Raw genomic sequence first — 72,089 nt, forward strand, 5'->3', positions numbered from 1 at the left:
GTGACACTTTTTTGCAGCCAAGACGCGCAGAGGGGCCCAAATTCCAATGAGTATCTTTTAGGAGGGCATTTTTAGGCATTTTGATTCTCACGCTTTAGGGCCCCTAAAATGTCAGGGCAGTATAAATACCCCACATGTGTCATGGAAGAGATGTGTGCCTCTGATCACAACAAGATTCCGGCGTTTCTTCGGAGTTGGGAGCCTTGGTCCAGGTTTAGATCATCTGTTTCGTTCTCGGTTTGGGTGGCATCTGGGGTACTCCCTGATTCTCCTCCTTAATAGTACCTAGCTATTCTCTAGTTATGCCCTATGATTTCTCCCCCCCCCTCCCCTCCTTTTGTGTGTCGTCCTGTCTCCCCCCCCTTTTATGTCAAGTTTGTCTGTAATTATTGGCCTATACAGGGAGTGCAGAATTATTAGGCAAGTTGTATTTTTGAGGATTAATTTTATTATTGAACAACCATGTTCTCAATGAACCCAAAAAACTCATTAATATCAAAGCTGAATATTTTTGGAAGTAGTTTTTAGTTTGTTTTTAGTTTTAGCTATTTTAGGGGGATATCTGTGTGTGTGCAGGTGACTATTACTGTGCATAATTATTAGGCAACTTAACAAAAAACAAATATATACCCATTTCAATTATTAATTTTTACCAGTGAAACCAATATAACATCTCAACATTCACAAATATACATTTCTGACATTCAAAAACAAAACAAAAACAAATCAGTGACCAATATAGCCACCTTTCTTTGCAAGGACACTCAAAAGCCTGCCATCCATGGATTCTGTCAGTGTTTTGATCTGTTCACCATCAACATTGCGTGCAGCAGCAACCACAGTCTCCCAGACACTGTCCAGAGAGGAGTATTGTTTTCCCTCCTTGTAAATCCTACATTTGATGATGGACCACAGGTTCTCAATGGGGTTCAGATCAGGTGAACAAGGAGGCCATGTCATTAGATTTTCTTCTTTTATACCCTTTCTTGCCAGCCACGCTGCGGAGTACTTGGACGCGTGTGATGGAGCATTGTTCTGCATGAAAATCATGTTTCTCTTGAAGGATGCAGACTTCTTCCTGTACCACTGCTTGATGAAGGTGTCTTCCAGAAACTGGCAGTAGGACTGGGAGTTGAGCTTGACTCCATCCTCAACCCGAAAAGGCCCCACAAGCTCATCTTTGATGATATCAGCCCAAACCAGTACTCCACCTCCACCTTGCTGGCGTCTGAGTCGGACTGGAGCTCTCTGCCCTTTACCAATCCAGCCACGGGCCCATCCATCTGGCCCATTAAGACTCACTCTCATTTCATCAGTCCATAAAACCTTTGAAAAATCAGTCTTGAGATATTTCTTGGCCCAGTCTTGACGTTTCAGCTTGTGTGTCTTGTTCAGTGGTGGTCGTCTTTCAGCCTTTCTTACCTTGGCCATGTCTCTGAGTATTGCACACCTTGTGCTTTTGGGCACTCCAGTGATGTTGCAGCTCTGAAATATGGCCAAACTGGTGGCAAGTGGCATCTTGGCAGCTGCACGCTTGACTTTTCTCAGTTCATGGGCAGTTATTTTGCACCTTGGTTTTTCCACACGCTTCTTGCGACCCTGTTGACTATTTTGAATGAAACGCTTGATTGTTCGATGATCACGCTTCAGAAGCTTTGCAATTTTAAGAGTGCTGCATCCCTCTGCAAGATATCTCACTATTTTTGACTTTTCTGAGCCTGTCAAGTCCTTCTTTTGACCCATTTTGCCAAAGGAAAGGAAGTTGCCTAATAATTATGCACACCTTATATAGGGTGTTGATGTCATTAGACCACACCCCTTCTCATTACAGAGATGCACATCACCTAATATGCTTAATTGGTAGTAGGCTTTCGAGCCTATACAGCTTGGAGTAAGACAACATGCATAAAGAGGATGATGTGGTCAAAATACTAATTTGCCTAATAATTCTGCACTCCCTGTACATCATTTGTTTGAGGCCTTGTTAAGCCCTTCAGGGCCTCTGTTTCCGCTGACTTTTTGTCAGCTGATTGTTTGTTATACAGATACATGCGTATTCCTTGTCCTGGATGCTGTACTGCTGTTTACGATTGCATGTCGCAATGTAACCTTGTGCGCGGTATGTATACTGCATTGTGTGATGTTCTTTTATGATTGTAAGAGATAATAATAATAAAATCTTATTGAACCATAAATACATTAAATTTCCGCTAACTTGTGACAAAAAATTCAATCTTTCATGGACTCAATATGCCCCTCAGCGAATACCTTGGGGTGTCTACTTTCCGAAATGGGGTCATTTGTGGGGTGCATTTACTGTTCTGGCATTTTGGGCGGGGCTAAATTGTGAGCAACCCTGTAAAGCCTAAAGGTACTCGTTGGACTTTCGACCCCTTTACACACCTAGGCTGCAAAAAAGTGTCACACATGTGGTATCGCCGTACTCGGGAGAAGTAGGGCAATGTGTTTTGGTGTGTATTTTTACATATACCCATGCTGGGTGAGAAAAATATCTCTGTCAAATGACAACTTTGTATAAAATAAAATTGTAAAAGTTGTCTTTTACAGAAATATTTCTCTCACCCAGCATGGGTATATGTAAAAAGACACCCCAAAACACATTGCGCTACTTCTCCTGAGTACGGCAATGCCACATATGTGACACTTTTTTGCAGCCTAGGTGCGCAAAGGGGCCCAAATTCCAATGAGTACCTTTTAGGAGGCCATTTTTAGGCATTTCGATTCCAGACTTCTTCTCACGCTTTAGGGCCCCTAAAATGCCAGGGCAGTATAAATACCCCACAAGTGACCCCATTTTGGAAAGAAGACACCCCAAGGTATTCTGTGAGGGGCATTGCGAGTTCCTAGAATATTTTTTTTGGGCACAAGTTAGCGGAAAATGATTTTGTAAGAGAAAAAATAAATAAACATTTTCTGCTAACTTGTGCCCCCCCAAAAAAATTGGAGCCCTAAAGCGTGAGAAGAAGTTTGGAATATAAATGTCTAAAAATTTTTACGCATTTGGATTCTGTGAGGGGTATGGTGAGTTCATGTGAGATTTTATTTTTTGTCACAAGTTAGTGGAATATGAGACTTTGTAAGAAAAAAAATAAAAAATAAAAAATTCCGCTAACTTGTGCCAAAAAAAAATATCTTGAACTCGCCATGCCCCTCAAAAGTGATCTTTATACCGCCGCAGAGATTTTACAGTGTTTTTGCAGTGATCAGAAAAAAAAAAAATTCTGTCACTGCGGTGGGGCGGACTGAATGCAAGTGTGCGCACGAGATCAGGCCTGATCGGGCGAACACTGCGTTTTTTGTAGAGCCTATAGAACATGTCCTATTCTTGTCCGCAATTACGGTCAAGAAAAGGCATTTTCTATATAGTTCTGGCAATGTGCGGAAAGCACATTGCCGATGTCCGTGTTTTTCAGATCCGTGGTGAACGTCAATTATTTGTTCAAGAGGTGGATGAGGATGAGACACAGTTGTCAATCACTAAGGTTGTGGTTAGGTCAAGTTAGGAGGATGGGGATGAGGAAGTGGAAGAGGAGGTGGTGGACGATGAGGTCACTGACCCAACTTGGGAAGGTGAAAAGCCGAGCGAGGAAAGCAGTACAGACGAGGAGGGATCTGCAGAACCGCAACAAGCTGTAAGAGGCAGTAGTGTGGCAAAAGGGAGAAGTCGGCTCACACCAAACAGGCCTGCAACTGTTACACGGAGCACGGGTAGGCGTTCTGCAGTATGGCGCTTTTTTGCGGAAAGTGCAGGCGATAAAAGAGTGGTAGTTTGCAACCTGTGATTTACCAAAATGAGCCGGGGAGCGAACACCAGCAAACTCACGACCACCAGCATGATCCACCATATGGCATCCAAGCACCCTAATCAGTGGGCCGAATGCCTGGGTCCACAATCTGGGCCCCTCCACTGCCTCCTCTTCCCCTGTGTTACGCACTGGTGGCCAATCCCCTGTCGAAGGCGCAGGGCCAGATGCCCCTTGCCCTGCACCTGGGCCTTCACATGCACCATCAGCAACTACATCCACTTCCCTGTCCCAGCGCATCATCTAATTATCCTTACCCCAGGCATTTGAACTCAAGCAGAAATACCCAGCCACCCACCCACTGTCCATAGCACTAAATGCGCAACTTTCAAAATGACTGGCCCTTGAAATGTTGCCATATAGGCTTGTGGAGACTGAGGCCTTCCGCAGCCTGATGTCGGCGGCCGTCCCTCGGTATGCAGTCCCCAGCTGACACTATTTTTCACAGTGTGCCATGCCCGCCTTACACCAACATGTGTCCCAGAACATCCCCCGTGCCCTGACCAAAGCAGGGTTTGGGAAGGTCCACTTGACCACAGACACATGGACAAGTGCTGGTGGCCAGGGACGCTACTTCATTTCCCTGACTGCACACTGGGTGAATGTTGTGGAGGCCGGGAGTAAGTCGTACCCTGGGATGGCACAGGTGCTACCCATGCCCAGGATTGCGGGCCCTACGTCCATCAGGGTCTCCGCCAGCAGCTATGTTACTGGCTCCAACCCCCACTTCTCCTCCTCCTCTGTCGCTACTTCCACCACTTCTACCTCCAGCAGTCAGCCATCAGTTGGTAGCTGGAAGCAGTGTAGCACTGCAGTGGGGAAAATGCATTTTCTATATAGTTCTGGCAATGTGCGGATCCGCAAAATGCGGAAAGCACATTGCCGTGTCCGTGTTTTGCAGATCCGTGGTGTCCGTGTTTTGCGAATCCACGGAGCCGCAAAACACATACGGACGTCTGAATGGATCCTTACAGGGGGGTGATGAATGACGGGGGGTGATCAGGGGTTAATAAGTGACAGGGGGGGGGGTGTAGTGTAGGGTAGTGTGGTGCTACTTATTACAGAGCTGCCTGTGTCCTCTGGTGGTCGATCCAAGCAAAAGGGACCACCAGAGTACCAGGTAGCAGGTATATCAGACGCAGGTGTAAACAGCATCTGATATACCTTTCAAGGGTTACAAAAATCGCATCTACAGCCTGCCAGCGAATGATCGCCGCTGGCAGGCTGTAGAAGCACTCGTTTACCTCCGGTTCCTGTGAACGCGCGCTCCTGTGTGCGCGCGTTCGCAGGAAATCTCGCCTTTCGCGAGATGATGCGCCGGTCCTGAGTCGGTTAAGGAGCATTGCTTCAGATTTATCCAGATTTAGGATATATCCTGAGAGTTGTCCAACATCAGTAAGATTCTGTAACGTTTGAAGGAGTGTGATTTCAGGGTTTTTGATAATTAACTGAATATCATCTGCAAATGCGGCCAGGGCAACTAAATTGCTAAATTAGGACTATGTTGTGTGGAGTGGCTGTAAGTGATGTAAGAGGGGGTCCAGAGAGATATTAAAAAGTTAATGAGAAAGAGCGCAGCCCTGCCTAGTGTCCCTAAAATTTTCCAAATAGGGGGTGTTATAGCCATTTACTGTGAGCGCAGTGCGAACATCCGATTGGAGATGGCAGACCAAATCAGAGAATACCGGGCCAAATCCTCTGTGAGATAGAGCAGCATTCAAAAATGGCCATGACACGCTTTTCGGCATTTAGACTTAATATTAGTGTGTGTGCGTGTCGTGTCTCAAAGGCGGCGGCTATAGCTGCCCTGATGTTTTTGACAGATTGTCTAGATTTAATAAAACCTCTTTGTGAGGGGTGTATGATTTTGGGGAGGATATTTTGTAGTCTAATTGATAGAGTTTTTTCCAAGAATTTGTAATCACTATTCAGAAGGGATGTGGGTCTATAAGACTGTGGCAGTGTCATGTCTTTATTGGGTTTGGGAAGTAATATTGTCCTAGAGTCTAGGAACAAGTCCACTGCCGCAAGGTCTTTGTATATGGCATTATAGAACTTGGTTAGTATAGGAATGATCTCAGGGTTAAGCATTTTGTAATATTCATTACAGAGTCCATCAGGATCAGGGGCTTTGTTATTGGGCAACGAGGAAATCACATTTCGTACCTCAACCTCTGTAATAGTCGCATCTAGGGCTGATTGTTGTTCCTCCGTAAGGGTCCAGAAATCCAGAGAATCGAGGAAGGTGGCTATTTTGTCCGGGTCTGTTGGAGTGGCCTTGTATAAAACCTCTAATGCGAGTAAAATATATCAAAATCACAGAACAAGTGAATAACTTTCTATTACACCTGATCTCTGAGTGGGCTTCACTACTAGTCTTGGCTCACAATAACTGATGGAAATAACTGGCCAAATAACTGAAGTGTGACCTAAGCCTTATTGCACTTATCTGATATGGAAATGTCTACTGAAATAAATGTTTACCCAGTAATCTGGTCCATGACTCAGGTGTGGTGGAAGGTTAGGCAAATGCCTAACACTCCATTTTAACCCTTTTTAGGAAATCGAAGATTTCTGGAGGAGTATCCACTGATGATTTATAAAACAATGGCGAGTGAATGTTGCAGCTTACTTTAGGACCTTCTTCATCATTCCCATGCGATCCTTTCTTTTGAAGCTGCTTCTCAGAAATTCTCAGCATTTCTCAATGATCGTTTTACTTTTATCCAGACACCCAGCTTTGTCAAAGGAAATATCTTATGAGACAGTGACCTATTGTTTAAATCACGTTTTTATGTTAAACATATTTTTATTGCATTTTTGGTGAAGTTATTTTTAAATCTAGAATAAGATTGCTCAGTGGCTCACCAGTTGACCAATATGAATAGAGGTGCTCAATCACCGGTACACCTAAAAACCATATGAATATATGGGGTTAAAAAGAAGAATTGTGATGGCACACTCGCATTTGGTTTAAACAAGAAGGTATTTATTATTGATTGATTAAAATATTTGGATTTATTCTTTATTGTAAAATGGATATAAAAATAAATGTAAGGATAAAGTGAAAAATGTGATTGTTATTTAAAATGTGATTTTGGTTGGTGTTAAATGTAAAATAAATAGTCAATGATCATCAATGTGATCAGTAAGATGTCTTAAAGGATCCAACAGCTGTTCAAATAATTGTTCAAATAATTCTCATGAGACAGTGACCTATTGTTTAAATCACGTTTTTATGTTTAACATATTTTTATAGAATTTTTGGTGAAGTTATTTTTAAATCTAAAACATTCTCAACTTAAAAATTAGACTGCTATATTTGGCCAAAATAGCGCCGGTACTATATATAATATATATTGCAGGTGCCATTTTGTGCTGCAAGAATACAGCGCTCTGGACTTTTCTTAATTAAAAAACGCAATTTCTGCAAATTACTCCTAAGTCAGTTATATGTTTGACCAAATATAGCAGTCAGATTTTAAAGTTGAGAATTTTGTTGTAATGACCGGCGTCACGCACAGGGAGGGAAAAGGGAAAGCCCTGCCCAAGGGAGAGGGAAAGGTGGTGACCCCTGACTCACCTTGCGGCTGGCACCTGACTGCCCTTACGTCCCTAGACGGGTTCCTCACCCGTGCAGCGATCACGTGCCTAAACCCTGGCTTTCCCTAAAATGAGCCCTAGATAGTGAACGGGCTGGTGGGATCGCTAGTCCGCACCACTGACACTAAGAGGAAAACACCAAGGAGTGGACAGACAATACAGACAAACATATAATCCCAGGTGGGCGACAACAGCAGACCACAAAGGTCCAACAGGGATCCTGGGGGAAACGTTCTGGACCAACAACCAGAGAACGCAGCAACACAGCTCCAGTGGGTCAGTATAGAAGTCCAGGCAGGAAGCTCTATATCTGGCAACCAGAGAAGTGTGAGAGGGGAATATAAGGAGGTTGGGAGTGCTGGACAAGGAACAGCTGAGGAGAAGGAGCTACGGATCCCTGAGTGAGCCAAAAAGGGTTGCAAAGCAAACCCAGAAAGCTACCATAAGGAAACAGCCCTATCTTACATAGAGCGCGCAGCCAACCGATGCGATTTCCTGACCCCGAGTATGACGGAGTCAGGCGTGGTTCTTGACACCCTCGTGACATCTGTATGGCCCGTTAATGATGTTACAAATGGCTCTTGATAGCAAAAAGGTTCCCCACCCTGTCCTAAAGGATTCAAACTTTTATCATTACATACCCTAGAATGTAATAAGACTATTACTACAATCTGTGGCAAAATTGCTATGTTCCTGTTAGCCCCTAGTGTTTGGTCACCACAATTAGTAGGGTCCCAGTAAATTAACTCTCAGATGCCAAGATTGCTATTTACCATGGTATCTGAGGTGTCAAATGTCTGTAGTCAGAGTTGACTCTGATCATGGAGTTGCCTTATTTTGCTGACTCACACTTGATGGGTCTACTTTATATCATCTCAAATGCCTACCTTCCCTCCCATGTTTCAAGACTGGAGTGAGTGGTGTAAAAATACACAGTGTCACTAATAAGCCCAAAAAGTTGCCACCCTTTATTTTGCAACTTTTTTAAAGTCACAATGCTGGTGTAGAGAGCTTGGTGAATTCCTCCGTTTGTGCCTGATTTTTGTCTCACATTACAAATGTTACATTCATAAATGGTTTGCACCAGTTTTTCTGGGTGTTTTTTCAACGCTGTCCTTGGCACCTTTGAAATCTCACAAGCATAGTGGTCGTGGCTCCAATGGAGTAAGTTCTTTTGGCACATTAATTAATGGCGACTTTTTAGACAGTGTAAAATGACTGAAAAGACTCCGGATAAAGAGGACTATACAAATGCAGATAACCCAACAGGAAAGGTTTTTAATGTTCACAAATCAGGACAGTATCGAAATGACATAAGGGGTAACTGAGCACAGGAAGGGAAGTAGTATTATTATATGGGGTCCAAAGAAGAAGCAATAAAGGGGTTGGCCAGGATTAGGCAAATATAGCTGCTTTCTTTCAAAAACGGCACCACACCTGTTCCTAGGTTGTGTGCAATACTGAAGCTCGGATCCATTGACTGCAATAGAAATGAGCTGCAATACCAAACACAACACATGGACAGGAATGGTACTCTTTTTTTTAGAAGAAAGCACCCATGTTTTTCTATGCCTGGACAACCCCTTTAACAGTTGCAGGAAAGTAGCAGTCAGCAAGGATGTGCCCAACATGGACAATATGTGCTATTGCATGTATCGGCAACCTTTGGCACTCCAGCTGCTGTGAAGCTACAACTCCCAGCATGCACACTTACTCAGCTGTTCTTGTAACTCCCATACAAGTGAAAGGAGAATTCTGGGAGTTGTTTCTGATTGCTGATCCCTGTGCTAGTGCTACATATAAGCCACTGAACAAAAAAGCAAAGGGGAAATGTATGAAGACTGTTTAGCTGGTGCTTGATTGGGTGCCTTGCCAATGTCAATTCATTTGGAAATACTAGCTGTGCCATGGTGCATGGTGTAGTTTATGTTCCTCATGAACCACATTAGGTGATCAGCTATAAAGCTCTCCTCAGATTATATTGGCTCTGGTGATGACAGGTGTGGACATTAGGGTAGAGGTGAGGGGCATGGTATAAAGAGGACAGACTAACATGAGAGGATTCCTTCCAGATCCCAGAGAGACTGCTTGGTGCATGTGGCCATGACCTTCCTTTTCTAGAATAAGACGTAGGACACCAAGGTTGGGCTTAAATGTGTCAGGTGGTGTGGCTGGTTCAGGGTTATAGCGAATGGCTGGCCCCGTCTGGTGGCGGTTTACAGGGACCAGCCGGCCGGCAGATTTGCAGGGAGACGTTCAAGGGAACGTGGGAGCAGGCAGATGAGGGGCGGAGCAGGCTTTCCTGCCACCATGCCTGCTCCTGTGTACGTGCCCTGAAAGCGGAGGGGCTGGGGGCTGATAAGAGGTATGAGGGCTGATAGGAGGCATAGGGGCTGATCTGAAGTATGAATGGAGGTCTTATTTAGATTGGGGCTTTTATCTGAGGTCTGATTGGCGGTCATTCACATTGGGGTCTGAGCTGAGGTCTTATTGGTATCAGTATCCTGTCATCTGCAAGCTAAACCCACAATCTCACTTCTTGTGCTCAGTAACTAACTAGGAAGCTTAAAGGGACACTGACAGGCCCAATAAGCATATTTAGGTATATACATGACAGTACAGGTCTTATAAAGTGTATTAAAATAATCTAAGTATCCCCCCTGTCCACCTTATAAATACAGTAAACTGAAGTTTTCTAACCTGCTTGAATCGTCTTCAATCTGCCCAAGGGGCGGCGTTTCATCTCCACTTGCGCCCAGCTAGCCTTGCCCCAACTGCCGTTTTGAAGCGCCGTCCAGCTCATCAATATTCACTTCGCTGGGCGGCTACTACTGTCCCCGACTTCACAAGATCCAGCGCATGCCCAATACAATCCTATGGGCATCGGCCTCCGTCTCATCTTCAGCGCCCGGCACCCTCACTGGCCGGGATCACATGGCGCCTGCGTACAGTCTGCATCTTAGAGGCCGCTTCAGCCTCTGCATTATGCGCATGCGCCAGGCACTGGTTAGCGCAGCGCTTCAGAGCGGGGAGAGCAGAAGCCGTCCAGCAAAGTGAATATTGATGAGCTGGGCAGCGCTTCAAAACGGCAGTTGGGGCGAGGCTGGCTGGGCAAATTAAAGACGATTCAAGCAGGTTATAAAACTTCAGTTTACTGTATTTATAAAGTGGACAGGGGGGATACTTAGATGATTTTAATACACTTTATAAGACCGGTACTGTCATATATATACCTAAATATGCTTATTGGGCCTGTCAGTGTCCCTTTAAGCTTCCTAGTTAGTTACTGAGCACAAGAAGTAAGATTGTGGGTTTAGCTTGCAGATGACAGGATACTATTATTGATGAGCGAGCATGCTCGGCCGAGTATCGGTTCGGCTTGAGCATCGCTATGCTCGGACGTCGCGGTACTCGGCCGAATACCACGTGTGCTCGTCGCATTGCTCGAGTCTCCTCCCCGCACGTTTGGCGCCTCCTAAGCAGCCAACCAACTTCAGGTAAGTAATTCCCTTCAGTGTAATGCCATAGCCATGTTAGCTATAAGCCTTACACTGATTGGATGGCCGGAACACGCAATACTAGTTTATATAGGAGCCGATGTCCCGCGCTCAGATCAGCAGACAGTAGGCAGGGACAGATAGCGTTTTGCTGGAAATTCACAGATTTAACTCCAAAAAAACTATTGAAAGACCAAACAGTCCTCTTAAGGACTACAGTGTGTGTTTGACAGCAGTGCAGCACCATGTTATTATATTTTTTTACAAGGGGTTAAATTCAGCAGTATCAGGGAGAGGCGTCTTCAGGAAGGGACAGATAGTGCAGGGCTGGAAAATCGCTTTTTTAAGTACCCAAAAGCTTTTAAAAGACAGAAATATTTGATATTAGTGAGATCTACAGTACACCATTAGAAAGCAGTTTGTTTAGCAGACATTATAAAAAGGGGCTTAGACTACTTTCACACTAGCGGCAGGACGGATCCGACAGGCTTTTTACCCTGTCGGATCCGTCCTGCCGCTATTTCGCCGGACCGCCGCTCTGTCCCCATTGACTATAATGGGGACGGGGGCGGAGCTCCGGCGCAGCACGGCAACAGGACGCTGGACTAAAAAGTCGGACAGTACTTTAAGTCCGGCGGCCTTTCGCCGTGCACTGCCGTTCTGCGCCGGAGCTCCACCCCCGTCCCCATTATAGTCAATGGGGATGGAGCGGCAGTCCGGCGGCAGGACAGATCCGACAGGGTGAACAGCCTGTCGAATCCGTCCTGCCGCTAGTGGGAAAGTACCCTTATTCACTAGAGTTTGTCTGCAAGTGAGATCTACAGTACGCCATCAGAAAGCAGTGCGTTGCTGACGGTTCAGGCAGAGGCCACGGACCTGGGCGCAATGAAACTGTGCCAGTGTCACACACAGGGGGTGGGGTAGTGACCACTGAACTCCACCCTCATCCCTGTCCCTGCCTAGCAAGTCCGAGCAACAAGGGACAACTGGTCGACAAACCCTTAGCTAGGATAGTGCAGGCAAGACAAACAACACATAAACAGAAAGGTCAAACAAGCTGTGTCAAAACCAAGAGAGCAGAAAAGGTACCAGAGGAGCAAGCAGAGAATCGTCAGGACAAGCCAAAGTCAAACCAGGAGAGCACGCCAAGACCAGCGGATGAGATGGACAGGAAATCGGAAGCCGAGCAGGAACAAACAAACCAGGTAAGTATCATGCAGGAAGGACCTCAATAACAGGCAATCTGTGGACAGCAGATTGCCTGTTTAAATAGTGCACTAGTGGAGTCATGTGACGTGGCCAGCATCACATGACTCCTGAGTTTCAATGCAGCCCATACAGCTGAGCACCGAGTGATCAGCTTGGAACTCAGCCCCAGTGTGGTTCCCCCGGGAACGGGCGACGCCAGGTGCACTGATGACGCGGGTGCGCCTCGGCCGTCCCCGCCTCCTGGAACCACACACAGAGTGCATCGTGACAGCCAGCTGCCGGTGAAACTGGAAAAAAGAAAAAATCCACCATACCCAGTTTCATTTCACAATTAACTGGGCTAACTAACCAACTCGGACCAGTGCAACCGGGTGGTCGGTTGGATGGCAGAAGATAATTCTTCCACCCTCTCTTCCACCAAGACCAGTCTCATTAGCAAAGAGTCTGGTCCACAGAAACCAAATTTTTCAAGGGTCGTACGACCTAAGCGTGGCTTGAACCACCCACTGACTGATTTTTTATTTTAGGTGCATAAAACTTATATCTTTATTATTTCAATTTAAAAGTTGAACTCTAAATGTGATTAAAAGTCCTCAGGATGAGCAGTGAGACTATTGTATATGTTTATATACCCCTCTTGGTATATGTCACTGGATGGGATAGCTCCTGATACAATTCTCAGGGCTTGCCCAAATCCCTAAATCTTTATAGCAACTTTATATTTAGTTGCAATTATGTCTCTGCTATGAGGGCTCACTCCGCTCAATCTGATTCTAAAATGTGTGCTCCCGCTTCCCTACATGTTTTGCCGAGCCTTCGGCGTCCTCAGGGGATATGCTGACTGAGGGAAGAGCGAGCATCGGACGTCACTGGGCTCGGCACATGCCCAGTGACGAGGATGAAGCTCCTGCCCTTAGTCTCCTGCTGATCGCACAGGCGCAGCCCTCAGTGGGTACTGCGCCTGTGCGAGAGTTCGTTCGGCGTGAGGGAGGGGGAGGAGAGGCTGTGGCAGGCTGGGGGCGGTTAGACAGTGCAAGGAAGGCGGGCTGGGCACTGTAAGAGGGGCGGTACTGGGCTCACTAAGGGGAACAAAACGCCCCTCTGGGCACATTCAGGACTCATTTGCATATCAATAAAAGTCGCTTTTTGCAGAAACTGCTGGACGGATTACAAGATAAAAGAGCACAGCCTAATCAAGGTAAGCTGTGCTTCATGGCTGCTTTAAAATCGTTTTTTGGGTTAGGGGAGGTGACAGAGGTCCCTTTAAGAGATGATACACTTTATGATAATGGAGCCCCCTATAGTCCCCGATCCTCTAGAAATTGCTGCCACATGTTTATGAGATGATGTACTTCATTAAGTGCTGGATCAGCAGCTATGTCTATAGCTTTAGAATATTGAGCCGTAATAATCACTCTCATTATGGTCACTAAAACAAACACAATATATATATATTTTTTTTATTGGAATGGCAATAAGCAACATTGTAATAAAATATTACTGGCCCTTTAATTAAATAAACAGGGAACACAGTGACTCTGAGGTCCAACACTGTCCTTAGATGAGAGCCACCGGATCCAGATTTAGGCTACTTTCACACTGGCGTTTTGGCTTTCCGTTTGTGAGATCCGTTCAGGGCTCTCACAAGCGGTCCAAAACGGATCAGTTTTGCCCTAATGCAATCTGTATGGAAAATGATCCTCTCAGAATGCATCAATTTGCCTCTGTTCACCATTCCGCTCTAGAGGTGGACACCAAAACGCTGCTGGCACACAATGTAAGTCAATGGTGACGGAGCAGTTTTCTATGGCACAATCTGGCACAATAGAAAACAGATCCGTCCTCAATTGACTTTCAATGGAGTTAATGACGGATCCGTCTTGGCTATGTTAAAGATAATACAATCGGATCCGTTCTGAACAGATGCAGACGGTTACATTATCTGAACGGATCCATGACGGATCCGCACCAAACGCGAGTGTGAAAGTATCCGAAGGCGAACAAACCCCCTCAGAATTTTACCTCAAGAGGGCGAAAAAATTGCTTCCTGACCCCAGATGTGGCAATCAGATATCTTCCTGGATCACATCTGCCCTGCTGCATATTGCTTACAATCTAATACAAAATGCATGCATTCATTACTTCCATCAGAAATGTACGCTCAGAACATAGAAGGCCGACAGCGGCCTTGGTTAGATGTTACACAGTGGTATCCTTCACTCGGTGGGTATGATTGTAAAGAAAAATAAATGGCTATCTGGCTGTTGAATAGGACTTTTCTGCAAATCATAAAACAGTCACTACTAAGTCTAGGGCGTTCTGGTTTACAGACCAATGCAAAAATTTAAGAGGCTGTAGCATTTGCACAAGAGTAAATGCACCGTCAGTCAGCTAATTGGCAGGGTTGCAGAGTCAGACCCCCCCCCCCCATCTGATATTGATCGTCTATCCTAAGGACCCTGTGTGCACTCAGCCTTAGGCCCCATGCACACTGCCGTGTGCGGGCCGTGGAACCGCGGCCTGGATCCCTCCTGAGAGCATGAGCGCACGGCGTCACTGGTTGCTATGACGCCGTGCGCTCCCTGCTGCCGCCGCAATACAGTAATACACTGGTATGATCTATATCAGTGTATTACTGTACTGTGCCGGCAGCAGGGAGCGCACGGCGTCATAGCAACCAGTGACGCCGTGCGCTCCAGCTCTCAGGAGGGATCCAGGCCGCGGTTCCACGGCCCGCACACGGCTGTGAAACACGGCAGTGTGCATGGGGCCTTAGTTTTATAATCACCTCATAATTGGATCTGCAACAGTTTCCTTTATATCACTGGAGCAAGCCAACTTTTCCACCAAAAATGTGTGCCTTTTAGTTGATTTACAGTGTGCTTGCAACTTTTCTGGTTTATATGTAAGGATCAGACTCTTAGGCTAGGGCTAAACGGAGACCTGTGTCTCACAACAGTTTTTTTAATGACAGTCAATGGTGTTGCACTGAGACGAAAGTCGCATAAAAATCCAACTTGGATGGATCATTGCAACAGTCGCTATTCTGACTCCGATTGTTGTAATAGTGATTTATCCCTAGTGAGACCTCTATGCCTGGCCTGTATAAGCAGATATAATCACTGCGGACAATCCTTATCAGATAGCTTGAACTCACCAACACCGAGTTTATCCGTGTAAGTTGCTTTATTCTGTAAGCCAGATAACAGAGTACAGCAGAGCAGATGGATTCCGGTATTGTGCGGTCAAAAGATGATGCTTTTGCAAGCTTACATGAGAATACATGTGTACCTGTGCAATGCCTGGAGCAGTTTAGAGAAACAGGAAGTGAAGTACACAGAAGAAGGGGTGGATCAAAGAAAGGAATGACATATACCACGAACATAAAAAACAAGTGCATTACCAAAAACGGCCACTTGATGGGAGCATATAACCAAATATAGAATATCATGTGAATTAAACTATATAGATTTTAACTGCGTAGCAGCACAGTTGCATTGCAATACCATTGACTATCATTAGAAGAAATGTCACACAACTTTTCAGCAATACATGTCTCCGTGTAGCCCTAGCCGTACACTGACAGCTCTGCTGTGTACTAAATGTCATGTGCAGTAAAGACCTTCATTCAAAGCCTCAACCCCACAGTCAGCATGCACCTCACTAAAGCATCATTAGTAGTGTTGACCGAACTTGTGTTTCAAATTTGCATCCAAAGTTTGGGTTATCTAAGAATTCTGTTATGGATTCCGCTACCACAGACCATAAGTTATGATCCATGGTACCGGAATCCATAACGGAATTCTTAGATAACAGGAACCTTGTAAGCTGAACTTGAAACACAAGTTCACTCATCCCTAATCATTAGGGTAAGCTATTGATTTAGCCATTGCCCTGCTCCAGTGTCCACAGTCAGCTTCAGAGACACCTGGCGTCAGATGGTCCTCAGGATTTAGACACTACCATAGGAGTACGTCCACATTACACACAGCTATTACACAGTCACACATGTAGACATGCGCAGTAATACCCACAGGCAGCATGACTTCACGCACAGCACAGTAGCACACAATTCAAGCCCCGCCCCTGACACTGCCCCACAGGTCACATGATCATGACATCATCACAGGTCCTTCAGCCTTTAGAGTGTGATATCTGCATCTGCAGCTATGTTCCTGTCCTACTGGAAATATAACCAGTTCCTGATGTCCCAGCTGTGGTGCAGGGTTTGGTGCTTTGCTGCTTGGTATGTATTCATTTTTCTCATGTATTTTCCATATGTTCCTCTGCATATCCACAGCAAGTATTACCGCAGCTGAAGGAAACTGGTGCTCTTCCTGTGAATGCCCTACGTGCAGCCTAGAGGTAAATAGCTGAATAGATACACATGGGTACCACTAGAGAGATTAGGAGTTTGTTTAAAGGGAGTCTGTCAGCAGATTTACCCCTTTTTAACAGTTGCCATTATGCTGTAGCCGCAAAACAGACGATTAACACGGTACCTTTATACGCTTTGGTGGACTTTTAAATCTGCCAAAAACGAACTTTGATGAGGGCTCGCAAGTGCCCAGGGCGGAGTCCACCGTGTTGGAGCCCAGGCAGCTCTGCCTCTTCGGCTCTTATCCCCGCCCAGCCTCTTCTTCTGCCCGCCTATCTGTTGTCTCTCCCCCTCAGCGAGATCCCGCGCCGACGCGATGACTTCCTTGGTCGGGGCATGCGCATAAGCTACTGCGATGCCGTGTCAGCAATGGGCATTGCAGTGCGCATGCCCCGGCCAAGGAAGTTATCGCATCGGCGCGGGATCTCGCTGAGGGGGAGAGACAACAGATAGGCGAGCAGAGGAGGAGGCTGGGCGGGGATAAGAGCCGAAGAGGCAGAGCTGCCTGGGCTCCAACACGGTGGACTCCGCCCTGGGCACTTGCGAGCCCTCATCAAAGTTCGTTTTTGGCAGATTTAAAAGTCCACCAAAGCGTATAAAGGTACCGTGTTAATCGTCTGTTTTGCGGCTACAGCATAATGGCAACTGTTAAAAAGGGGTAAATCTGCTGACAGACTCCCTTTAATATCTCTATCAGGGGGAAGTGAAGCCCTATTTACTTCTGCTTTAACCCCTTAACCCCTTAAGGACACAGCCCTATTTCACCTTAAGGACCAGGCCATTTTTTGCAAATCTGACCACTGTCACTTTAAGTGCTGATAACTTTAAAACGCTTTGACTTACCCAGGCCGTTCTGAGATTGTTTTTTCGGCGCATATTGTACTTCATGACACTGCTAAAATTGGGTCAAAAAAGTTAATTTTTTTGCATAAAAAAATACCATATTTACCAAAATTTTTGAAAAATTTGCAAATTTCAAAGTTTCAGTTTCTCTACTTCTGTAATACATAGTAATACCCCCAAAAATTGTGATGACTTTACATTCCCCATATGTCTACTTCATGTTTGTAGCATTTTGGGAATGATATTTTATTTTTTGGGGATGTTACAAGGCTTAGAAGTTTAGAAGCAAATTTTGAAATTTTCAGAAATCTTCAAAATCCCACTTTTTATGGACCAGTTCAGGTTTGAAGTCACTTTGTGAGGCTTACATAATAGAAACCACCCATAATTACCCCATTTTAGAAACTACACCATTCAAGTTATTCAAAACTGTTTTTACAAACTTTGTTAACCCTTTAGGTCTTCCACAACACTTCATGGCAAATGGACATACATTTTTAGAATTTAGATTTTTTGGAAAATTTTCCAATATAATAAATTTTTTCCAGGAAAAAAACAAGGGTTAACTGCCAAACAAAACTCAAAATGGGTTGCCCTGATTCTGTAGTTTGCAAAAACACCCCATATGTGGTCGTAAACTACTGTTTGGCTAAACGGGAGCACGTAGAAAGAGGGGAACGCCATATGGGTTTTGGAAGGCAGATTTTGCAGGACTGGTTTTGTTTATACCATGTCCCATTTGAAGCCCCCTGTTGCACCCCTAGAATAGAAATTTCAAAAAAGTGACTCCATCTAAGAAAGTACACCCCTCAAGGTATTCAAAACTGGGTTTACAAACTTTGTTAACCCTTTAGGTGTTCCACAAGAGTTATTGGCAGATGGAGAAACAATTTAGAAATTTCTATTTTTTGGAAAATTTTCCAATATAATAAATTTTTTCCAGGAGTAAAACAAGGGTTAACTGCCAAACAAAACTCAAAATGGGTTGCCCTGATTCTGTAGTTTGCAAAAACACCCCATATGTGGTCGTAAACTACTGTTTGGCCGAACGGGAGGACATAGAAGGAGGGGAACACCATATGGGTTTTGGAAGGCAGATTTGGCAGGACTGGTTTTGTTTATACCATGTCCCATTTGAAGCCCCCTGTTGTACCCCTAGAATAAAAATTTCAAAAAAGTGACTCCATCTAAGAAAGTACACCCCTCAAGGTATTCAAAACTGGGTTTACAAACTTTGTTAACCCTTTAGGTGTTCCACAAGAGTTAATGGCAGATGGAGAAACAATTTAGAAATTTCTATTTTTTGGAAAATTTTCCATTTTAACCCTTACTTTATTACTGAAAAAAATGGGTTAACAGCCAAACAAAACTCAAAATGGGTTGCCCTGATTCTGTAGTTTGCAGAAACACCCCAAATGTGGTCGTAAACTACTATTTGGCTAAACGGCAGGACATAGAAGAAGGGGAACGCCATACGGTTTTTGGAAGGCAGATTTTGCTGGACTGGTTTATTTACACCATGTACCCTTTTCAAGCCCCCTGATGCACCCCTAGAGTAGAAACTCCATAAAAGTGACCCCATCTAGGAAACTATGGGATAAGGTGGTTGTTGTTTTGGTACTATTTTAGGGGTAAATATGATTTTTGGTTGCTCTATATTACACTTTTTTGAGGCAAGGTAACAAAAAAATAAAATTCTAAAATTTTTCTACATTTGCTATTTAGTTTTGTGGAACACCTAAAGGGTTAACAAAGTTTATAAAGTAACTTTTGAATACCTTGAGGGGTGTAGTTTCTTAGATGGGGTCACTTTTTTGGAGTTTCTAGTCTAGGCTACATCAGGGGGGGCTTCTAATGGGACATGGTGTCAAAAAAAAAAACTGTCCATCAAAATCTGCCTTCCAGAAACCATATGGAGTTCCCTTCGTTCTATGCCCTGCCGTGCGGCTATATAGCCATTTACGACCACATATGGGGTGTTTCTGCAAACTACAGAATCAGGGCCATAAATATTGAGTTTTTTTTGGCTGTTAACCCTTGCTTTATTACTGGAAAAAAAGGATTCAAATGGAAATTTTGGCACCGTTTTTATTTTATATTTTTAACACCGTTCATCCGAGGGGTTTGGTCAAATGTTATTTTTATAGCGACGACTTTTACGCACGCGACGATGCCCAATATGTATGGCTCTCAGACTTTGGAGACTCTAAGCAGGCATCCTAAAACTGCGGCCCTCCAGATGTTGTAAAACTACAATTCCCACCATGCCCTGCTGATGGCTGTAGGTTGTCTGGGCATGCTGGGAGTTATAGTTTTACAACATCTGGAGGGCCGCAGTTTGAGGAAGCCTGCACTAAAACTAATATTTTTTTGGGGAAAAAAAATTGTTTCTGTGTCTCCAAAGTCTGAGAGACATAGTGTTTTATGTTCTCTAGGGGACTGTTGGAGATTATAAAAATTTAGTACTCCATGGAAGTGTGATACTCCCTGAAGCAATCGATAACGCAGAGGCCCGGATGATCGGGGCAAGTGTCACACTGAGTAGTGGTGTCCTTCCGTATCCCCCTCTTGTGACACACTCTGCATCTTTTTTGGGTTCGTCCCTTCTTTCCAGTATGGGGGACCACACCTGGAAAGTGTTGGCCAGGGACGATCCGGGCGCCTCCAGTTCCCGAGGTACTCCGGCCTGCTCTTTCCCGGTCCGAAAAGATCAGGTCTTTGAGGACTGCCTCATAGAATTGGAGGAATGTCCCTGTGCTGCCAGCGCTTCGGGATAGTACAAAAGAGTTGTACATGGCAACCTGCACCATGTAGACCGCAACTTTTTTGTACCATGCCCGGGTTTTGCGCATGGCATTATATGGCTTGAGGACTTGATCAGAGAGATCAACTCCTCCCATATACCGATTGTAGTCGACGATACAATCGGGCTTGAGGACCGTTGCCGTGGTACCTCGCACAGAGACTGGGGTGGTGCTGTTACCGTGGATTGTGGACAGCATAAGGACATCCCTCTTGTCCTTATACCTGACCAGCAACAGGCTTCCACTGGTAAGGGCACGGGTCTCACCCCTGGGGATAGGTACCTGGAGGGGGTGGGCAGGGAGGCCGCGTTGATTTTTCCGCACGGTCCCACAAGCGAACGTGGATCTGGCGGCAAGGGACCTGAACAAGGGAATGCTGGTATAAAAGTTGTCCACGTACAAGTGGTAACCCTTATCCAGCAGTGGGTACATAAGGTCCCACACGAGTTTCCCGGTAACACCCAGAGTGGGGGGACATTCTGGTGGTTGAATCCGGGAATCTCGCCCCTCGTACACACGAAATTTGTAAGTGTACCCTGAGGTACTCTCACAAATTTTGTATAGCTTCACGCCATACCTCGCCCGCTTTGTGGGAATGTATTGGCGGAAACTGAGTCTCCCCTTGAACGCAACGAGAGACTCATCAACCGCGACCTCCCTTCCAGGTACGTAGGCCTGCTGAAATGTGGCCCCAAAGTGATCGATGACCGGCCGTATCTTGTACAGCCGGTCATAGGCAGGATCACTTCGGGGGGGACATGCTGCATTATCGGAATAATGCAGACATTTCCGGATGGCCTCAAACCGGGAGCGTGTCATGGCCGTACTGTACAGTGGGGTCTGGTATAGGACGTCCCCACTCCAGTACAGCCTGACACTGGGTTTTTGCACTAGACCCATATGCAGCACGAGGCCCCAAAATGTCCTCATCTCGGCTGCACTGACCGGCGTCCAGCCACCGGGTCTAGCCAAAAATGAGCCCGGGTTTTGCGCGACGAACTGTTGGGCGTACAGATTCGTCTGCTCCACCATCAGATTCACCAGTGGGTTACTGAAAAAAAAACTAAAAAAGTCTATTTCAGTAAACCCCACTGTGGGAATCTGGATTCCAGGATTGCCAGCGAAATCCGGAATCTCAGGCTCAAAGTCCACTGGGGGACACCAGCTAAGTTCATCGGCAGGGGGCTCCGGTGAACTTATTTGGTGGGCCGGGAAACCAGTACGAACCCCAGGGCGGCTCGTACTAGGGTGGGCCACAGGATCCCTAGCATGTGTGGCCCCTGGCTCCGCCTGGCGGCGTCTCCGCTGCCTTGGTGGCTCATCGTCATCCGATGATGATGAGGAGGATGCGGATGACAAAAGGAACGTGGGGTCATCCTCATCCTCACTGGGGCTCTCAGAGTCGGAGGCAATCTGGGCATATGCCTCCTCGGCCGAGAACACCCGGCGGGCCATGGGTGTGTGTGTGTGCGTGTGTATGTGCGTGCGTGTAAACCTTTATTCTATGTGCGTGTGTGTGGGGGCACGGGTGTTCACGTACTAAAAAGTCCAGGCAAAAAAAATGGGCAAGTGTTAGAAAAAAAAAAAAAGTTCAAACTTGCTGATCAGCGGTTCAACGCTGATCAGCGGTCGGTGGGGTGGTGGGGCGGGCGATGCGCTAACAGTGGACGGACGCTAAAAAGTGCCGGCCAGTCAGCGCACGCAGAAAAAAAAAAGTGGTGGTGGGGGGGGGCTGGTGGTGGGGGGGATGCGGGGGGGGGGGGGGCAAGTGGCAGGGGGGGTCTGGGGTCTGGTAGCTGAAACAAAAAAGTTTGGAATAAATGTGCTTTTTTTTTTTTTTTTTTTTTTCTCTAACTTTTCCCTTCTATCCCTGCCTAAAGGTGCCTCTCCCTCACTGACCCTAACCTACCTGGGTGGCGATGGGTGCAGGAGGGTGATGGATGCCGATTAGGGGGACACAGGAGCTGGTGCTGGACGATGCTGCACGGTCAGGGTGCTGGACAGGAAGAGGAGGGGAGAGAGGAGCGCAGGAAGTTTGAATCTCGCGCCTCTCTCCCCTGCACCAATCAGCACCCTGGACAGCGGCGTTCAGCACCAGGGCCAGCTCCGCCTCTGCAAATCCTCGGACTGCGATTGGTGGTGTAAAATTACGCCACCGATCGCAGTCTTTTTCCGGTTCATCGGGTCACAGGACACCCGAATGGACCGGAAACGCAGAAAACCGCAGGTCTGAATTGACCTGCGGTTTTCTGCGATCGTCGATGCGGGGGGGTCAAATGACCCCCCCCCTGCATTGTTACAGGATGCCGGCTGAATGATTTCAGCCGGCATCCCGTTCCGATTAACCCCCGCGGCGCCGGCATCGCTATTTAAAGCCATGACGTACCGGTACGTCATGTGTCCTTAAGGACTCGGGAAACATGCCGTACCGGTACGTCATGTGTCCTTAAGGGGTTAAGGACCCCGGGATTTTCCATTTTTGCGTTTTCATTTTTCACTCCCCGCCTTCCCATAGTCCTCCTAACTTTTATTTTTCCATTCACATAGCCTTATAAGGGCTTATTTTTTGCAGGACAAGTTGTACTTTCTGATGGCACCATTTACGGTTGCATACCATGTAGTATGAAGCATGAAAAAAATTCAAAATGGGGTAGAATTGGGAAAAAATGCTATTCTTATAAAGGTTTTAATATATACAGGTCCTTCTAAAAAAATTAGCATATTGTGATAAAGTTCATTATTTTCTGTAATGTACTGATAAACATTAGACTTTCATATATTTTAGATTCATTACACACCAACTGAAGTAGTTCAAGCCTTTTATTGTTTTAATATTGATGATTTTGGCATACAGCTCATGAAAACCCAAAATTCCTATCTCAAAAAATTAGCATATCATGAAAAGGTTCTCTAAACGAGCTATTAACCTAATCATCTGAATCAACTAATTAACTCTAAACACCTGCAAAAGATTCCGGAGGCTTTTAAAAACTCCCAGCCTGGTTCATTACTCAAAACCGCAATCATGGGTAAGACTGCCGACCTGACTGCTGTCCAGAAGGCCATCATTGACACCCTCAAGCAAGAGGGTAAGACACAGAAAGAAATTTCTGAACGAATAGGCTGTTCCCAGAGTGCTGTATCAAGGCACCTCAGTGGGAAGTCTGTGGGAAGGAAAAAGTGTGGCAGAAAACGCTGCACAACGAGAAGAGGTGACCGGACCCTGAGGAAGATTGTGGAGAAGGACCGATTCCAGACCTTGGGGGACCTGCGGAAGCAGTGGACTGAGTCTGGAGTAGAAACATCCAGAGCCACCGTGTACAGGCGTGTGCAGGAAATGGGCTACAGGTGCCGCATTCCCCAGGTCAAGCCACTTTTGAACCAGAAACAGCGGCAGAAGCGCCTGACCTGGGCTACAGAGAAGCAGCACTGGACTGTTGCATGTCATTCGGAAATCAAGGTGCCAGAGTCTGGAGGAAGACTGGGGAGAGGGAAATGCCAAAATGCCTGAAGTCCAGTGTCAAGTACCCACAGTCACTGATGGTCTGGGGTGCCATATCAGCTGCTGGTGTTGGTCCACTGTGTTTTATCAAGGGCAGGGTCAATGCAGCTAGCTATCAGGAGATTTTGGAGCACTTCATGCTTTCATCTGCTGAAAAGCTTTATGGAGATAAAGATTTCATTTTTCAGCACGACCTGGCACCTGCTCACAGTGCCAAAACCACTGGTAAATGGTTTACTGACCATGGTATTACTGTGCTCAATTGGCCTGCCAACTCTCCTGACCTGAACCCCATAGAGAATCTGTGGGATATTGGGAAGAGAAAGTTGAGAGACGCAAGACCCAACACTCTGGATGAGCTTAAGGCCGCTATCGAAGCATCCTGGGCCTCCATAACACCTCAGCAGTGCCACAGGCTGATTGCCTCCATGCCACGCCGCATTGAAGCAGTCATTTCTGCAAAAGGATTCCCGACCAAGTATTGAGTGCAGAACTGAACATAATTATTTGAAGGTTGACTTTTTTTGTATTAAAAACACTTTTCTTTTATTGGTCGGATGAAATATGCAAATTTTCTGAGATAGGAAATTTGGGTTTTCTTGAGCTGTATGCCAAAATCATCAATATTAAAACAATAAAAGGCTTGAACTACTTCAGTTGGTGTGTAATGAATCTAAAATATATGAAAGTCTAATGTTTATCAGTACATTACACAGAAAATAATGAACTTTATCACAATATGCTAATTTTTTGAGAAGGACCTGTATATATATATATTTTTTACAATGTACACTATGTGGTAAAATTGACCTGTTATCTTCATTCTCCAGGTCAGTACGGTTACAACGATACCACACTTATATAATTTATCTTGCCGTTTTAATACGGAAAAAAATTCAAGCCTTTTGAGGAAATCTTATATAACCATAATCTGACATCTATAACTTTTTTGTGTGTCATTTTTTGCGGGACAATCTGTTCTTTTTAGTGATTCCAATTTGAAGTGTGTGCAACTTTTTGATCACTTTTTATAAAAAAAAATTATTGGGTAGTGGACGTGACAAAAAATGGCAAATTGCCATTTGCCGTATGCCATTAATATTGTTAGATTTTAATAGCATGGGCATTTTCGCATGCAGCGATGCCCATGATGTTTATTTTTTTATTATTGTTTATGTATTTTTATTTTAAGGAAAGGGAGGTGATTTTAACTTTTTTTTATATTTACTTTTTTTTAGGTCAACTTGGGTGATAATAACTGGCAATCATTAGATTGCCTATTTTGTCCATTGATGTCTATATAGATAGCTATAGGACCAGACTAGGGCAAGGTTATTTAAACACTTTATTTACAGATGCCTAAGTAGGCAAAGAAACCTATCTTGGCCCAAATCAAATTAATATATCACTTTTATTCGATATGCATTAAAACCTGAATAAGTGCATAGAACGTTATGGTACCGACCATTGAAACAGAAAAGTAAATGGGATATTAAAACCACAGCCACCAAACCTGGGTCATTGCTGCCCATTACCCCTGAGGAAGCCAGTGTAACTGGCAAAACATGTCGGGGGGCAGAGTTAGGTTTTAATGTGCGGTCACCTCTTTACTGTGTAGCTTTCATGAGTAGTCCGGATGGATTACAGATTCACCACAGATAGTAGTTGGTAGTTATAGGAGAATCAATAGTGTCATCCACGTCTGGATTAATAGGCAGGAGATAGGCAGTATCTAGATTTGCCTGGGTGTACTGATGGTACAAGTCGCACACCAGTACACACATGTAGCAGATGTGAAAGCAAGGCAACTAGATCTTACTGCAGCCATAAAGTGTAAACGTTGATGTCTATATAGACACCATTGAACACTTCATTTGCACTATAACAAAACAATGCTGCCACCTAGTGGCCTGCATTGGTATAGTCATCTAATAGGCACTGAAGCCAGCCTATTAGATAAATGTAACAGGTTCCCTGATCTCAGCCGGGAACGCTGTTACCAGAGCGGAAGTGCGCAACTTCCACTTCCGGACTGCGCAGATGCAGTGGTCACATTTGACCATGGCATCTGAAAGGGAAAATGTATGCGATCAGCCTTATGGCTGATCGCATACATGTGCCGCGGGTCTCTGCTATTTAAAATTACAGAAACCTGGCAGCTATGGCGCCCGCCGCACATGCGAGCGGGCACCATGTTTGGGGACTGGACTTCTCCCATACATGAACAGCATGTCCTTTAAAGGGTTAAGGACACCCAGCATCTGGATTTACACCTAGACGAGCTACCTTTACACTGTAAGTAGCAGTGTGTGAGGAGATAGGTGGAAAAAATCCCCTCTGAGACAAAAGATCTGGAGACACGGGCGGTTTCTAGAACTCTCTTTTGGAGAGATTCATGAGGAGAGAGAACCACATGCTGCAAGGGCCATAAGGCTGTTACCAGAATAGCCTCTATGCAGCTGTTTTCCTCTGGCTGGTTCTCCGCCAGTCCCCATTAGGCCACCTGCACACGAGAGCAAGTGAACGCACATAAGATCTGAACGAATTTCTATGTGGATTTATGTGCGTTTCTGCAGCATATCTCCACCAAAGTCCGCAGATCTCACCTTTCCATTAAAAAGGGTGAGATCTGCAGCTACATCCACAAAACACAATTGACATACTGTAGATTTGGAAATCCGCAATGCAGGTAAATTTCTGCATGGGAAAAGTCTGCATGACTTTTCCGCAACGTGTGCAGGTGCCCTTGTAGTTAAAGGGGTTGTCCAAGTTATATTTATTGATGGCCTATCCTCAGGATAGGTCATCAATATCAGATCGGCTGGGGTTGCATCTGCAGTGGTGAGCAGGTGTAATTACACCCAAGCCATCCTATTCATTTCAATAGGAAGGCTTGGGTGTACACCTGCTCACCACTGAAGATGCAACGGTGAGAAGGTAAACAGTGAAGAGGAGGTGGCACTGACACCGTGCGAGTCTCCTCTTCAAACAGCTGATCGGAGGGGGTGCTGGGTGTCGGACCCCGCCGATCTGATATTGATGACCTATCCTGAGGATAAGTCATCAATAAATATAACTTGGACAACCCCTTTAAAGGGCATCTGTCAGTAGATTTGTAACTGGCTGACCTATTGCATGTGCGCTTGGCAGCTGAAGGCATCTACGTTGGTCCCATGTTTAAATGTGCCAGCTGAGAAAAGTGTTGTTTTGCTAGATGCAAATGAGCCTCTAGGAGCAACGGGGGCATTGCCGTTACACCTAAAGGCTCTGCTCTCTCTGCAACTGCCACGCCCTCTGCACTTTGACAGCACCCTGTCAATGTGCAGAGAGTGCAGCACAGAAAGTAGAGCCACTAGGTGTAATGACAATGCCCTCATTGTTCCTGGAGGCTCATTTGCATATATTAAAACGTAACTTTTTTCAGCAATGTGGATACATATGAACATGGGACCAACACAGATGCCTTCAGCTGCCAAGCGCACATGTAACAGCCAGTTTCATAGGTACAAATCTACTGACCGATGCCTTTTAATGGGATTGAACAGAGGCTTTCATGCTTCCGACAATGTGGGAATGCAGAGAGCTCCTTGCCAGATCGCTAGTGCTAGTCTGTAACTAGCCTAAGTATGGGACAATCTGAATCCTCTGAAGTCTCAATGCTGTGGCTAAAACAATGGTGAGCTTGGTAACCAGTCGTGGAGTGGAAGTTATTCAGAAAGATAGATAGGCAAACTGATCGGGACTGGTGAAAAACTGCTATTCTGAGAAATTTTCTGTGCTGTTCATACTAGTACCTGCAGGTAAGCATTTGTACGAACTATTTTGCAAAAGATACTAGGGGTCATTTATTAAGAAGTCTACACCATTTGGGGCATAAAAAAGTCACAGGACCCTGTTTTGCTATTTTTGTAATGCCCCAGCGACCAAATTCCGTAGCACAAGTGTTCCTACGCCATTTTTGCCACTTGGGAGTGGCGGGGGCCGTGCCAGGACCAAGACATCGGCCCCAGCAAATTTACTAACATTTACACCTCGAAACAGATGAAAAAGTGTAGTGAAAACTATACAGTCGGGGCTGGAGAAGTTTCCACTCCAGGCTCACAGACTGACTACAGGGAGTGCAGAATTATTAGGCAAATAAGTATTTTGACCACATCATCCTCTTTATGCATGTTGTCTTACTCCAAGCTGTATAGGCTCGAAAGCCTACTACCAATTAAGCATATTAGGTGATGTGCATCTCTGTAATGAGAAGGGGTGTGGTCTAATGACATCAACACCCTATATCAGGTGTGCATAATTATTAGGCAACTTCCTTTTCTTTGGCAAAATGGGTCAAAAGAAGGACTTGACAGGCTCAGAAAAGTCAAAAATAGTGAGATATCTTGCAGAGGGATGCAGCACTCTTAAAATTGCAAAGCTTCTGAAGCGTGATCATCGAACAATCAAGCGTTTCATTCAAAATAGTCAACAGGGTCGCAAGAAGCGTGTGGAAAAACCAAGGCACAAAATAACTGCCCATGAACTGAGAAAAGTCAAGCGTGCAGCTGCCAAGATGCCACTTGCCACCAGTTTGGCCATATTTCAGAGCTGCAACATCACTGGAGTGCCCAAAAGCACAAGGTGTGCAATACTCAGAGACATGGCCAAGGTAAGAAAGGCTGAAAGACGACCACCACTGAACAAGACACACAAGCTGAAACGTCAAGACTGGGCCAAGAAATATCTCAAGACTGATTTTTCAAAGGTTTTATGGACTGATGAAATGAGAGTGAGTCTTAATGGGCCAGATGGATGGGCCCGTGGCTGGATTGGTAAAGGGCAGAGAGCTCCAGTCCGACTCAGACGCTAGCAAGGTGGAGGTGGAGTACTGGTTTGGGCTGGTATCATCAAAGATGAGCTTGTGGGGCCTTTTCGGGTTGAGGATGGAGTCAAGCTCAACTCCCAGTCCTACTGCCAGTTTCTGGAAGACACCTTCTTCAAGCAGTGGTACAGGAAGAAGTCTGCATCCTTCAAGAAAAACATGATTTTCATGCAGGACAATGCTCCATCACACGCGTCCAAGTACTCCGCAGCGTGGCTGGCAAGAAAGGGTATAAAAGAAGAAAATCTAATGACATGGCCTCCTTGTTCACCTGATCTGAACCCCATTGAGAACCCGTGGTCCATCATCAAATGTGAGATTTACATGGAGGGAAAACAGTACACCTCTCTGAACAGTGTCTGGGAGGCTGTGGTTGCTGCTGCACGCAATGTTGATGGTGAACAGATCAAAACACTGACAGAATCCATGGATGGCAGGCTTTTGAGTGTCCTTGCAAAGAAAGGTGGCTATATTGGTCACTGATTTGTTTTTGTTTTGTTTTTGAATGTCAGAAATGTATATTTGTGAATGTTGAGATGTTATATTGGTTTCACTGGTAAAAATAAATAATTGAAATGGGTATATATTTGTTTTTTGTTAAGTTGCCTAATAATTATGCACAGTAATAGTCACCTGCACACACAGATATCCCCCTAAAATAGCTAAAACTAAAAACAAACTAAAAACTACTTCCAAAAATATTCAGCTTTGATATTAATGATTTTTTTGGGTTCATTGAGAACATGGTTGTTGTTCAATAATAAAATTAATCCTCAAAAATACAACTTGCCTAATAATTCTGCACTCCCTGAAATTTATGACAAGGTTTCCTCCAGCCGCGCAGGTGCTATCAAAGACTGGCGTTAAAAGCTGGTCTTTGATAAATTACGCCAACTGTCTTTTTTAACAAATGGCTGTGGCAGATCCTATGGAGTCCATTTTGAAGCAGACTCTTTTCATGAATCTGTTTGCACAACAAAGATCTTGACGTAGTCGCCACTTTCTAACCAGCTAGGGAACTGTAAAACCTGCCAAGTATACTCCCTGTCATCTTTTTTTCAAAGGAACTTCTTCTAATGCATGCTTTTGAAGAAATTCTGTCAGAAGGGCTGCAATGTGAGGCTTTTTGGAGGACACAGAAAGGAATCTGGAGGCCAGTGAATAAACTTTAAGGAGTAATTGTCCTTTTATAGTGGAATGAACCCAGGTATTAGAAGTAAAAGTGCTCTAAAGGTTGTAAAACTCTGCCAACCTGGTGCCCACAGGAAGCAGGGTTGAGCTGGTGTCAGAATTCTTATTTTTTATACAATCATCTACCGTACGTGTCACCCCCGATTGCTCATAGATTTTAAGCTCTTACGAGCAGGGCCCTGACTCCTAGTGTTTCAGTTGCATATTAGCCAGTTACTTTGGTTTTGTACATGAACCCTATGAATTTGTAAAGCGCTGCGGAATATGGTGGCGCTATATAAATACATTTCATATTATTATTATTTACTTTTGTTCTTGGCTGAGAAAGAGCAGGAGTCTTCTCTGTCTGGTCTAGAAAATCTGTTTCCTCTATTGGAACCACGAGAAACTAGCTTCCCTCTGTGCTTCTGAGTGCAGAATCCCTGATTCTTGGTTTATTAGAAGTTGAGGAAAATAATTTCCTTTATCTTCAATGAGTTCATTTAGTACCATTTTTAGTTCCTTTACTTAGAGACTAGAAAGATCAAAGGAAGGGCACGGAAATTATGTTTTGAGGCTACATCACTGGACCAGGGTTTGAGAAGACCCCATATGCAGAATTGGATATCATGTTTTTCACAGGTAAAATTGCCAGCTAGTTTCTAGGAAGATAGACCCTAGTTCAGCCAGACTGGACATGATCTATCTAAGTGCCAAGCAACACGAACAGTAGCCAGAGAGGCTTTAAAAAGGGAAGCAGATAACTGATAGATTCTAAACAAAAGAGAATTCACACTTTTATCCAGTGGATCCTTGAGAAGGGAGGACTCATTAACTTGAAATACTTTTTTGCTAACTTGGCTACAGGAATGTTGACGTTTGGAGGAGACTCCCATGCTTCAGACTTTTCAGGATCTATTTTGTACATGGCATTAAATTGTAATCCAAAGTCAGGTTTCTTGGACTTTTGTCTTTTTAAACCGTAAAGAAAAAAGTGTGTCCTTAGTAACAACATCCTGTAAGGTTTCATCTGTTTCCATACTTTTAATGGCTTTGATTAGTTTGCGAGCTTTGTCTTTGTGAAAAAGAAAAAAAATCTGTCAACGAACCCTGTTTCGAGCCATCAGAAAGCACTGGACATCTGAAGATGAAGAGGAACTTGAGGGAGATTTATGTCTGTTACTTATAATGCTTCTTCAACTTTTGCTTTTGTGCATGAATGTCATCAAAGGCTTAGGGGTGGGCGATATGGCCTAAAATCTATATTGCAATATAATTTTAAGCATGTGCGATATATATCGCAATATATTCTATATTTTGGGGGGGTTAAACTTTTTTTTTTTTTACTTTTTTTATTTAATAACTTTTAGCCTCCTTAGGGACTAGAACCCTTGTCCTATTCACCCTGATAGAGCTCTATCAGGGTAAATAGGACTTCACACTCTCCCTGCTGCTCTGTGCATAGTACACACAGCTGCAGGGAGCTCACCATGGCAGCCAGGGCTTCAGTAGCGTCCTGGCTGCCATGGTAACCGATCGGAGCCCCAGGATTACACTGCTGGGGCTCCGATCAGAAGCTGCCACCAATGAGTTAATCGTGGGGGGGGGGGGGGCGCAATTAATATAATACTTGGAAGAGGGGGAGTAGAAGGGAGGGGCTGTGGCCACTGCGCCACCAATGAATATAGTTAATATGCCTGAATACAAACATAGCCTGCACGTGCCCGGACCTGAGGGATTAATTGCGGTGGATCACAGCGTGTAGTCATAGAGGCCGGGTATGGGATATGGCCGGCACATGCAGGCTACGTTTGTATTCAGGCATATTAACTATATTAATTGGTGGGGGAGTGGCCACAGTCCCTCCCCTCCTCCTCCTCTCTGTTCTCATTGGTGGCGCAGTGGCCACAGTCTCTCCTCCTCCTCTGTTCTCATTGGTGGCGCAGTGGCCACAGTCCCTCCTCCTCCTCCTCCTCTGTTCTCATTGGTGGCGCAGTGGCCACAGTCCCTCCTCCTCCTCCTCCTCTGTTCTCATTGGTGGCGCAGTGGCCACAGTCCCTCCTCCTCCTCCTCCTCCTCTGTTCTCATTGGTGGCGCAGTGGCCACAGTCCCTCCTCCTCCTCCTCCTCTGTTCTCATTGGTGGCGCAGTGGCCACAGTCCCTCCTCCTCCTCCTCCTCTGTTCTCATTGGTGGCGCAGTGGCCACAGTCCCTCCTCCTCCTCCTCTGTTCTCATTGGTGCGCAGTGCCAGCCCTCCTCCTCCTCTGTTCTCATTGGTGGCGCAGTGGCCAGTCCCTCCTCCTCCTCCTCTGTTCTCATTGGTGGCGCAGTGGCCACAGTCCCTCCTCCTCCTCCTCTGTTCTCATTGGTGGGCGCAGTGGCCACAGTCCCTCCTCCTCCTCCTCCTCTGTTCTCATTGGTGGCGCAGTGGCCACAGTCCCTCCTCCTCCTCCTCCTCTGTTCTCATTGGTGGCGCAGTGGCCACAGTCCCTCCTCCTCCTCCTCCTCTGTTCTCATTGGTGGCGCAGTGGCCACAGGTCCCTCCTCCTCCTCCTCCTCCTCTGTTCTCATTGGTGGCGCAGTGGCCACAGTCCCTCCTCCTCCTCCTCCTCTGTTCTCATTGGTGGCGCAGTGGCCACAGTCCCTCCTCCTCCTCCTCTGTTCTCATTGGTGGCGCAGTGGCCACAGTTCCTCCTCCTCCTCTGTTCTCATTGGTGGCGCAGTGCCACAGGTCCTCCTCCTCCTCCTCTGTTCTCATTGGTGGCGCAGTGGCCACAGTCCCTCCCCTCCTCCTCCTCTGTTCTCATTGGTGGCGCAGTGGCCACAGTCCCTCCTCCTCCTCCTCCTCTGTTCTCATTGGTGGCGCAGTGGCCACAGTCCCTCCTCCTCCTCCTCTGTTCTCATTGGTGGCGCAGTGGCCACAGTCCCTCCCCTCCTCTCTGTTCTCATTGGTGGCGCAGTGGCCACAGTCCCTCCCCTCCTCCTCTGTTCTCATTGGTGGTCAGCGGCAACCGCACACAGTGGGGAGGGAGGGACTCCCTCCTTCACCATTATGCTGGCTCAGGAGAACACGGTGCGCTGAGAGCGTGTTCTACCGCGATATGGCGATATAAACGAAATCTCTATCGTTGGTCAAATTTATATCGCATATCGTCTATATCGCCCACCCCTAGCTTCAGACAACTTTCCTTTAAGCCATAGTTAAATTGATGGCTTCCGTGAGATCCTCATTTTCTGAAATCTGCTCAGAACAATGAGTACAAGTATCAGTAGATGCATCTTTAGTAAGGGGTTGTTGACATTTAAGACACAACCTGTGCCTGGATTTTCTTTTTCTTTTCCCTTGGGGAGAAATGCTGGCAATCTGTAATAGAGAAGAAATATTGTTTTTGTCCTGGAAAAAATTAAATTTCCCTCTATATATTGCTTTTACTAGAGATAGTCAGTCAGAGCCAGGCTACCTTTTCTGCTGAGAAACTCAGCTGCCCGGTGAGTGCCAGAGAAAATCTCAAAGATTGATTCTCTAGGTACTGGTACAGTGCCAAGTGATTGGCGCAAGGCAAATGTGGTGCCCATATTCAAAAAAGGATCTAGGTCCTTCACAGGTAATTATAGACCAGTTAGTTTAATTTCTGTTGTGGGAAAAGTGTTGAAGGACTCTTAAGAGACTATATACAGGAGTATGTGACTGTAAATAATATTATAAGTGATAATCAACATGGGTTTACCAAGGACAGAAGTTGTCAGACTAACCTGATATTTTTTATTTTTATTTTTTAATATACTTTTATTCAAGGAAAAATACACGTAAGTCCTCTTTCACACTTGCGTTGTCCGGATCCGGCGTGTACTCCACTTGCCGGAATTACACGCCGGATCCGGAAAAACGCAAGTGAACTGAAAGCATTTGAAGACGGATCCGTCTTCAAAATGCTTTCAGTGTTACTATGGCATCCAGGACGCTATTAAAGTCCTGGTTGCCATAGTAGTAGTGGGGAGCGGGGGAGCAGCATACTTACAGTCCGTGTGGCTCCCGGGGCGCTCCAGAATGACGTCAGAGCGCCCCATGTGCATGGATGACGTGCGATCACGTCATCCATGCGCGTGGGGCGCCCTGACGTCACTCTGGAGCGCCCCGGGAGCCGCACAGACTGTAAGTATACTGCTCCCCCGCTCCCCACTACACTTTACCATGGCTGCCAGGACTTTAGTGTCCCGGCAGCATTGGTAACCATTCAGAAAAAGCTAAACGTCGGATCCGGCAATGCGCCAAAACGATGTTTAGCTTAAGGCCGGATCCGGATTAATGCCTTTCAATGGGCAATTATTCCGGATCCGGCCTTGCGGCAAGTGTTCAGGATTTTTGGCCGGAGCAAAAAGCGCAGCATGCTGCGGTATTTTCTCCGGCCAAAAAACGTTCCGGTCCTGAACTGAAGACATCCTGATGCATCCTGAACGGATTTCTCTCCATTCAGAATGCATTAGGATAAAACTGATCAGGATTCTTCCGGCATAGAGCTCCGACGACGGAACTCTATGCCGGAAGAAAAGAACGCAAGTGTGAAAGAGCCCTAAGCTGTATACAAAGCCATTGGTGACAAAATAGCATATAGAAATGTCAGTTCAAGTACATCATAATTGAAATGTCGTTCCGGACATAAAATACATGTACTTTTCCCACTTTTTCCTTTTTTTTTCTTCCCTCTCCCTCCCCCACCCCTCCCACTTATAACTTAAATACCCAACTTTGAGAAAAGCTAACTCTTAGCACATCAATATTGAGGACAATGACCCCCACAGAGTAAATATCTGTTAAACAGCTGACTGCAAATAATTCATTACATTCAAATATATTATTTTTTTATTACTCTCCTTCTCCGCCCCTGACTCACCTCCCCCCCTCCCGATCCCACTTTTGTCCTTCCTGAACGTCTCAGCTACGTAGAACATCTACAACTATCTCTACCACTGATAGTGCTTCCAACTACTTCGTCAGTCCTGTAGGACCCTTTATTCAAACTTTCAAATCCCCCAATTGTTCCTTCAAATCCTCCTGTAAGTACCATGCTGTGAGCTTAAAGGGTCCCATCAATGAGGGATATTCAGAATTGGGAATATAGTGCAACATAAAACTCCTCCATATTTTGTACAGTTTTTCTTTTCTGGTAATCGCATCCCTCCATTCTAAAATAAATAAATGTTTAATTCGATTCAACAACATTTCTACACTAGGAATGTCTGCCGACAGCCACTGTGTCAATAAGCATCTCTTTGCCTCTAGTAATATCTTATGTTCGAGAATCGTCAGTCCCTTCTTCTCTCTACCCCTTTCATTATCAGATGATTCTTTTTCTTCCTCCTGAAATATGACCAATAGAGGCGATAATTCGTAACGGCTATTGCCGAGCCGTTTCATAATTGCAAACACTTGAGACCAGAATCTGACCAAACTGGGGCATGCCCATAAACCATGGAACAAGTCTGTCCCTGGCGTGCTACACTTTGGACCTATCCAGTCTGGCCAGAGAAGACGGTAGATCAAATCCATAAATTGCCCTGTGAAGGATCTTGAACTGCGTTTCTCTCATCTGCTAATTGGGTACTGCTTTATATAGTGCCTGAATACCCGCCCGAGCAATGGGCTCTAATTCCATCACCCCCAGTTGATCTTCCCATTTCCTGAACAGGTTAATCACCAACTGATCTTCCCAGGTTGCCCTAAGTACATTATAGATTTCTGAAATAGACATCCTACACTTATGTCCCAGAAAGGAGTCAAACTTGTTCCTATGCCCTTTCTTGGATAAATCGCTTATAATGCTCTTTACATAACTGTGAACCTGCATATATGGAAATTGTGCTGGTTTATGTAGACTCCATCTCTCTATTAATTCTCCCAGTGATGCCCATTTGGCCTCTCTCGTGTATCAAATCCCCCATCTTAGACACTCCCTTATTCGCCCACTCTTGGAATGATTTCTCACTACAACCAGGAGGGAAGTTAGGATTACCCTGTAAAGGGAGATGTTTTAAAAACAAATAAGGTAGACCAAAAAGCTTCCTCACATTTTTCCACGTCTCTGAGATCAAGGGATCTTCTTGCTACATATGGGAGCTTTGACACTTTGGTGTGGAGGAGGGCTATCAGGTTCCATGGGAATGCTAGCTGACGCTCAACACATAGATTTGAATAGAACGAAGTCTTATTGGCCCAGTCCAGTATGTGTCTGCTAAGACACGCCAAATTATAACCCCGTAGATCTGGGAAATTAAGACCTCCCTGTTCCTTTTTAAGTTTCATCTTTTTTAACGCAATTCTTGCCTTCTTCCCTCTCCACAGAAATTGAGTAAACTTTTTCTCAAGGTCCCCTATATCAGCGTGTCGTAAGAGGACAGGTATTGTCTGTAAAGGATACATTAGCTTTGCCGCCCCCATCATCTTAATCAGCTGGCAGCGGCCCATTAGAGAGAGGGGTACATTTTTCCATCTGTCCAGATCTTTTTTTATTTTGGCGAACAAAGGCGGGTAATTCAGCCTATATATGGAATGTGTCGATTTTCCTATTTTGACCCCTAGGTAAGTAATTTGAGTCGACGGTTTAGCAATGCCAAACTTCCCTGAGCCAATATCCCTCCCATCATCTCCTTGTGCCAATGGAAGCAGTTCACACTTAGTTCTATTTACTGCATAACCAGAGTATTTCCCGAATTCACTTAGCAGTTCCATCACCCTCCCCAGATGTTGTTTCGGGTGGGCCAGAAATAGTATTATGTCATCGGCGAACAAAGCCGCTTTTGCCTGACAACCCCCAACCTTGATGCCCTCAAAGATACTTGAGTCACACAATTCCCTGGCAAGTGGTTCTAGGGCTAAATTAAACAGGAGAGGAAAAAGTGGACAACCCTGTCGGGTGCCTTTTTGAAGTTGAAAGGGTTTAGATAGAAAGCCTTGAGTATACACCCTTGCTCTCGGATTATGATACATTTGGGACAAATATGTCCTGAAAGCCCCCTTGAATACCATCTTATCTAATACTGCTCCCAACCATGCCCACCTTACATTGTCAAATGCCTTTTCCGCATCCAAGGTGAGCATGGCTAGAAACTCCCCCCTAACTGGGAGATTCTGCACCCGATCAAGAACCGTCAAGACAATCCTTATATTTGTTACAGCGGACCTGCCTTTTACAAATCCTACCTGTTCCCGTCCTATGGGGCAGAAATACAACCAAGCGGTCTGCTATAATCTTGGCCAGCAGTTTTGCGTCGACATTTATTAGAGAGATGGGTCTGTAGGAACCCGGTATCAAGGGGTCCTTCCCTGGCTTGGGGAGTAATTTGATATATGACATACGGCCCTGGAAGACTATAGTTCCAGTAAAACTGGGGAAAGTTGGGGTATGAGAGCCTTGAAGAATTCCCCTGTGAATCCATCTGGTCCTGGGGCTCTGGAATTACCTAAGTGCTTAATGGCTTCCTGCAGTTCCTGTAAAGATATGTCAGCATTCAAAGTAAGTAGCTGCTCCTCAGTCAAGTTTGGCAATTTAACCCTATTTAATATAGTGTCTGTCAAGTCACCTGTTGCTTCATCTTTATATAGGGCTTCATAGTAGGAACTTACTATATTACTAATTACCGCAGGGTCATGGCTCAAATTACCCTCCTTTTCTGTCAAGCACGCTATGTGTTGGGGATTTCTCATCCCTTTAGCTAGATTTGCTAGTAGCCTCCCTGATTTATTACCGTATTTATATAGCTTTGTTTCCATTTCTGACTGTCTCAGGGACTCCCTTTCTCTCACACAGTTCTCAAAAGCTTGGCGTTCAGTCACCCATTTCTGTTGGGCCTTTTTCTTGACACTACTCACATACCCCATGATCTTTCCCCGCATCACCGCTTTTGAAGCGTTCCAAAACAACTGTGGGTCCCCTAAGTGCACCTCATTGTCGAACTTAAATTCCTCCCACCATATGGATAACTTTTCTACAAACTCCTCTCTTGCGCATAGATGAGACGAAATATAATCCATCCCGTTTGGGAATAAGTCCAACAAATCTAGCGATATCGGGGCATGGTCTGATATAACCATTTCACCAATCTCCGCCTCCTCCACCCTATACGAAAGTGAGTGGGAAAGAAGTATGTAGTCAATCCGCGACCACGAGGATTGTGAGTTAGAGTAAAATGTAAAGCTCCGGTCATCAGGATGTAATTGGCGCCATGGATCCATCAGACCAGCTCCTCCCATAAGGGGGTGCATCATATTGTCCTGGGGCACATCAATCCCAACCCTGTCTCCTTCTCGTCTTCTGTCCTCCGCATCTCTAACCACTGAATTAAAGTCTCCCCGAATGATCTTGTGCTGGTTCATGTCTCATAGCACAATGGATTCCAACTCGCTAAAGAATGTACCATTGTTTGTATTAGTGCCGTAAACATTATAAATGCTGTACTGGACCTGGATAAGAACCTGCGTCCATCTGCCCTTAGTATCAGCAGTATGTCCTATTACGATACAGTTAAGCTGTTTATTTATCATCGTTATAACTCCTGCCTTCCTATTACACGCCGGGGAACCTAACACTGTACCCACCCATAATCTTTTCATCCTGTCAAAATCCCTTTCCTGAAGGTGAGTTTCTTGGATAAGAACAATGTCAGGTTTGAGTTTCTTTAAATGCCTGAGAATCATCCATCTTTTGTGGGGTGACCTCAGACCTTTTATGTTCCAAGAGATAATGTTCATCTTACGTTTTTCCTAAAACACTACCCTTGTAGCCGGACATAAAAACACGTTCAGAATGGACAAAAGTTACAGATAGAGTAAATTACAATGACCTTTAGAAGAGACTCCCCTCCCTACCCCCTGACTCCCCTTTCCTAACCGTTAGAGCAGCCCTTAACTGTATTTATTCTATTTAAACTTCCTTTTTTTCTGGGTTGCGGCACCCGCCCATCTTCCTGACTCATATCACTATTAGCCTAAGGCCACTTCTACCAAGGAGCAAACATTGTTGATATTATCATCTAAACATATTCATGAACTGGAAATGTCCATAACATTGACCACCTCCTCCCCTCTATATCAGTGGTATAAAAAGGGGAGGAGGTGGTCACGATGTTCCCGTCCGGGATCTTGAGAATTTGTCTTCCACCCTTCTGACTCAATTATATCCTGACGCTGTGATTAAGATCTCCGTCTGCGCTCCTTCTCTCTCCTGCCTTGTGTTCTGTAGAGTGTCCATCATTTCTTCCCCCGCCGACAGCTCATGAAATGCGTGTGTAACACGCAATTTTGCTGGGTACATTAGTTGAAATTTGATTTGCCTTTGATATAGCAGAGAGCAAACATGGCTGAACTCCCTCCTTTTCTTCGCTATAGCCGCCGAATAGTCTGCAAACAATAAAACACTATGTCCTTGTATTTTGAGGGGACTTTTCCTGCTCCTGAATGCTCTTAGTATGGCTTTCTTATCACAGTAGTCGAGATATTTCATGATTACTTGGCGTGGCTTTATGGGTGTATTGTATGACCCTCCCGCTCTCTTCACTTGTGGGTTCTCCACCGGGCCAATTCTGTGGGCTCTCTCCACCCTATGGTTTCCCTCTAGGCCCAGGGCTCGCGGCAGATCTAATTCGCAAAGTTCCTTTAACTCTAGTGATTTTACAGACTCTGGCAAGCCAATTAAGCGGAGATTGCTCCATCTCGACCTGTTTTCCAGGTCTTCCACCCTGTCTATTAAAATCCATGTTTTGTTTGGACAGTTCACTCAGGGTGCGTGCGTAGCTAGCATTTTCACTCTTAATAGAATGAGTCCTCTGCTCCAGTTCTTCTATTTTGGCATCATGTTGATGAATTGTTTCATGGAGCTGTTGCAGGGACGCTGACAGCATCTTCGTCAGTGTATCCCTGATATCAGGAGCCAGATAAGCGGCCACTTCGATAGCCAGCGATTTATAATCGATGCCCTGTGTCGTCATTGTCGCCGGATGTATAACAAGCGACTCACCCCTGTCATGCGTTTCAGCCACAGGTTCAGGTAAGGGAGTGCACGTCTCCGCCATCTTGCCCTGCGAATCTCCCGCGCTGGTTGACATGGTGGACTTAATGCTGCCGCTCCGCAAGAGGTACCGCTCCATGCACTGCGATCAGTAGCAGACCTCAGGTACTTCTCTATTATTCTTCCCACGCTTACAGTAACGGTGGGGATCTGATCTGTAGACGAGCGGGTGCCAGAGCTCCTTCACTCCGCTGTTAGCATCCCAGTGCCGGAACCGGAAGTATTCTGATTTGTTTTTATGAGGAAGTGATTAGTAGCCTGGACAGAGGGGCGGCTGTGGATGTAGTGTTTCTGGATTTTGCAAAGGCTTTTGAAACATAGAAGAGGATTCTTTATGGTAAGAACAGTGAGACTATGGAACTCTCTGCCTGAGGAGGTGGTTATGGTGAGTACAATAAAGGAATTCAAGAGGGGCCTGGATGTATTTCTGGAGTGTAATAATATTACAGGCTATAGCTACTAGAGAGGGGTTGTTGATCCAAGGAGTTAGTCTGATTGCCTGATTGGAGTCGGGAAGGAATTTTTTTATTCCCCTAAAGTGGGGAAAATTGGCTTCTACCTCACATATTTTTGGCCTTCCTCTGGAACAACTTGCAGGATAACAGGCCGAACTGGGTGGACAAATGTCTTTTTTTCGGCCTTATGTACTATGTTACTATGTTATACCATCCCTCATAGACGTGTAATAGGTAAAGTAAGGTCTATAGCAGGGGTGGCCCAAAAAACAAAACAAAAAAAAAACTATGACTGCCAGGAGCCACAAGCTATACATTTACACACGGGTCACAGTATTTTTCGCCCTACAAGATACACCTAGGTTTTAACAAAGAAAAATAAGTGAAAAAAAATATTTTTCATCTGATCTGAGCAGACGGAAAAAAAAGAAAACATATATAGATTTTTATCAGACCTTAGATCAGACTCCTAAATCAGATCCCTAATCCTCATTTGACCTGAAATAAGATCTCCAAACCTCATCAGAACTCCAAATCAGACCCCCAATGCTTGGATCAGACAACACACATCAGACTCCCAGTGTCAGACCCTCAGTGCTCAGATCTCCCCCCATGCTCAAATCTTCCTCCCTCATGCTCAAATCAGACCCCTATTGCCCAGATCAGGACCCTCCCCTCCCATGCTCAGTTTTATAATAAAGAAAAAAATCTCTTCCCTCTCCTAATCAGGCACCTGCTACTCTGCAGGTCTGACACGTGACCTGATGAGCACAACGTCAGGTCATAGTGCAGGGCTGGCAACCTGCGGCTCTCCAGCTGTTGCAAAACTACAACTCCCAGCATGCTCAGACAGCCTACAGGTATCAGTCTACAGCATGGCATGGTGGGAATTGTAGTTTTACAACAGCTGGAGAGCTGCAGGTTGGCCAGCCCTGTCATAGTGCATGTCTCCATGTAGTACATTCTCACACTGTGCATCAGGACGTAGTGGAGAGTGAGCTGGAGCTGCAAAGTAGCAACAGTGCCCGATCAGGAAAAGAGATCTGAGCCGCACTTGAAGAAGCAAAGAGCCACATGCGGCTCAAAAGCCACGGGTTGGCCACCCCTGGTCTATAGGCTTGGAAAGTATAGTTTGTAATTGGATTGAAAACTGGTTGAAGGACCGTGTCCAGAGAGTTGTGGTCAATGATTCCTTTTCAGCATGGTCCCGGGTTATAAGTGGTGTACCCTAAGGTTCAGTTATTAATGATATCGTGATAGCACCATTTCTATTTTTGCAGATGACACTAAGCTATGTAGTACTGTATAGTCTATGAAAGATGCCCATATACTACAAGCTGACTTGAACACAGAGTGATTGAACCTAATTTGCCAAGTTGATGCCCAATGTCGACAAATGTAAAGTTATGCATCTTGGTAGTAATAATCTCCATGTAACACTGGGAGAGTCACTTATTGAGAAGGATTTGGGTGTCCTTGTAGATGGTAGATTAAATAATAGCACACAATGTCAATCAACTGCTTCTAAGGCCACCAGGATATTGTTATGCATTAAACGAGGCATGAACTTGCGGGGCAGGGAAGTAATATTACCACTTTACAAAGTGTTGGTGGGCCTCATCTGGAATATGCAGTTCAGTTCTGGGCACCAGTACATTGAAAGGAAAAACAGCTGGAAAAAGTACAGAGGAGGAGAGCGACTAAACTGATAAGGGGAGTGGAGGGTCTTAGTTATGAAGAAAGATTCAAATAATTAAATGTATTTATTCTTGAGTCAGAGACGTCTAAGGAGGGACATGATTAACCTATGAAAATATATAAATGGGCCATACAAAAAATATGGTGAAAAACGGTTGCATGTAAAATGCGCTCAAAGGACAAGGGAATACTGCCTGCGATTGAAGAGGAAAAAGTTTAGTCTCCAGAAGCATCAAAGCTTCTTTACTGTAAGAACTGTGAATCTGTGGAATAGACTTCCTCAGGACGTGGTCACAGCAGGAACAGTGGACAGTTTTAAAAACAGTTTAGATGAATTCTTAAAAGTAAACAACATTAATGCTTATGAAAACGTGTAGAAATCTGAGCCTCACTTCCTTCTGGGATTCACGTCCCCACCTATCCCTTGGTTGAACTTGATGGACGTATGTCTTTTTTTAACCGTATTAACTATATGTAACTATGTAAGATGGCAGGTTAAATATAAGAAAAGGCGCATGCCTGCACATGCACAAACCAGCTTCTCAGCCGCTGCACCGCTTAGTTATTTGTTTGTGATCGCAGTACGCACTTATGTTCGGTCACATAAAGATGAGGGAATCTCTTGCGGTTTCCTGTTCTCTCCTTGCGTGAGCATATGCGTCTTACAGGCACAATAAGCACAGCAGATCCATTTTAATTTGGCAAAGGGAGCATAGATACAGCCAGCATACATCCAGCAGGTTTGGGGCCCCCAGGAAACCCAGCAGAAACCATGTAGAGCCGGTATTGAAGGTGCTACAAACCCCTTAGGATGGCAGTACCTCTATCCAGACCTGATCGAGAAAGCAGATGCATTCATCTTAACTGTTAGCAGCAGGGTGACCTAATTAGAACAGAAGAAAAAAGACTCCTCATTCTTGTGTCGGGAAAGATATTATAGATGCATTATCCTCATTAGAAGCAAAGCCTCATGATCCATTTGCTGCTTGAGGATTAGAGGAACTGAAGGTTTGCTATGAAATTAGGGAAATTATATTTTTATTGGGACTAATAGTAGTAACTATATAGTACTATAGGATATAATAGTGCTACTACATATGTGCATTTGCTGACATAGCTTTGATTATCTATTTGATTATTCAGACTATTTTCTTAATATTTCTCTGATTTACTAGCAACTTGCCATCAATGTTTTTTCATGTTTTCAGATGCTGCTTTGCTGATACTGATCTAGATCAATATCTTCTACACATGCACAGTGGGTTCCTCGGAAGTTTCTGGGACAATGGACATAAAAAACGACAAGATTGTTGGTAGAATATTAAATCTAACCCTTGAGGTCATCTATCTGCTGACTGGAGAGGTGAGGGATTCAGTGACATTACACATATCTGTATTAGTAAAGAACTATTTATATGAATTGGACCATTGGAAAATAAAGTTGTTGTACAACATCTTGTAAGAGGTCACTCCATTGTAACGTTTCATGTGCAGGGGTATATTTTCACAAAAAAGACATTTGATGATCATGAGACCTGTGGTAAAAGTTCTGGAGGATGGAACAGGACTCCGAACCCCATCACTGTGCCTTCTTCTCACTTGTTGACACTCGAGAAAAACAATGAGCAGAAAATTTTAAAACTCACTAACAAGATTGTACATCTTCTAACAGGAGAGGTGAGCACTGCTGGGAATGCTGGAACATTACACAGGGAAGGAGCCTGAGAGATGACTGTACCATTGTGTCAGGTTCCTAACGTTACAATTTCTTCACATAGGTGTGGGAATATTTAGAAGGACAGAAGGATCTATCTAAGGACATTATAGAAAATGACCAGTCCTTCACTTCACAGGGTAAGAGAAAATTTTCATTGTACAGAGAGCTTATTATCTTCCCATGACATGTGGAGAATATAGTGTGGGTTTTCTTTTTAACTACAGATGGAACCAGTAGGAACAATACATCAGTTAAATGTCCTAGTCTTTTTTCTGAGGACTGTCCAAAGGAAGATCATGATAACCCACAAGACTGTCAGGTAGAATGGAATGGAGATATCAAAGTAGAGTATACAACTATAATACTACTTTTATATCAGTATGAGTTTAAGCTACTTTAGAATGTTATTTGTGAATTACTTAGGATGAAGACTTGATTAATATTAAAGTTGAAGTACTAGAAGAAGAGGTGTATGAAAGGAGTGATGAGCAGCACAAAGTGGAAACACCTTTACCTATTAGCCCTGGTGAGTATTAATGATTAACCACATCCAATTGTTTGTACAAAATGTTCTATACCCCTCTTTACCTGTACCAGGATGTGAGGTGACCTTTCAGTATAACGTTCTAGTAATGGCATGGATAGCGGCCACCAGATCAGCATGGGACTGCAGAGCGTCATTAGTTAACATCTCTCATCAACTGTCTAGCCCGACCAGTCATTTAACAGTCTGCTATAAATGCTTTATAGGGCACCTGTCAGCAGATTTGTACCTATGAAACTGGCTGACCCATTGTAAGTGCGCTTGGCAGCTGAAGGCATCTGTGTTGGACCCATGTTCATATGTGAATGCATTGCAGAGAAAAACATAGTTTTTTATATATATATATATATATATATATATATAATGTTGCGTTTAAACGTAGAGGCTCTGCCTTCTCTGCAACTGCAGCACCCTCTGAACTTTGATTGACAGGACCAGGTGTGATGACGTTTACTCTGCCTGGTCCTGTCAATGAAAGTATAGAGGGCACGGCAGTAGAAGAGAGAGCTGAGCCTCTAGGTGTAATGGCAACACCCCTGTTGCTTCAAGAGCCTCATTTGCCTGTATTTAATCATTTTTTTCAGCAATGCAGGCACAAACGGTTTCACAGGTATATACATTGCCTTGCAAAAATAATCCTCCCCTTGACTTTTTTCGTATTTTGTTACATTGCAGCCTTCGGTTTAATGTTTTGTTAATCTGAATTTTATGTGATGGATCAGAACACAATAATCTAAATTGGTGAAGTGAAATGAGAAAAAAATTTAAATAAACCTATTGTTTAGAAATAGAAAATTGGTATGTGCGTATCTATTCACCCGCTTTATTAGGAAGCCATAAAAGGCTCTGGTGCAACTAATTACCTTCAGAAGTCACATAATTAGTGAAATGATGTCCATCTGTGTGCAATCTAAATGTCACATGATCTGTCATTACATATACACACCTTTTTTTTTGAAAGTCCCCAGAGGCTGCAACACTTAAGAGGCATCACTAACCAAACACCAAACACTGCCATGAAAACCAAGGAACTCTCCAAACAAGTAACGGACAATGTTGTTGAGAAGTACAAGTCAGGGTTAGGTTATAAAAAAATATCCAAATCTTTGATGATCCCCAGGGGCAACATCAAATCTATCATAACCAAATGGAAAGAACATGGCACAGCAGCAAACCTGCCAATAGACGGCCGCCCAGAGAGGGCGCACAGAGACCTAAGGTAACCCTGGAGGAGCTGCAGAGTTCCACAGCAGAGACTGGAGTATCTGTATATAGGACAACAATAAGCCGAATGCTCCATAGAATTGGGCTTTATGGCAGAGTGGCCAGAAGAAAGCCATTACTTTCAGCTAAAAACAAAAAGGCACGTTGTGAGTTTGCGAAAAGGCATGTGGGAGAGTCCCAAAATGTATGGATGAAGGTGCTCTGGTCTGATGAAACTAAAATTAAACTTTTCGGCCATCAAAGAAAACGCTATGTCTGGCGCAAACCCAACACATCACCCAAAGAACACCATCTCCACAGTGAAACATGGTGGTGGCAGCATCATGCTGTGAGGACTGGGAAATTGGTCAGAGTTGAGGGAAAGATGGATGGTACTAAATCCAGGGATATTCTTGAGCAAAACCTGTACCACACTGTGCGTGATTTGAGGCTAGGATGGAGGTTCACCTTCTAGCAAGACAATGACCCAAAACGCACTGCTAAAGCAACACTTGAGTGGTTTAAGGGAAACATGTAAATGTGTTGGCATGGCCTAGTCAAAGCCCAGATCTCAATCCAATAGAAAGTCTGTGGTCAGACTTAAAGATTGCTGTTCACAAGGGCAAACCATCCAACTTGAAGGAGCTGGAGCAGTTTTGTAAGGAGGAATGGGCAAAAATCCCAGTGGTAAGGTGTGTCAAGCTCATAGAAACTTATCCAAAGCGATTTGGAGCTGTGATTGCCGCAAAAGATGGCTCTACAAAGTATTGACTTTAGGGGGTTGAATAGTTATGCACATTTACTGTTATTTTCTGTTATTTTGTCCTATTTGTTGTTTGCTGCACAATAAAAAAAAAAAAAAACCATCTTCAAAGTTGTTTGCATGTTCTGTAAATTAAATGATGCAAATCCTAAAACAATCCATGTTATTTTCAGGTTGTGAGGCACCAAAACACAAAACAAAGTCAAGGAGGGGGGGGGGGGGGGTGAATACTTTTGCAAGGCACTTTTTCTGGCAACCAACATAAATCATTGTACTCCTAAATTTTATACTTGGCCTAGAGCACTCCTCCATGGTGTTTTTTTTTTTTCCAGTACTGAGGTGAGGACAGTTTCATGGGTGTTTTTTTTTATCTTACTGATGTGTTGATACTAATTTCTGAAAAAATATCTTCTACATGGAACCACTATTATCATGCTGCAGCTTTTTAGGTTCAGCAATCCACAAACTCTACAATCCTGTATTGTGTGGACGTTTGTATTGTGTGTATATATTGCTTTACCACACTGAAAGTTTGAAACCTGCTTTTATATTACTATATTGTAGGAGATGGAAAGAATAGCAGGGCTGTTGCCGAAGAAGGTCGTATTTTATCTACTGTTTATGACCTGAAAGAAAAAGACCTTGCAGTGACTGAGGAAAATCAGGTTCCTTGTGGAGCAGATGTACTATGTAATAGCTCTGTCCACAGAAAAAATCTTTCTGATACTACAAATATTGATGCACAGTGTACATATCATTCATGCAGTGACTTGTTTCCATGTTTTGATTGTTTTACAAAAAATACAAATTTTATTCCACAAGAGACAATTGACATAAGCAAAAATGTATTCTCATGCTCTGCCTGTGGAAAATCCTTTACCAAGAAATCAAATCTGGTCCGTCATCAGGTTATTCATACAGGTGAAAAGCCATTCCCCTGTAATGAATGTGGGAAGTGCTTCAAAACAAAAAGTGATCTAGCCAAGCATAAGAAAACGCACACGGGGGAGAAACCTTTTTCATGCATTGAATGTGGAAAACGTTTCTCGGGTAAATCTAACCTTTTCTATCATCAGCTCATCCACACGGGAGAGAAACCATTTCCATGTTCTGAGTGTGGCAAATGCTTTACACGTAAACAACAACTCCTTGTTCATCAGAGGACACACACAGGGGAGAAACCATTCCGATGTTTGGAATGTGGGAGATCTTTCAGTAATAAATGTGATCTTGTTTTCCATGAGAAGACCCACACTGGTGAGCGACCGTTTTCATGTTCCAGATGTGGGAAAAGTTTTATTCGTAAGTTTCGTCTTGTTCATCACTTAAAAACTTGTAGACATGAGGAGTCCTAATTATGGAAACACACACCTCATTAAATATCACAGTAAGCTCTAAAGTCAAAGCCATTCCCACTTTTTTAATTCTTCCTATACGCTACTGGGTCATTCGTCAAATAAACTTGTAGACTCAATCAGAATAAAGAATCATGTAAGTAGAAATGAAACGTGTACGACGCTCATTCAGCTTAACCACCTCCCGACCGCCTAACGCATGGATGTGTCTGGAAGGTGGTTGATTCATTCCTCCTGGACGCATCCGTGCGTCATCTCGCGATAGCCGAGATTTCCTGTGAACGCACGCACACAGGAACGGAAGCTAAGCGAGTGGATCTCCAGCCTGCCAGCGGCGATCGCTCGCTGGCAGGCTGGAGATGTGATTTTTTTTAAAACCCTAACAGGTATATTAGACGCTGTTTTGATAACAGCGTCTAATATACCTGCTACCTGGTCCTCTGGTGGTCCCTTTTGTTTGGATCGACCACCAGAGGACACAGGTAGCTGTGTAAAGTACCACCAAACACCACTACACTACACCCCCCCCCCCCGTCACTTATTAACCCTTTATGAACCATTGATCACCCCCCTGTAAGGCTCCATTCAGAGGTCCGTATGATTTTTACGGATCCACGGATACATGGATCGGATCCGCAAAACGCATACGGACGTCTGAATGGAGCCTTACAGGGGGGTGATCACGCATATAGACTTCCTGATCACTTCCCTGTCATTGATCACCCCCCTGTAAGGCCCCATTCAGACGTCCGTATGATTTTTATGGATCCACTGATACATGGATCGGATCCGCATAACACATACGGACGTCTGAATGGAGCCTTACAGGGGGGTGATCAATCACAAGGGGGTGATCACGCATATAGACTTCCTGATCACTTCCCTGTCATTGATCACCCCCCTGTCATTGATCACCCCCCTGTAAGGCTCCATTCAGAGGTCCGTATGATTTTTACGGATCCACGGATACATGGATCGGATCCGCAAAACGCATACGGACGTCTGAATGGAGCCTTACAGGGGGGTGATCACCCATATAGATTCCCTGATCACCCCCCTGTAAGGCTCCATTCAGACGTCCATATGATTTTTACGGATCCACGGATCGGATCCGCAAAACACATACGGACGTCTGAATGGAGCCTTACAAGGGGGTGATCAATGACAGGGGGGTGATCACCTCATATACACTCCCTGATCACCCCCTGTCATTGATCACCCCCCTGTAAGGCTCCATTCAGATGTCCGTATGTGTTTTGCGGATCCGATCCATGTATCCATAAAAATCATACGGACGTCTGAATGGAGCCTGACAGGGGGGTGATCAGGGAGTCTATGTGGGTGATCACCCCCCCTGTCATTGATCACCCCCCCTGTAAGGCTCCATTCAGACATTTTTTTGGCCCAAGTTAGCGGAATTGTTTTTTTTTTTTTTTCTTACAAAGTCTCATATTCCACTAACTTGTGTCAAAAAATAAAATCACATGAACTCGCCATACCCCTCACGGAATCCAAATGCGTAACATTTTTTTAGACATTTATATTCCAGACTTCTTCTCACGCTTTAGGGCCCCTAAAATGCCAGGGCAGTATAAATACCCCACATGTGACCCCATTTCGGAAAGAAGACACCCCAAGGTATTCCGTGAGGGGCATATTGAGTCCATGAAAGATTTAAATTTTTGTCCCACGTTAGCGGAAAGGGAGACTTTGTGAGAAAATAAAATAATAATCAATTTCCGCTAACTCGTGCCCAAAAAAAAAAATTCTATGAACTCGCCATGCCCCTCATTGAATACCTTGGGGTGTCTTCTTTCCAAAATGGGGTCACATGTGGGGTATTTATACTGCCCTGGCTTTTTAGGGGCCCTAAAGCGTGAGAAGAAGTCTGGGATCCAAATGTCTAAAAATGCCCACCTAAAAGGAATTTGGGCCTCTTTGCCCACCTTGGCTGCAAAAAAGTGTAACACATGTGGTATCGCCGTACTCAGGAGAAGTTGGGAAATGTGTTTTGGGGTGTCATTTTACATATACCCATGCTGGGTGAGATAAATATCTTGGTTAAATGCCAACTTTGTATAAAAAAATTGGAAAAGTTGTCTTTTGCCAAGATATTTCTCCCACCCAGCATGGGTATATGTAAAATGACACCCCAAAACACATTCCCCAACTTCTCCTGAGTACGGCGATACCAGATGTGTGACACTTTTTTGCAGCCTAGGTGGGCAAAGGGGCACACATTCCAAAGTGCACCTTTCAGATTTCGCAGGCCATTTTTTACACATTTTGATTGCAAAGTACTTCTCACACATTTGGGCCCCTAGAATGCCAGGGCAGTATAACTACGCCACAAGTGACCCCATTTTGGAAAGAAGACACCCCAAGGTATTCCGTGAGGGGCATGGCGAGTTCCTAGAATTTTTTTATTTTTTGTCGCAAGTTAGTGGAATATGAGACTTTGTAAGAAAAAAAAAGAAATCATCATTTTCCGCTAACTTGTGACAAAAAATAAAAAAGTTCTATGAACTCACTATGCCCATCAGCGAATACCTTAGGGTGTCTACTTTCCGAAATGGGGTCATTTGTGGGGGTTTTCTACTGCCTGGGCATTGTAGAACCTCAGGAAACATGACAGGTGCTCAGAAAGTCAGAGCTGCTTCAAAAAGCGGAAATTCACATTTTTGTACCATAGTTTGTAAATGCTATAACTTTTACCCAAACCATTTTCTTTTGGCCCAAACATTTTTTTTTTATCAAAGACATGTAGAACAATAAATTTAGCGAAAAATTTATATATGGATGTCGTTTTTATTTAGCAAAATTTTACAGCTGAAAGTGAAAAATGTCATTTTTTTGCTAAAAAATCGTTACATTTCGATTAATAACAAAAAAAGTAAAAATGTCAGCAGCAATGAAATACCACCAAATGAAAGCTCTATTAGTGAGAAGAAAAGGAGGTAAAATTCATTTGGGTGGTAAGTTGCATGACCGAGCAATAAACGGTGAAAGTAGTGTAGTGCAGAAGTGTAAAAAGTGGCCTGGTCATTAAGGGGGTTTCAGCTAGCGGGGTTAAAGTGGTTAATCAAGCTCATTGATTGGTTTTTCCATTTTGGAAATAGTCCTCGATATGCACTCAAACTTGGTTTTAGGAGGTAAGACTTGTCATCTTGAGACAATTGCACATGCTTCGTGTGGAGGATACTAACTGTCATTGTTTTTTTATCTGATCTACTTGGAGCAGATTGTCATTAAAAGAACTTGTCACCATTGGAATGCAGTGCATGCAATCTTCAAGCAGCATGTTATATAAAGCAGGAGGAGCTGAGCAGATTAATATATAGTTGTGTGGAGAAAGAATCAGTAAAACGTGTAATTTATTCATTTCAACCTCTTCTTATGTTTAGGAGTCATATGGGCAGTCATACTCAGTGACTGACAGTCTTCCCTGCATAATTAGTTATAGAGAGTAAGCTGTCAATCACTGGCTGGCACCACCCACAAGACTTCTAAGCATAAACAGAGCACATCAGTCTACAACATGCTGCCTACAGACTGCATTGCATTTTCATGGTGACTGGTTCGCCTTAAAGGGGTTTTCCTCTATATAGGTCATCAGTATCTTATCGGTGGGAGTCTGACACCTGGGATCCCAGCCGATCAGCTTTTTGAGAAGGCACTGGTGCTCTTGTTAGAGCCACAGCCCTCTCCATGCTCACCATGCACATCGCCATACATTATATAATGGCTGTGCTTGGTATCTCGGCTCAGCCCCACTTCACTTCATTGGGACTGAGCTGTACCCAGGCCATGTTACATGGTGGTGTTATCATTGGCCTAGGAAAAGCTGAGAGAAGGCCGCAGTGCTACTGTCAGTGCTGCTGCCTTCTCAGACAGCTGCTCGGTAGGGTCCCGAGTGTCAGACACCTATCCAGATCAGAGTTTCAGATACACAGTTTTAGACTTAAAGGCTATGTATAACCTTTGGAGGCAATTTCTGTTTGATTGCATTTTACTCATTTTTGGCTAAAAATCATATTTTTTATTGGCCTTTATTAAAAATATTGAGCCATTCTGTCACAAAGGGTTAACTGTTTTTCTAACTGCGTGACTGGTACTTACTCTTCGTGCGTCATCAAATAAACCTTATTTCCAGTACGCCCCATGACAGCACCTGTGAGAGATCCTCCCCCTTCCGGACAGGAAACGGGAACTTCCCAGATCTTAAAATTGGTCCATTGCCTTCCACCACTCAGTTCTTTCCTGTTTCCTGTCCAGGGACAGGAGGATTTCTTTCCAGGTCTATCTTTTGGCTGCAGGACCTCTAGGGTTAAATGGAAACTTAGTGGAGGTACCTGTCGGCTTAAGTCTCCACCAGGAGCTGCTGAGAAGCGTGGTGTCTTTTCTTCCCTTCTTCGGAGCCATGGGGGGATGCCTGTAGCTGCCTCGTGGCCCTGCCTAATCGGCGAAGTTGCGGCGTGAGGTGGATCTTCTGCTCTCATGGAGGCAGGCCGAGTCTGGGCGTGCGCGTCGCACCGGAAGTGACTTATTAGGCTGTTTTATTAAATGCAGGTTAAAGAAGCCCCAAGAAAAGCTACCCACAAAACAAGAGCTAAGGAGTGTCGAATTTGCAAGCGAAAATTGGACCCGTCTTACCCCAAAATGTTGCCAACCATGTCTGGATAAGTTAGTGGCAGAGGAGTCGCCATCTTTATTACAAAGTATCCAAGACTTAGTTAAAAATAAAGTCCGTTCTTCTGTGGAAGATCTTAAAAAATCCCTGCCTAGCTCATACAGACATAAGAGGGCTCAGACGATAGTGGGGGATACTATGGACTCTGAGTCTGAGGAGGGCGCTATTGCAGACTCAGATTCCTCCTCTGCGGATTTGACAAGGAAGCAGTTATTCAGAGCGGAAGATACGGATCTACTATTAAAGGCAGTTAGATCCACGATGGAGCTGGAGGAAGAAAAGGAGTCCAGGTCTAGGCCAGAACTTATGTTTGAGAGCCTAAAGCCTAAAAAGTCTAGGGTGTTCCCCATTCAGGACTGTATCAAAGACCTTATTAAACATGAATGGGAGAAACCCGATAAAAAATTATTTATCCCTAGAGCGGTCAAGAGAAAGTACCCCTTTGACGATCAAGAAGAATCAGCTTGGCAGAAGGTACCGAGGGTAGACGCTCCCATAGCTAAGATAAATAAAAAAATCGGCTCTCCCGTTTGAGGATTTAGGGTCCCTTAAAGAACCCATGGACAAAAGGGCTGATGCATACTTTAAAGGGCTTCTGTCACCCCACTAAACCGTTTTTTTTTTTTTCTGGTTTACTTATAATCCCTATAGTGCGATTTCTGCATACATAAGCTAAATAATCATTTCGGTCCAGTAGAATTTGTTAAAAACGTAATTTTAAAATATGCAAATTACCTTGCTACCAGCAAGTAGGGCGGCTACTTGCTGGTAGCAGCCGCATCCTCCGATCCTAAAGACGCCCCCTCCGCATGTTGATTGACAGGGCCAGGGAACGAGATCGTTCTCTGCTGGCCCTGTTTGAATTCAAAATATCGCGCCTGCGCCGTACCTGTCTTCAATCGGCGCAGGCGCGCTGAGAGGCGGCCGCTCCATCCTCAATGCGCCTGCACCGGGTGTAGTAGATGTGACGTCATCGGCGCAGGCGCATTGAGGATGGAGCGGCCGCCTCTCAGTGCGACTGCGCCGATTGAAGACAGGTACGGCGCAGGCGCGATATTTTGAATTGAAACAGGGCCAGCAGAGGACGATCCCGTTCCCTGGCCCTGTCAATCAACATGCGGAGGGGGAGTCTTTAGGATCGGAGGATGCGGCTGCTACCACCAAGTAGCCGCCCTACTGGCTCAGGGTAAGTAACTGGCTCAATGATAGAAAACAGAGGGTCGTTATTAATGGTACATACTCAGATTGGGTCACTGTCACTAGTGGGGTACCTCAGGGGTCAGTATTGGGCCCTATTCTCTTCAATATATTTATTAATGATCTTGTAGAAGGCTTGCATAGTAAAATATCAATTTTCGCAGATGACACTAAACTGTGTAAAGTAATTAACGCTAAAGTGGACAGTATACTACTACAGAGCGATCTGGATAGATTGGAGGCTTGGGCAGATAAGTGGCAGATGAGGTTTAACACTGACAAATGTAAAGTTATGCACATGGGAAGGAATAATGCAAGTCACCCGTACTTATTAAATGGTAAAACACTCGGTAACACTGACATGGAAAAGGACCTAGGAATTTTAATAAACAGCAAACTAAGCTGCAAAAACCAGTGTCAGGCAGCTGCTGCCAAGGCCAATAAGATAATGGGTTGCATCAAAAGGGGCATAGATGCCCGTGATGAGAACATAGTCCTACCACTGTACAAATCATTAGTCAGACCACACATGGAGTACTGTGTACAGTTCTGGGCTCCAGTGAACAAAGCAGACATAGCAGAGCTGGAGAGGGTCCAGAGGAGGGCAACTACAGTACCCTGAAAGATGATCAAAATTAGGGTTATTCACTTTAGAAAAAAGACGACTGAGAGGAGATCTAATTAATATGTATAAATATATCAGGGGACAGTACAGAGATCTATCCCATCATCTATTCATTCCCAGGACTGTAACGAGGGGACATCCTCTGCGTCTGGAGGAAAGAAGGTTTGTACACAAACATAGAAGAGGATTCTTTACGGTAAGAGCAGTGAGACTATGGAACTCTCTGCCTGAGGAGGTGATGATGGTGAGTACAATAAAGGAATTCAAGAGGGGCCTGGATGTATTTCTGGAGTGTAATAATATTACAGGATATAGCTACTAGAGAGAGATCGTTGATCCAGGGATTTATTCTGATTGCCTGATTGGAGTCGGAAAGGAATTTTTATTCCCCTAAAGTGAGGAAAATTGGCTTCTACCTCACAGTGTTTTTTTGCCTTCCTCTGGATCAACTTGCAGGATGACAGGCCGAACTGGATGGACAAATGTCTTTTTTCGGCCTTATGTACTATGTTACTTGCTGGTAGCAAGGTAATTAGCATATTTTAAAATTAAGTTATTAACAAATTCTACTGGACCGAAATGATTATTTAGCTTATGTATGCAGAAATCGCACTATAGGGATTATAAGTAAACAAAAAAAAAAACGGTTTAGTGGGTTGACAGAAGCCCTTTAAGGAAGATTTGGGAGGCATCCACTTCTGCCTTTAAACCAAATATAGGGACTACTTCGGTGACAAGATCTTTAAAGCTCTGGTTGGAGGAATTAGAGTCTCATATAGGGAACAAGACTCCTAGGGATCAGCTTCTGGAGGCTATACCAACTATGTCCAGTGCAGTGGACTTTATCTCTGATGCCTCCGCTGATGCATTGAGGCTTTCCGCTAGAGCGGCCGCACTGTCCAATTCACCCAGAAGGTCCTTGTGGTTGAAGGGGTGGAAGGGTGACGTGGCTTCAACGTCTAAGCTTTGTGCCCTCCCTTGCCACTGAGATTTTTTGTTTGGGTCGGCCTTAGATGATATTTTAGATAAGGCATCCGATAAGAAATTTCCCGCACCGTCCTTTCCTAGACAGGGGAAGCCATTTCGGAGTAATGAAAGAAGGAAAGGTTTCGGGATCAGAAGAAAAGAAGGGAATGGAGATCTGATAAATCAAAAAGTGTGCTGTTTAAATCCAGACCTCAAACTTCAAGTTCCACTCAACAATGACGCCAGCCCCCAAGTAGGCGGTCGTCTTTCTTTGTTTTCTCCAGCCTGGCAAAATATTACTGCAAGCGCCTGGGTAAGGGGTATTATAGAGGAAGGCTACCGCCTAGACTTCAAAAGGCTACCACCCAGGACATTCAAAATTACTTCCTTTAAGCCAAAATTCTCCAAAGCAGGCGGCACTTACAGAGGAAATAAACAACCTCCTGGAAAAGGCAGTCCTTGTTCCAGTCCCAAAGAACGAACAAGGAGAGGGTTTTTATTCAACCCCATTTCTGGTTCCCAAGCCCAACGGTACATTCAAGCTGATAAATTTGAAGAGTCTCAACCAATATCTGTCCTACCAGAAATTCAGGATGGAATCCATCTCCTCCACGGTCCTCCATCTGTTCCCCAACTGCGTGATGGCCTCAATAGATATAACAAATGCCTACTATCACGTGTCCATTCATCCTTTGTCTCAGAGATACCTGAGGGTAGCAGTGAAGATGGGAGAATCAATCATCCATTTGCAGTTCAGAGCACTTCCTTTTGGGATATCACAGGCGCCGAGGCTATTCACAAAGCTAATGGCGGAGGTAATGGCAGAAATAAGAAGGTCAGACATCATTATAATCTCATCCCTGGACGACCTTCTCTTGGTAGGGCAGTCCCCAGAGCTGTTGAGATCTCAAATACAGAAGGTCCTGGGGATTCTGATGAGCCTGGGCTGGTTAATAAATTGGGACAAATCATCCCTGATTTCAACCTCCAAATGCGTTTTTCTTGGCATCCTATTAGATTCTCAGACACAGAAATCTTATCTTTCGGCAGACAAGAAGAAAGGTATTCAGCAGAAAATCAGGTCTTTCTGCAAAACCAAGGAAGTTTCCCTAAGAAAAGCAATGTCTATTCTGGGTCTGATGACGGCTTGTATTCCGGCTGTGAGGTGGGCCCAATTCAGGTCCAGAATACTTCAATGGCACATTTGGTCCAAATGGGACGGGAGGTCGCTATCCCTGGATCGCAAGATTGTAGTCCCGGGGTCAGTAACCCGGTCCCTAGCTTGGTGGCTAAAAATCTCAGTCGGGTGGTAGAATGGGTGAGACACGACCCCCTAATAATAACCACTGACGCAAGCCCTTGGGTATTGGGGGGCCCATTCAGTTTTGGGGGTTTTCCAAGGCCCTTGGTCAAAAATCCAGAGTGCTCAGTCCCAAAATGCCAGGGAGTTAATAGCAGTCCTGTGCGCATTAAAGGAAAGTCTCCCATCTTTGCTGCAAAAACATGTCAGGATCCTATCCGACAACGCCTCGGTGGTAGCTTATATAAACAAGCAAGGGGGAACAAGATCCCCTCAACTAATGCAGCTGGCATCCAGGATTTTCTTGTTAATACAGGGGAAAGTTTTTTCTCTCTCAGCGGTTCATTTGAAAGGCTCAGAGAATCACCAGGCGGACTTTCTCAGCAGACACAGAATCAGTCAGGCAAATTGGAGTCTGAATCAGGAAGTATTTCACCAAATAGAGGCCCTATGGGGATCCCCCATGATAGATCTATTCGCGTCGGTGGAGAACAAAAAGTGCGAAAGTTTCTTTTCTCTGAGCAGGGGGGATCAGTCGATAGGCACAGATGCGCTCTCACAGACATGGGGGAAGGGCCTAGTCTATGCTTTCCCTCCCATCAGCCTATTGCCCAGAGTGATCGAGAAGATCAGGGGGAGCAGGCAACAGTGATTCTAGGTTTACTTGGTTGAGAGTCTGGTTTACTTGGTTGAGGAGACTATCAATAGCCGATCCCTGGATACTTCCAGAAAGACAGGACCTATTATATCAGGGCCCTCTACATCATACGGAAGTCAAGAACCTCCACCTGACAGCCTGGATTTTGAGAGGACATTCTTCAGGTCTAGAGGCCTATTAGAACAAGTCATTGGGACTCTCCTAGCTAGTAGGAAAAAAGTCACCTCTGAAATCTATCTGAGGGTATGGAAGACCTTCCTTCAGTTTGCAGGGCCAGGCCTAGACTTGAGCTCACCCAACATCCCGTTAATTTTAATTTTTTTTACAGGAGGGCCTCAACAAAAAGATTAAACCCAGCACTCTCAAGGTCCAGGTCTCGGCACTGAGTGTCCTATTTGACTTTAGATTGGCTACTCATCCTTGGGTCAAAAGGTTCATTAAGGGATCCTCTAGACTATGTCCTATAGTTAAATCTAAATCAGCCCCATGGGACCTTAACCTGGTTCTTTCTGCTCTAACCAAGGCCCTGTTTAAGCCTCTTGGGGACATCCCATTAAAGATGCTATCCTATAAGACTGTATTTTTAGTGGCCATTACATCCGCCAGACAAGTAGGAGAAACTTTCGCGCTTTGTTCTCTTCCCCACCATATACTCAGGTTCTGGAGGATAGAATTGTTTTCAAACCGGATCCTGCATTCCTGCCCAAAGTATGGTTGGTATTCCATAAATCTCAGGAAATATTTCTCCCTTCCTTTTTGTCAGGACCTAAAAAACGAAGGCGAAAAATCCTTTCATACTTTAGACGTCAGAAGGTGTGTCTGTGCATATTTAGAGTCTACGAAGGGCTTTAGAAAAACCCTGCAACTCTTTTTTCAGTTTCAGGGTCAGAAAAGGGTCTCGAAAGTCACAAGCCGTACTTTAGCCAGGTGGATCAAGAGAGCGATAGGTCTGGCATATTCACAATCAGATTGTCAGGTCCCTTCAGATTTTTCAGCTCATTCCACCAAGGCAGTAGCCTCTTCCTGGGCAGAAAAAGGGTGCGCTACCATTGAACAAATCTGTAGGGCAGCAACGTGGAGTTCCCCCTCTACGTTTTACAAGCACTAGAGGTTAGACCTTTCATCTGTGCAGGATATGTCTTTTGGGAGAAAGGTGCTGCAGGCTGTATTCCCTCCCTAATAGTTATCTAGTCTAGTCTCTCACAGGTGCTGTCATGGGGCGTAATGGAAATACTTCAATTACTCTTACTAGTAATATGTTTTCCATGAGCCCATGACAGCACCTACATAAGAGAGTATGATGAAAAAAGAGAAATCTATTTTTTAGTATTGTGCCAAAGAAGAGATATGCCTGGCATATATTTGGCGCAGTGTTTTTTATGGTTTGCTTTTTTGCTGGTGTTATTAGTTTCACTATATACTGGTGCATTGCTGGTCCCAGGAATCTTGTCAAATACTGAGTGGTGGAAGGCAATGGACCAATTTAAAGATCTGGGAAGTTCCTGTTTCCTGTCCAGAAGGGGGAGGATCTCTCACAGGTGCTGTCATGGGCTCATGGAAAACATATTACCGGTAAGAGTAATTGAAGTATTTCTAAACTACTAAGAGGTCATAAACACACATTTAAGCCACATTTTTATTAGTAAGCTAAGAATTGAGCTTTAAAGGGGTATTTCCATCTTCAGTTTTCACACTTACCTTCGTCCTGCGCAACGTTCACTTCCTGGATTCGGTGGTGCTTGATTGACCTCTTCTCCCGACCAGGCTGCGCTTGCGCAGAAGACTGACATTTTTCTCCCGGCTGGGCCGCGCAATGTCCTAAACGCTCTGTACTATACTGGCCAGGAAGAAGTAATCATGGCGCATGCGCAGCGTCGTGCGCGCTCAGGACATTGCGCGGTCCGGACAGGAGAGAATCTTTAGACTTCTGCACAAGCGCGGCCCGGCGGTATTCGTCAGGAGAGGTGTCCGTAACCAGGGGAGACGAAAGACAACAATCAGGTAAGAGGGGACTTATTTTCTCAAAAAAAGGGTGGGAATTTGGTAATAAAATGTATTTAGAAAAATGATCACTGTCAAATCATTAAGAGATTTGACAGTGATCATTGTGATGGGAATACCCCTTTAAAGAGTGTTCATGTCAGAGAGCAGAGATAAGGAGTCCATCAGCCCCCAAAGGTGTACATAGCCTTTAAATATCACCCAGGCACTAAATGTCTGGGTCTTAGACTCTACCCTTAAATTGGACAACACATGAAGTTATAAATGGCTGTAAAATGTGTACAAAGAGTGCTGCCCATAATTATTCATACCTCTGGCAAATTTTGACCTACATTTACTTTGATTCAACCAGCAAGTATTTTTTTGATGGGAAATGACATAGGTGTCTCCCAAAAGATAATAAGACGATGTACAAGAGGCATTATTGTTGAAAAAGTTGAATTAGTCTTACCGGTAATTCCTTTTTCGCGAATCCTCCATGACGGCTCCTTACTTGGATTATCCTCCTCCTCCAGTCAGGCAGGGACAGGAAGGTTCAAAAGGGCCCATCTCCTCACTTATCTTCAGTGTCTTCTGGACTTGACAGGCCCTAAACTCATTCATGACCTTCACCAGTGACTTAACTATTCTTTGTTATACATATTAAATCGCATATATATAACTCTAGAGCAATTATTTAATTTCATAACTAGTCAATTTTTTTGGGGGGGGGGGGGGATATAAGCGGTGCCGTCATGGATGATTCGCGAAAAAGGAATTACCGGTAAGACTAATTAGACTTTTCCCCTCCCCTCCATGACGGCACCTTACTTGGAGAACTAACATTTTTGGAATCAATATCTATCCTATAGTGTTTTACAAAGGTATGAGGACTTGACCAGGTTGCTGCTCTACAGATTATATCCAAGGAAGCGGATTCTTCTGCCCATGAAGTCGATACTGCCCTTGTAGAATGAGCTTTGATATGTACCGGGGGTCGTTTTCCCTGAGATGGCCGATTTTAGCCAGCATGCAATAGAAGGTTTGGACACTTTTAATCCTTTCCTACCCCCTAAGAATTGGATAAAGAGGTTATTAGATTTTCTCCAATCTTTAGTTTCCGATATATACCTCAGAACACACCTTCTCACATCCATAGAGTGAAAGACTTCTTCTTTTTTAGATCTGTGATTTTCACAAAATGAAGGAAGAACCATCTCCTCCATCCTATGGAACTCTGAGTCCACTTGAGGCAGAAAGGAATCGTTAAATCTCAGGACTATTCTATCATCCTTGACAATCATGAAGGGTTTTTTAACTGAGAAGGCTTGTATCTCATTAACCCTACGTGCAGAAGTAATGGCAACTCGGAATACTGTTTTAAGGGTCAGATATCTGATATTTGCTGATCCCAAGGGTTCAAAAGGGGGTTTAGTGAGACCGGAAAGAACAGTGTTTAGATCCCACGAAGCGACCAGAGGTCTACTTCTGGGTCTGAGCCTGTCGGTTACCTTCATAAAGCGAATGATCCATGCATTAGATGCTATTGTTTCATCTAAATAGGCGCTTAATGCTGAAATTTGTACTCTAAGAGTGCTAGGTTTTAGACCCTTATTAAAGCCTTCTTGGAAAAAGTCTAGAATAGACAAAATACTTCCCGCTGAGTTAGAAGAATTTGTGAACACCAAGAAACATATCTGTTCCAGATTTTACGGTAAATTTTAATTGTGACTTCTTTTTTACTGGCTAGCATGGTATTGATTACTCTGTCAGACAGACCCTTAGATTTTAAGATTGCCCTTTCAGGATCCAAGCCGAGAGGTGCAGACTTTGCGTCTTTGGGTGTAGAACTGGCCCTTGTCTAAGGAGGTCTTCTGACCAGGGTAGACTCCATAGTTCCTCCGTGGACATTTTTGCCAGGAGAGGAAACAAAGATCTCCTCGGCCAATTGGGTACGATTAGAATTACATTGGTCCTCTCTTCTTTTATACTTGAGTATCCTTGGAATCAGAGGCAGAGGTGGGAAGCAATATGCCAGTTAGAATTTCCAAGGAAGAGCCAGTGCATCCGTCCCTGCACGCCTCAGATCCCTTGGATCTAGGGAAAAATAAGCTGGTAATTTCGCATTCGTCTTGTTTGCAAATAAGTCTATCTGGGGAAGACCCCATTTTTGTGTTAAGGCTTGAAAGTTTTCCTCTTTTAAACTCCACTCCCCTGGATCTAATTTCCTGCGGCTGAGGAAATCCGCTTGGATGTTTTGTGTCTCCTTTAAAAAAAACGCTGCCCACAAGAAAATTTTGTTGTTTAAGGCTTGTAGTCGCTCGCTTTTCGTTCCTCCCTGGTGGTTTATATACGCTACAACCGTCTTGTTGTCGGATCTTATTTGTACATTGGAACCTTTTAGCTCCTCTGAGAAGTAACTTAGAGGCCCCCAAACCGCCAGAAGTTCCCGGTGATTTGATGAGTATTTTTTCTGGGATTGGGACTACTCCCCTTGGGTTGACAATGCTTGGAGATGCGCTCCCCAGCCCCAGAGACTGGCATCCGTGGTGAGGATCAACTGATTTCTCACTATCCACGGTACTCCCTTCTGCAGGTTTGAATTTAATTCCCACCATTTTAGTGAGGACAGAAAGTGATCTGGAATCGCTATTAGTTTGTCTAGGGAATCCTGCTTCTGGTTAAATTTTTTTAACATACATTCCCATCCTCTTCAGAGATTTATTTGCGCCCACTTCATTGCCGGGATGCAAGCTGTAAAAGACCCTATCAGGGCCGTTGTTTCCCTTATGGTGTTGGATTTTTGTTTTCTGAATTGTTTTACCTGGGATTGGATTTTTGCGACATTCTCTACGGTAAAAAACATTTTTGACTCACTGAGTCTATGAACATTCCCCCAAAAGAAGTGAGACTTCTCCCAATTTAAAATTCAACCTGATTCCTCCAGTCTGTCTATCGTTTTGGTTAGATTGGTTTCTAGGTCTTTCTGGGAGTCCCCCACTATCAAAAGGTCATCCGGGTATGGAACTATCATTACTTTCTCCTTTCTCAGAGGGGTTATCATCTATAGCATAATTTTTGCAAAAAGTCTGGGGGCAGTTGTTATCCCAAACGGCAGTGCTTGAAACTGAAAATGTTTTAGATGCCCTTGGACCCACACCGCTATTCTCAAAAATTGTTGTGACTCTGGATGAATGGGTACGTGAAAATATGCATCTTTTAAGTGTATGGATGCTAGAAACACCCCATCTTGTAAAACGTTGACCGTGGTTTTTATAGGTTCCATCTTTCATTTTTCATACTTTATGGACTTGTTCAGCATTTTCATATTTATGATAAGACGCACTTTCCAGTTTGGCTTTCTTACCATAAAAACCCTGGAATAACACCCCAGACTGACTTGATTCGTCAGGACCGGAACAAGAACGTTCATCTGAACTAGCAGTTTGATTTCTTGCTCCAGACAAAGCTGAAGATGTTCGAGCTCTGAACTGGAGTCTGAACAAATAGAATGGGGGGACTTTTTACAAAGGGAATACCGTACCCTTTGTGGAGGGTATTTAATAACCAGCGGCTGCATGAGTATTTTTCCCAGCGCTCCACGAATTTTTCCCAGTCTTCCCCCCACTGGGGCTCTGGCGTCATTTTTTGGAAGACTCTGGGAGAGAACATAAAACCCTTCCCTTTCTGTTTTCCCAATCTCCAGTTTTCCGTTTTACTCCTTTTTGTTTTGAAAACTACCTTTCTTTTGGGGACGAAAAAAAAATAGTCTTCCTTTTGATGTTGATGTAACGCTAGCGGCTGCTGAAAAATCTGAAAAGGCAGACTTTATTTCTTGCTTAATCAAACCCTGCAGTTCCTGTCTTCAAGACGGGACTTCCTCCCTGACAATGTTATCAATGCACTTTTCACAAAGTTTTTTAGCATGATTTTCGGGGAGTTTAACAGAACATACACAACATCTAAGAATTTTGATTTCTGAGCTATTTTAGGTTTAACAGAAATGTCTTTGTCACTCTTCCATCCAAAGGGAAAGGTTGAGAAAGGCCTATTAACAGCAGCATTCCATACTCACAACCTGGATGTCACTCGCTGCTACAGGTTGATCCATAGCTTCCTCCAGATCCATGTGTGTGGATGGCCGAGGCTGCAGTAATGCTTGCCAGTTCTCTGGTCAGAGGGCAACATTCGACTTGACCAGGGCGCCAGTTTTTGAAAACATATGGCCAGGACCTCAGACATCATCCAGGCCGGCATCCTTAAGCCACCCCTATTAGGCCCCCGGGTGACGTCACCTGCCAGAGCCGAGAATCTCGGGCAGCGGACAGCCTAGAACCCGGAAGTGCTCCCTTGAGTGTCCGGGAGCCGCAGCCTGCCACTACACGCTGGCGTGCACGAGTATTAACAAACAAAAACCGCGGCAGGCACTCCATGGAACAGACTTACTTGCCCAAGGTAAGCCCGTAGCTTGCGCAATGCATCCGCCATCATGCGATAGCTCCCGACCGGAGCGCAGAGATAGCTCCTATCCTCCGCCTGGCAGGGACAGGAAGACACTGGAGATAAGTGAGGAGGCGGACCCTTTTGACCCTTCCTGTCCCTGCCTGGCTGGAGGAGGATAATCCAAGTAAGGTGCCGTCATGGAGGGGAGGGGAAATAAACATTTCTCAGCTTTTATTTATATTTGAGCAAAAAATACAATATGTTCCGCACTGTGGAAAATCTCGGAGGACGTGATCGGAAGCCAAAAGTTACACCTGTGCTGGCCAGGAGGATAGTTAGAGGGGTTAAAAAGAATATAAGGATCACCACCAAGGCCATCCTAGTGAATCTGGGCTCTGCTGGTGGCAATGTTTCAAGGCAGACAATCCAATGGACACTGCACACTGCTGGGTTCCACTTCTCCAGATAAGGCACGCAAAAGCTCGCTTGGCCTTTGCAAAAGCTCATCTGGACAAAGAAGACGACTTCTGGTCTTCTGTGTTATGGTCAGATGAAACAAAAATTGAATTGTTTGGTCACAATGATGTTTCCTTCATTTGGAGTAAAAAAGGAGAAGCCTTCAACCCAAAGAACACCATCCCCACTGGTGGGAACCTAATGCTTTGGGGGTGTTTTTTCAGCCAATGGACAAGTGAACCTAATCGCAGTAAATAGCACCATGAAAAAAGAGCAATACATGAGGATTATCAACGACAACATCATGCAGTCTGCAGATAAACTTGGCCTTGGGCACCAGTGCACATTTCAGCATGACAATGACCCAAAACACACAGCAAAAGTGGTGAAGAAATGGTTAGCAGACAACAACATTAACGTTTTGGAGTGGCCCAGCCAGACAAAGAATCCAATTGAGAATCTGTGGAGGGAGCTAAACATCAGGGTGATGGCAAGAAGACCCTCCAACCTGAAAGTTTTGGAGCTCATCGCTAAAGCTGAATGGCCAAAAATACCCATAGAGACATGCAAAAAGCTGGTCTGCAATTATAGGAAGTGTTTGATTGCTGTAATAGCCAATAAAGGCTTTTTCTATTGATTAGTGAGAAGGGTATAAATAATTTTGGACTGGACACTTTTTGCTCAAATGTAAATAAAAGCTGAGAATTTTTCCCCCCCACAATAATGCCTCTTGTACATAGTCGTATTATCTTTTGGGAGACACCTATGTAATTTCCCGTAAAAAAAAATTACTTACTGGTTGAATAAAAGTAATTTTGAGTCAAAATTTGCCAGGGGTATGAATAATTATGGGCAGCACTGTACATACATTAAAATTAAAGCAAAGATTTCCTGGTCTGGATTATATTTACCAGAGCTATGGTTCTCTGTACACAGAAGTGACACTTACTCTCTGCACCGTACTTTTTGTATCTTCATCTTGTTTTGAGGCTGTACCAAATAAACATCCAGAGAGCTTTCTCTAAATGGTGTTTACATAGAGGAAATGAGACCTGCACTCAGTGTTGGCAGTCTAAAGTATTGTAGAGAAATCCACACTGCAGAATAATCTTTTAGTTTAGAATTTTATTAGCGTGAAAACATATCCATGTTGAAGTACATATATTTTGTTATATTACGCCACATGTGATTAATACTGGACATTCGGTCCAATCAAGACCTTTATCTATAGGGTTTCTGTGGCTCATGATGGAAAAATGTCCAGGCTTTTTCCTTTATGAGCTACAGAACGTCATATGTTTTCACGGTCATAAAATTGAAAACTAAACTGCAAATATTATTCTGGAGTCCTGCAAATTTCTCTACATTTATTTGTGTTTAGGCATACAGTGCATTTATATGTTTCAGACTTGAGATTTCTCGGGTAATAAAACAACTATTCACCATTGATGAAGGGCTATATAAAGGGAGAAAAGATGCCAAAAAACAGATAAAAAAATCATTCATAGCATTTTTTGTAATACAACAAATATTCTTTGCTGTATACAAAAGTAAACCAGGTTGAAATAAATAAAATCTTTGGTCAAAAACAGAATACAAAAGTTTAGGCATGGACGTCATATGGTTAATAAAGAGCGGTGACAACATAAGGCAGAGACATATTTGTACATAAGATTATTTAGAGCAAAAAGCATAACATGAAATTAAATATAGAGAGGAAGAACATTAAACAATGATGCATTACTCACATAAAAGATTTAATATCGGAAGAGTGAATGAATACTCTGTTAAAACTGTATATAATAAAGGATCATAATATAGTAGCTTCAAAAGTGTTGAGGCTATGGAAGCCAAATAGAGACAAAAAACTTTCTAATAGAATACTTTTTTTATTGTAAAAGCAACCTCGGCATGTCAGCATGGGGAGATAGTCGTAATAATCTTACTTGGCCATCAGAAGTCACTATTATGAAAATTGTATTTACAGTACCTGGTATTTTTGCTTTCTGGGTTAACTCCCCTTTTTCCACAAGTGGACGGGCAATAAGTTAATTAGCAATTATGAATAAATTATTAACAAGTTGCTTTGTATTAAAGTCAGTACCCCATGTGATATATGCAGCAATGTGAACTTTATTAAGGGGCTTTATGATTCCTATGAACAGCAGGAAAAATGTCAGGTAAATAAATGTTCATATTCATGGTAGTCCTTCGGCAGCACAGCAATGAAATATAAGAAGAAATACAGGCTGGAGTTCTATAGCCACATTTTCCAGCACTCTTTTGTTGCCCCTTGGAATTCACATCCAGCCTTGATGAAGGTAGAGAGAGATCACCATTTGGCTGACTTGCAGATGTAATTCAGAATTTCAAGATAAGGCTTGTTTTACACTTGCGTGAAACACATCCGGCAGGCTGTTTCAGGGCAGAGAACAGCCTGTCGGATGTGTCTTTGGCAGGCTCAACAGAGCGCTGCCAGCATTCTGTCCAGGCCCATTCACTATAATAGGGGTCAGCGGAGATCCAGCCGCAACCCGACAAATCCCTGGACAAATATCGCTGCATGCAGCAGTTTTCATCCGCCAGCTCCTCGGCATACAGTACAGACCAAAAGTTTGGACACACCTTCTCATTCAAAGAGTTTTCTTTATTTTAATGACTATGAAAATTGTAGATTCACAGCTGAAGGCATCAAAACTATGAATTAACACATGTGGAATTATATACATAACAAAAAAGTGTGAAACAACTGAAAATATGTCATATTCTAGGTTCTACAAAGTAGCCACCTTTTGCTTTGATTACTGCTTTGCACACTCTTGGCATTCTCTTGATGAGCTTCAAGAGGTAGTCACCTGAAATGGTCTTCACTTCACAGGTGTGCCCTGTCAGGTTTAATAAGTGGGATTTCTTGCTTTATAAATGGGGTTGGGACCATCAGTTGCGTTGTGGAGAAGTCAGGTGGATACACAGCTCATAGTCCTACTGAATAGACTGTTAGAATTTGTATTATGGCAAGAAAAAAGCAGCTAAGTAAAGAAAAACGAGTGGCCATCATTACTTTAAGAAATGAAGGTCTGTCAGTCCAAAAAATCGGGAAAACTTTGAAAGTGTCTCCAAGTGCAGTCACAAAAACCATCAAGCGCTACAAAGAAACTGGCTCACATGCGGACCGGAAAGACCAAGAGTCACCTCTGCTGCGGAGGATAAGTTCATCCGAGTCACCAGCCTCAGAAATCGCAGGTTAACAGCAGCTCAGATTAGAGACCAGGTCAATGCCACACAGAGTTCTAGCAGCAGACACATCTCTAGAACAACTGTTAAGAGGAGACTGTGTGAATCAAGCCTTCATTGTAGAATATCTGCTAGGAAACCACTGCTAAGGACAGGCAACAAGCAGAAGAGACTTGTTTGGGCTAAAGAACACAAGGAATGGACATTAGACCAGTGGAAATCTGTGCTTTGGTCTGATGAGTCCAAATTTGAGATCTTTGGTTCCAACCACTGTATCTTTGTGCAATGCAGAAAAGGTGAACGGATGGACTCTACATGCCTGGTTCCCACCGTGAAGCATGGAGGAGGAGGTGTGATGGTGTGGGGGTGCTTTGCTGGTGACAATGTTGGGGATTTATTCAAAATTGAAGGCATACTGAACCAGCATGGCTACCACAGCATCTTGCAGCGGCATGCTATTCCATCCGTTTGCGTTTAGTTGGACCATCATTTATTTTTCAACAGGACAATGACCCCAAACACACCTCCAGGCTGTGTAAGGGCTATTTGACCATGAAGGAGAGTGATGGGATGACCTGGCCTCCAGTCACCGGACCTGAACCCAATCAAGATGGTTTGGGGTGAGCTGGACCGCAGAGTGAAGTTAAAAGGGCCAACAAGTGCTAAGCATCTCTGGGAACTCCAAGACAGTTGGAAGACCAATTCAGGTGACTACCTCTTGAAGCTCATCAAGAGAATGCCAAGAGTGTGCAAAGCAGTAATCAAAGCAAAAGGTGGCTACTTTGAAGAACCTAGAATATGACATATTTTCAGTTGTTTCACACTTGTTTGTTATGTATATAATTTCACATGTGTTAATTCATAGTTTTGATGCCTTCAGTGTGAATCTACAATTTTCATAGTCATGAAAATAAAGAAAACTCTTTGAATGAAAAGGGGTGTCTAAACTTTTGGTCTGTACTGTACATGGCGGGTTGCAGCTGGATCTGGTGTAATACAGCCTTAACCCCCCTCTGATCTCTGTACAGGTTTCAGAGCATGCATAGAAAACCCTCTCATGAAGGTAAATGAGTCTGTTTTGTCTATTGCCCATGGTTGCTGCTGTAAAGAAATTCTCTAAATGCTTGTAAGAACAGCTCATGTAAAATGGCAGCCCCCATAATCATGTTCAAGAAATTTATTTATTTATTATACACACTTATATAGCTCTACTAATTCCGCAGCGCTTTACAGACATTATCATCCAACTCACAATCTAAGGTCCCTATCAGTATGTCTTTGGAGTGTGGGAGGAAACCGGAGTACCCGGAGGAAACCCACGCAAACACGGGGAGAACATACAAACTCAATGCAGATGTTGCCCTTGGTCAGATTCGAACCTAGGACCCCAGTGCTGCAAGGCAACAGTGCTAACCACTGAGCCACCATGCTGCCCATATGAAATTCAATTAAAAAAAGGATGTGTCACTATCTGATTTTTAACTGCCAGAACATTTTTTTGGGGAGACATGTTCCCTTTAATATCAAGTAATTTGTGATTTCTAAGGTCATAATTCCTTTTGGTCAGTGAAAATTTTCAAGGGAAGAATACACAAGGTGTAAGATCAGTCAAATAGCTGCTTGGAAGATCAAGTACCGTCTTTGAGGAAAGAACTGGGAAAGGTGGCTCATAATGTATCCTATTTTTTGAGCAAAGCTGATTTAGAGAACAGGCTGCGTAGAAACAATCTACGACTGGTGAGCATATCAGAAAAAGCTGAAGTTGTAATGCAATGGCTGATTTCCAAGTTTAGAAAGGACACTTTATCTGGTCTTTGTGCTATTGAGAGAGCCCATCGGGTGCCCCTCCAAGACCAGTCTTTTAAGGGGTTGTCTCACTTCAGAAAGTGGCAAATATTATGTAGAGAAAGTTAATACAAGGCTACTAATGTATTGTGATTGTCCACATTGCCTTCTTTGCTGGCTGGCTTCATTTTTCCATCACATTATACACTGCTCGTTTCCATGGTTACGACCACCCTGCAATCCATCAGTGAAGGTCATGCTTGCACAATATAGAAAAAGCACTGTGGGAATGCACATAGGCTGGTGCTTTTTCCTATAGTGTGCAAGCATGACCACCACTGATGGATTACAGGGTGGTCGTAACTATGGAAACGAGCAGTGTATAATGTGATGGAAAAATGAATCAAAAAAAATGAATCAAGCCAAAGGAAGCAATATGTATAATAATATATTAGTAAATGACTTCTATTAACTTTCTCTACATGATAAATGCCACTTACTGAAGTGACAAACCCCCTTTAAGGATAGAGACACTATTCTAAGACACGCAAGGGATTATACAGACCACGCTGATGTAAACGGTTTTGAATGGTCCGACACTTGGGTGCCTCTCACCTCATGTATGACATTCATCATCTGGTTCCACAGTGCATTGTTCACAATAAAGCGGTCATCAGTGTGGGATGTGGCCAAAGGACGTCCACTTCTATGCCTTTCTGTGACTCTTCCAGTCTCTGTATCTCTGTTACAACCTGCTGATAACACCCAGTGGCCACTTCCGTCTGAGAACATCCTGCTTGAAGCCTCGCAGTGGCGAGGTACTGTTGATTAATTGTTAGGTGTCGTCTTGGTCTTATGATGTCAAAATGTGAACAGCATGACTGTTAAAATACCAAATCTAATTGAACCAGGAAATGTATTGGGCGATTCATGGCTCAAACACCTGTTGTGAATTTTGAAGATCCTTGTTAGAAAACAGCAAGTTGTGCAAAAAGTACTGAAACATTGAACAGTTGGACATGTGCATTCAAATGTTTAGAGAAGATCACATTAAGTTCACCTGTAAAGGTTAGAGTGCATTTTAGGTTAATCGTCATATTCTGGACTCAGTTCTTCATTTGTAGAGATTGTTTACACTATACTGTAGTTATTTCAATCGTGGAATCCTACCACCATCTTGTGGTTGATCCTGGAACCTGCAGTGTACTCCTGTGTCTATGCTTTGCTTTACATGCTATGCTCACGTTTATACTGCTACTATGGGGAGCTACTCTCCCAGTGGGGGACTCTCCTGTTGCTCTATAAGTCCCTAATTGGACTTTAATTTAGCCCTCTCCATGGCGGTTAAGACTGTCTGTCTGGTTGCTCCCTTGCAATTTACTCCTGCTCTAGCTGCACAAGCACTATGTGAGGATTACTGCTCTTTCTGATTCTAAAGCCATCAGAAGACCCTCCTATACCTGCTGCTGAACCTACAGAGCACCACATTGAGCAGGACACTAGCCCTACCCTCACAAATGTACTCAAAGCTATCACAGACTCTCACTCTGCCCTCACTGGGAAGATTGATGCCCTCCAGTCACACTTCAGTCTCCTCCGGGCTGCTGTGCAGACCTTGCAAGAGTGCACCACTGGCGCAGAGTCCCACATGTCTGAGTTGGAAGATGTAGTGACGCCCCATAGCAGTCGACTACAGACTATATGGAAAACCGTCTGCGGAGATGTAATGTTCAACTGGTAGGTCTGCTAGAAGGGACCAACTCCTGCTTGTTTCTGGAAAACTAAACTTTGGAACTGACTTTTTTTTCTTTCATTGCTGCTGACATTTTTACTTTTTTTGTTATTAATCGAAATGTAACGATTTTTTTGCAACAAAAATGAAATTTTTCACTTTTAGCTGTAAAATTTTGCAAAAAAAACGACATCCATATATACATTTTTCGCTAAATTTATTGTTCTACATGTCTTTGATTAAAAAAAATGTTTGGGCAAAAAAAAATGGTTTGGGTAAAAGTTATAGCGTTTACAAACTATGGTACAAAAATGTGAATTTCCGCTTTTTGAAGCAGCTCTGACTTTCTGAGCACCTGTCATGTTTCCTGAGGTTCTACAATGCCCAGACAGTACAAACACCCCACAAATGACCCCATTTCGGAAAGTAGACACCCTAAGGTATTTGCTGATGGGCATAGTGAGTTCATAGAACTTTTTATTTTTTGTCACGTTAGCGGAAAATGATGATTTTTTTTTTCTTACAAAGTCTCATATTCCACTAACTTGTGACAAAAAATAAAAACTTCTATGAACTCACTATGCCCATCACAAAATACCTTGGGGTGTCTTCTTTACAAAATAGGGTCACTTGTGGGGTAGTTATACTGCCCTGGCATTTTAGAGGCCCAGATGCGTAAGAAGTAGTTTGAAATCAAAATCTGTAAAAAAAAATACCGGTGAAATCCGAAAGGTGATCTTTGGAATGTGTGCCCCTTTGCCCACCTAGGCTGCAATAAAGTGTCACACATCTGGTATCGCCGTACTCAGGAGAAGTTGGGGAATGTGTTTTGGGGTGTCATTTTACATATACCCATGCTGGGTGAGAGAAATATCTTGGCAAAAGACAACTTTTCCCATTTTTTTATACAAAGTTGGCATTTGACCAAGATATTTATCTCACCCAGCATGGGTATATGTAAAATGACACCCGAAAACACATTCCCCAACTTCTCCTGAGTACGGCGATACCACATGTGTGACACTTTTTTGCAGCCTAGATGCGCAAAGGGGCCCACATTCCTTTTAGGAGGGCATTTTTAGACATTTGGATCCCAGACTTCTTCTCACGCTTTAGGGCCCCTAAAAAGCCAGGGCAGTATAAATACCCCACATGTGACCCCACTTTGGAAAGAAGACACCCCAAGGTATTCAATGAGGGGCCTGGCGAGTTCATAGAATTATTATTTTTTTGGGCATAAGTTAGCGGAAATTGATTTATTTATTTTTTTTCTCACAAAGTCTCACTTTCCGCTAACTTAGGACAAAAATTTAAATCTTTCATTGACTCAATATGCCCCTCAGCGAATACCTTGGGGTGTCTGTCTTCTTTCCAAAATGGGGTCAGTTGTGGGGTGTTTGTACTGCCCTGGCATTTGAGGGTCTCCGAAATCATTACATGTATGGCCAGCATTAGGAGTTTCTGCTATTCTCCTTTTATTGAGCATACAGGTAATGAGATTTTTTTTTTCCGTTTAGCCTCTGGGCGGAAAGA

General features: G+C 44.1%; 1 protein-coding gene across 4 annotated transcripts; it reads left to right on the forward strand.

Annotated features, from left to right (window-relative positions):
• The first annotated feature begins 16,255 nt into the window (after positions 1–16,255).
• Positions 16,256–47,760, forward strand: LOC122941363 (zinc finger protein OZF-like). 4 transcript variants are annotated; one of them, XM_044298557.1, is made up of 7 exons: positions 16,256–16,379; positions 43,117–43,271; positions 43,403–43,585; positions 43,687–43,762; positions 43,850–43,968; positions 44,049–44,151; positions 46,700–47,760. In XM_044298557.1, the coding sequence occupies exons 2-7, from the start codon at positions 43,194–43,196 to the stop codon at positions 47,488–47,490; spliced, it is 1,350 nt and encodes a 449-aa protein (XP_044154492.1). In that variant the 5' UTR covers positions 16,256–16,379; positions 43,117–43,193; the 3' UTR covers positions 47,491–47,760. The 4 variants fall into 4 exon arrangements, with proteins under 4 accessions (XP_044154492.1, XP_044154493.1, XP_044154494.1 ...); XM_044298558.1 differs by having other exon boundaries at positions 43,850–43,944; positions 46,700–47,759; XM_044298559.1 differs by lacking the exon at positions 46,700–47,760 and adding an exon at positions 45,131–45,179.
• The last annotated feature ends 24,329 nt before the right edge of the window (positions 47,761–72,089 follow it).

This window comes from Bufo gargarizans, chromosome 6 (assembly GCF_014858855.1).
Source record: "Bufo gargarizans isolate SCDJY-AF-19 chromosome 6, ASM1485885v1, whole genome shotgun sequence".
In the NCBI taxonomy this organism is placed as follows: domain Eukaryota; kingdom Metazoa; phylum Chordata; class Amphibia; order Anura; family Bufonidae; genus Bufo; species Bufo gargarizans.

Bases quoted from the DNA above. Each gene is read 5' to 3' on its own strand.
- LOC122941363 (XM_044298557.1), top strand. From the start codon at position 43,194: ATGGACATAAAAAACGACAAGATTGTTGGTAGAATATTAAATCTAACC. The intron at 43,272-43,402 runs GTGAGGGATTCA...TTTCATGTGCAG, and splicing joins TCTATCTGCTGACTGGAGAG to GGGTATATTTTCACAAAAAA. The intron at 43,586-43,686 runs GTGAGCACTGCT...TTCTTCACATAG, and splicing joins TACATCTTCTAACAGGAGAG to GTGTGGGAATATTTAGAAGG.